General features: G+C 43.6%; 4 protein-coding genes across 8 annotated transcripts in view; 2 read left to right on the forward strand and 2 right to left on the reverse strand.

The window, feature by feature from the left end:
• Nucleotides 1-694, forward strand: part of mybl2a (MYB proto-oncogene like 2a) — a 9,781-nt gene extending 9,087 nt beyond the window's left edge. For all 4 annotated transcript variants that reach the window (XM_082962015.1, XM_082962017.1, XM_082962016.1 and 1 more), the window contains exon 8: nt 1-694. This exon is cut by the window's left edge and continues 2,947 nt beyond it. The gene's annotated coding sequence lies outside the window, so the exon portion shown is untranslated.
• Nucleotides 695-12,592: 11,898 nt separating this feature from the next.
• On the forward strand, nt 12,593-24,427 carry LOC145860823 (uncharacterized). Its single transcript, XM_082961494.1, is given in 5 exon segments — nt 12,593-12,670; nt 17,102-17,144; nt 17,147-17,191; nt 17,695-18,017; nt 24,413-24,427. Coding segments are annotated over 5 exon segments (504 nt in total).
• A 436-nt stretch (nt 24,428-24,863) lies between these two features.
• LOC106571977 (transketolase) lies at nt 24,864-45,050 on the reverse strand. The gene is made up of 14 exons (XM_014145601.3): nt 44,671-45,050; nt 42,691-42,808; nt 41,577-41,690; nt 40,720-40,817; nt 33,220-33,411; nt 32,990-33,108; nt 32,032-32,228; nt 31,690-31,854; nt 30,540-30,696; nt 29,826-29,956; nt 29,503-29,586; nt 29,272-29,365; nt 26,733-26,855; nt 24,864-25,412 (listed from the first exon to the last, which is right to left on the reverse strand). The coding sequence occupies exons 1-14, from the start codon at nt 44,775-44,777 to the stop codon at nt 25,225-25,227; spliced, it is 1,887 nt and encodes a 628-aa protein (XP_014001076.1). The 5' UTR covers nt 44,778-45,050; the 3' UTR covers nt 24,864-25,224.
• Nucleotides 45,051-46,508: 1,458 nt separating this feature from the next.
• Nucleotides 46,509-60,416, reverse strand: LOC106571976 (mRNA-decapping enzyme 1A). 2 transcript variants are annotated; one of them, XM_014145598.3, is made up of 10 exons: nt 60,160-60,416; nt 55,711-55,751; nt 55,273-55,400; nt 50,993-51,059; nt 50,673-50,814; nt 49,779-49,895; nt 49,038-49,613; nt 48,883-48,942; nt 48,523-48,759; nt 46,509-48,224 (listed from the first exon to the last, which is right to left on the reverse strand). In XM_014145598.3, the coding sequence occupies exons 1-10, from the start codon at nt 60,280-60,282 to the stop codon at nt 48,144-48,146; spliced, it is 1,572 nt and encodes a 523-aa protein (XP_014001073.3). In that variant the 5' UTR covers nt 60,283-60,416; the 3' UTR covers nt 46,509-48,143. The 2 variants fall into 2 exon arrangements, with proteins under 2 accessions (XP_014001073.3, XP_014001074.3); XM_014145599.3 differs by lacking the exon at nt 48,883-48,942 and having other exon boundaries at nt 60,160-60,411.
• Between the last annotated feature and the right edge of the window lie 532 nt (nt 60,417-60,948).

The following is a 60,948-nucleotide window of genomic DNA, read 5'->3' on the forward strand; positions in this document are numbered from 1 at the left end:
TGGAATAGTAGATTGATATACTGCTTTTCTTTTGAAGCTGCACAAATGTTCATTTGTATCGGCTTGGAATGAGTGATCATTTCTAAGTGTACTTATTTAAATAAAACAATTCCTTAAGAAATTAATTTGAATGTGCAGTACAGAATTTGAATGTACAGATAGCTTGTAGGGGCAGGTTTTGTTAACCAATGATGAATAATGACAGAGTAAAATGCCTTTATACTGTATGCAACTGGGTCGAGCAGTTAAGTGTTTTCCTTGCCCAAGCCTATAGTATTGGCAGTATTTTTCCTCCCTGAGATTGTCTGGAAATGTCACTTTTACATTCTTTATTCTTATTAATTTTGTGAATAAATTTCTCGTTTTCTAAGACTAAAATGTATCAGGATATCCACACAACTGTAATTTCTCCATGTATTTATTCTATTCGCTTGAAACTAACAATGCCTTGAATGTATGCAATTTACTCCAATCATGTAATTTGATGGATTTCGATTTTTATTTTTTTTAATTGGTCTTATTTTGGGGGAAATTTGTGTTAAACAAACGCAACCCCCTCGATATTTTATGAACTACTGGTAATGCTTTCTGAACCTTCATATAGTGCTGTGTCCAATTGCCCTTTCTCTCACGAAACAACTATCTTTAGTTGGGCTGAAATGTATGGAAAATAAAGACATTAAATTTTATTGTATTTCTTTTTCAGGTTCTCATTTTTGTTTTGTCTGCATAATAATTATGTACAAATGCCTACTGAAGAATACACATTTGAAGGTTTTGTCCACATAGTAGAGTACGCTATTATTGACAGCAGGTTGCTATAAACCTCTAGAGGGCAGTCAAGCGGGTAGAAGCCAGAGAGGAAGAGGCGAAGCGAGAGGTTTCACTCGACAAAATCTGTCCAAAATAAGCCATCGCGTTTATATGGCCTTATTTTTGACCTAAACTTGACCATTATATGGCCTTATTTTCGACCTAAACTCAAGTATTATGTTTTTGAGTTGAAACATGATCATATACCGTTTACAATAAGCCGAAAAGGCTTGTGTCCAGAGAATGAGAAACTCTGGTAAGATGCCTGCCCGTTTGTTGTTTTTCACGGTTACACAGGCCCGGTTTCGCATATCATGGGTGTTGTGTTTCATCTGATTGTCAAACAAATCACTTAAGGGCAGGCTATACCTGGGCAGTTCAATCCACCATAATAATTCCATAATTTATTTTGCTGATACACTGTAGCCTACTGGTTTAGGCTACTTTGACTCCTAAATTATATAGATACATTTCTGCTTATAATTTCCGACATTTGGTAGGCCATTTGTTTGTCATTTATAGCTAGATTACGTGCAGCTTCTCTTCTGTCATAACGTGTTGCCCCAGAAGACTAAGTAAAGTAGTGCTCACCAGAATAATGTTTTACATCAATAGAATGAATGCATTAGTAATCTAGTTAACACCAGTAAAGTTGTCTGTTTTGTTTAGAGACCCGGTAGAAAGCGCAATAACTCCATAACAGTGGAAAGATTGTTCGCATGCAAAATGTCACCAGTTTGACCGGCTTTAAGAAACTTGAAAGCTGAGAGAACGATTAAACACGTTTCTGATAAAGACTTCGGTTTGTCTTTGGTGCATATTTTATGTGGTTGAAATACTGTACTTGCACAACAGTGTCAAAGATAAGTTACACCTGCATTTGCATTTTTTCAAGAGATTCGGAAATAAATAAATAGTATTTCTTCAGTTCCCGAGACAAAATAAAAATCTGTTGTATAATTCTAGGCCAACTGCAAGAAATGTACAATTCTGCAGGAGTTAATATTATATTACCCTACATGTGGAAGGTTATAGGCCTACAGTCAGTGTCCGTATTTCAGTTAATATTCCATTTAACCCACATTAACCTAAATTAGGAATATTCTGTTAATTCATGCATACAGGGATACTCGTCAGCGGGATATCAAATGTGCCTGTAAACAGTTTATCCCGAATTAGAGTTTACTATCCGGAATGTGCGCATGTAAACGTGGTCCTTGTCGCCTGCCTTCGCGCAATTGGGACAACGACTCCCATTGTTAGGGCGGAGACATTAGCATCTCGTCATTATATTCAGATCTCTGTTGAAGTCAACCATTGGTCGAGAACAACCATCAGCCTTGCGTAAACTGCGCAAAATGTTTTGTAAAGTTTTATTTATTACAGTTACTGGTAGCAAAGATTTAGCACACATGAATGAGTTCGAAAAGAAACGTACATGACCCTTAGAGTGGAAAATGTTGCAATATACCTTTTGTATTTTGTTGTTTGAGTTAAAACAGCTAAACTGCTGGACGTATTAACAACCGTACGATGAATGTAAAGGTATTAAATGAACCAGCTTGCTATCGTTTCTTTCTTTATTAGTCATGATGTCAGTTAAACAGATAAGCACACAACGAAATGCATTTGAACAAGAAAGTGGTTTCATTGAGTATGGAATGCATTATGTTGACTATACCGCATTTTCTTTTAGGATGGCTCAAGGGCCCAAAGTTAGGCTGGGAGATCTGCCCCATCCTGAACTGCATGTGGCTGTTGGTAAACTTAAAGTGATATGTCACTCCAAAATCTAATTTGTTCACACGTTTTCAGATCAAAAGTGTCTAGCTAATGTCTGTCTTACATGAGTGAGTGTCCCACACCATCTGTTAGCCAGTTTTCCATACAGTATGAATGGGAAACATGGGTACTTAAGCAATAAGACCCGAGGAGGTGTGGTATATGGCGGATATATGGTCAATATACCATGGCTAAGGGCATGATGCAAACCCCTGAGGTGCCTTATTGCTATTATAAACTGGTTACCAACGTAATTATACAAGTAAATTGTAATTTTACCCATGGTATATGATCTGATATACCACGGCTTTCAGACAATCAGCATTCAGGGCTCGAACCATCCATTCAGACCCCTTGACTTTTCCCACATTTTGTTACATTACAGCCTTATTCTAAAATGGATTACATTGTTTTTTCCCCACATCAATCTACACACAATACCCCAAAATGACAGAGCAAAAACAGGTTTTTAGAAATATTTGCAAATATTATAAAAATAAAAAACAGAAATACCTTCTTTACGTAAGTATTCAGACCCTTTGCTATGAGACTCGAAAATGAGGTCAGGTGCATCCTGTTATCATTGATCATCCTTGAGATGTTTTTACAACTTGATTGGAGTCCACCTGGGGTAAATTCAATTGATTGGACAGGATTTTTTAAAGACACATACCTGTCTATATATAAGGTCCCACAGTTGACAGTGCATGTCAGAGCAAAAACCAAGCCGTGAGGTCGAAGGAATTGTCTGTAGAGCTCCAAGACAGGATTGTGTCGAGGCACAGATCTGGGGGAGCGTACCAAAAAATGTCTGCATCATTGAAGGTTCCCAAGTACACAGTGGCCTCCATCATTCTTAAATGGAAGAAGTTTGGAACCACCAAGACTCTTCCTAGAGCTGGCCCGCCCGGCCAAACTGAAGAAATCGGGGGAGAAGGGCCTTGGTCAGAGAGGTGACCAAGAACCTGATGGTCACTCTAACAGAGCTCCAGAGTCTTTCTGTGGAGATGGGAGAACCTTCCAGAAGGACAACCATCTCTGCAGCACTCCACCAATCAGGCCTTTATAGTAGAGTGACCAGACAGAGGCCAATCCTCAGTAAAAGGCACATGACAGCCCGCTTGGAGTTTGCTGAAATGCACCTAAAGAACTCTCAGACCATGGGAAACAAGATTCTCTGACCTGAATGCCAAGCGTCACATCTGAAGGAAACCTGGCACCATCCCTACGGTAAAGCATGGTGGTGGCAGCATCAAATGACATTTACATTTTAGTCGTTTAGCAGATGCTCTTATCCAGAGCAACTTACAGTAGTGAATGCATACATTTCAATTCATTTCATAATTTTTTTTTTCTCCCCATACTGGCCCCCCGTGGGAATCGAACCCACAACCCTGGCGTTGCAAACACCATTGCAAACACCATGCTCTACCAACTGAGCCACAGGGAGGCTGAAATAAAGGTTACATTTAAAAAAAAGAATGCTGTGGGAATGTTTTCCAGCGGCAGGGACTGGGAGACTAGTCAGGATCGAGGGAAAGATGAACGGAGCTAAGTACAGAGATCCTTGATGAAAACCTGATCCAGAGTGCTCAGGACCTCAGACTAGGGTGAAAGTTCACCTTCCAACAGGACAACAACCCTAAGCACACAACCAAGACAACGCAGGAGTGGCTTCTGGACAGGTCTCTGAATGTCCTTGAGTGGCCCAGCCAGAGCTTGGACTTGAACCCAACTGAACATCTCTGGAAACACCTGAAAATAGCTGTGCAGCGACGCTCCCGATCCAACCTGACAGAGTTTGAGAGGATCTGCAGAGAAGAATGGGAGAAACTCCCCAAACACAGGTGTGCCGAGCTTGTAGCGTCATACCCAAGAAGACTCGAGGGTGTAATCGCTGCCAAAGGTGCTTCAACAAAGTACTGAGTAAAGGGTCTGAATACTTATGTAAATGCAATATTTATGTAAACTTCTGACTTCAACTGTATATATATATACATACATACATATATACATACATACATACAATTGAAGTCGGAAGTTTACATACACTTAGGTTGGAGTCATTAAAACTTGTTTTTCAACCACTCCACAAATTTCTTGTTAACAAACTATAGTTATGGCAAGTTGGTTAGGACATCTACTTTGTGCATGACACAAGTAATTTTTCCACTTATATTTCACTTATAATTCACTGTATTACAAGTCCAGTGGGTCAGAAGTTTACATACACTAAGATTACTGTGCCTTTAAACACCTTGGAAAATTCCAGAAAATAATGTCATTGCTTTAGAAGCTTCTGATAGGCTAACTGACATCATTTGAGTCAATTGGAAGTGTACCCATGGATGTATTTCAAGGCCTACCTTCAAATGCAGTGCCTCTTTGCTTGACATCATGGGAAAATCAAAAGAAATCAGTCAAGACCTCAGAAAAAAATTGCAGACCTCCACAAGTCTGGTTCATCCTTTGGAGAAATTTCCAAATGCCTGAAGGTACCACGTTCATCTATACAAACAATAGTACACAAGTATAAACACCATGGGACCACGCAGCCGTCATACCGCTCAGGAAGGAGATGCGTTCTGTCTCCTAGAGATGAACGTACTTTGGTGTGAAATGTGCAACTCAATCCCAGAACAACAGCAAAGGACGTTGTGAAGATGCTGGAGGAAACCGGTACAAAAGTATCTGTATCCACAGTAAAACTAGTCCTATATCGACATAACCTGAAAGGCCGCTCATCAAGGAAGAAGCCACTGCTCCAAAACCGCCATAAAAAAAAAACTACGGTTTGCAACTGCACAGGGACAAAGATCATACTTTTTGGAGAAATGTCCTCTGGTCTGATGAAACAAAAATAGAACTGTTTGGCCATAATGACCATTGTTTTGTTTGGAGGAAAAGCGGGGATGCTTGCAAGCTGAAGAACACCATCCTAACCGTGAAGCACGGGGAGTGGCAGCATGATGTTGTGGGGGTGCTTTGCTGCAGGAGGGACTGGTGCACTTCACAAAATATATGGCATCATGAGGCAGGAAAATTCTGTGGATATATAGAAGCAACATCTGAAGACATCAGTCAGGAAGTTAAAGCCTGGTCGCAAATGGCTCTTCCAAATGGACAATGACCCCAACCATACTTCCAAAGTTGTGGCAAAATGGCTTAAGGACAACAAAGTCAAGGTATTGGAGTGGCCATCACAAAGCCCTGACCTCAATCCTATAGAAGATTTGTGGGCAGAACTGAAAAAGTGTGTGCGAGCAAGGAGGCCTACAAACCCAACTCTGTTACACCAGCTCTGTCAGGAAGAATGGGCCAAAATTCACCCAAATTATTGTGGGAAGCTTGTGGAAGGCTACCCGAAACGTTTGACCCAAGTTAAACAATTTAAAGGCGATGCTACCAAATACTAATTGAGTGTTTGTAAACTTCTCACCCACTGGGAATGTGATGAAAGAAATTAAAGCTGAAATAAATCACTCTCTACTATTATTCTGACATTTCACATCCTTAAAATAAAGTGGTGATCCTAACTGACCTAAGACAGGGAATTTTTACTAGGATTAAATGTAAGGAATTGTGAAAAACTGAGTTTAAATGTATTTGGCTAAGGTGTATGTAGTCTTCTGACTTCAACTGTAAACACATACAGTACCAGTCAAAAGTTTGGACAAACCCACTCATTCAAGGGTTTTTCTTTATTTTTGCTATTTTCTACATTGTTGATTAATAGTGAAGACATCAAAACTATGAAATAACACATATGGAATCATTTAGTAATCAAAAAAGTGTTTAAACAAATCAAAATATATTTTATATTTAGATTCTTCAAAGTAGCCACCCTTTGCCTTGATGACAGCTTTGCACACTCTTGGCATTCTCCCAACCAGCTTCATAAGGAATGCTTTTCCAACAGTCTTGAAGGAGTTCCCACATATGCTGAGCACTTGTTGGCTGCTCTGCGGTCCAAACCAGCTCAATTGGGTTGAGGTCGGGTGATTGTGGAGGCCAAGTCATCTGATGTAGCACTCCATCACTCTCCATCTTTGTCAAATAGCCCTTACACAGCCTGGAGGTGTGTTTTGGGTCATTGTCCTGTTGAAAAACAAAGGATAGTCCCACTAAGCGCAAACCAGATGGGATGGCGTATCGCTGCAGAATGCTGTGGTAGCCATGCTGGTTAAGTGTGCATTGAGTTCTAAATAAATCACAGACAGTGTCACCAGCAAAGCACCCCCACACCATCACACCTCCTCCTCCATGCTTCATGGTGGGAACCACACATGTGGAGATCATCCGTTCACCTACTCTGCATCTCACAAAGACACGGCGGTTGGAACCAAAAATCTAAAATTTGGACTCATCAGAGAAATGGACAGATTTCCACCAGTCTAATGTCCATTGCTCGTGTTTCTTGGCCCAAGCACGTCTTTTCTTCTTATTGGTGTCCTTTAGTAGTGTTTTTTTTTCAGCAATTCGACCATGAAGGCCTGATTCACACAGTCTCCTCTGAACAGTAGATGTTGAGATGTATCTGTTACTTGAACTCTGTGAAGCATTTATTTGGGTTGCAATTTCTGAGGCTGTTAACTTTAATGAACTTATCCCCTGCAGCAGAGGAAACTCTGGGTCTTCCTTTCCTGTGGCGGTCCTCACGAGAGCCAGTTTCATCATAGCGCTTGATGGTTTTTGCGGCTGCACTTGAAGAAACTTTCAAAGTTCTTGAAATGTTCCGTATTGACTGACATTCATGTCTTGAAGTAATGATGGTCTGTCATTTCTCTTTGCTTATTTGAGCTATTCTTGACATAATATGGACTTGGTCTGTATACCACCCCTACCTTGTCACAACACAACTGATTGGCTCAAATGCATTAAGAAGGAAAGAAATTCCACAAATGAACTTTTAACAAGGCACACCTGTTAATTGAAATGCATTCCAGGTGACTACCTCATGAAGCTGGTTGTGAGAATGCCAAGAGTGAGCAAAGTTGTCATCAAGGCAGAGGGTGACTACATTGAAAAATCTCAAATATAAAATATATTTTGATAAAATAAAATATATTTTGTTTGTTGATGCTGCCTAATTATTAGCCTTATTTTACTCTACTTGTATTTCTGGAGTAGTTCTTATCAAAACCCTTTTCCTATTTCAGTGCACGTGACGCAAGCCTATGTTTATGCTGGCCTGACAACATTTGACATGGCAGATATCTATGGACCAGCAGAGGAGACACTTTTTTGGACACTTCAACAGCCAGGTATGAGTTACAATCATTGTTATTGTAAGCCTACACCACATAAACTCCAGGTGATGAACCTATTGGATTGAAAGTGAATGTGAAGTTAAAAAAAACAACATCTTATGAACATTGATCATAGATCTGTGTGCAAGTGGAGCAGCACCCCTGAATAGGCACAGGAGGGAGCTAATGTAGCACAGTTGGTATTGGGTGGTGGGGCCGCTCAGTCTCGCTCTCAAGTCAGGGGAGAGATGGCGTATGGAAAATCAGTAAATTCTCTCTCACTCATAGACACACATGAATAAGCCCACACACATGAATAAGCGCTTACACATGGAGCCTTAGTCATACACACATGAACAGATACACTCTGACACAGACAGATTCACAACTACCATTGGTTTCAATATGATATTTTCTTTTGCATTGCCCAGGCAGGCTGCATCTTGCACAGTTTTGACAGCCTAATGGCATAGACAGACCCCTGAGTCAGTCATCTAGAATAATGTCCTCTGAGGACGCTTCCCAACAAAACCTCTCTCTGAGGAATCACCTTCATTATCACACTGTATAACTGGACAGATGGTTCCTAACATCTTACTGAAAAGTATCTGAGATCTTTGAGGGGATTATGCGGATTGAGGATGTTATTCTACATAGTGTTGTACACCCAGACAACAAGTAAATGTAGTGAATACCAGAGGGTATGAATTTAGTGAATACATTTCAAAGTGTCTAGTCACAGATGGCGCAGATTCTAATTGTAGCATTCTGCTTTCTAGGTGAAATCGAAACCCAGTGGTGTAACCCTTCATGGTTTGACTAAATGGGTGCCTCGACCTGGACCAATTGACCGTGAGGTCGGCAGGGTAGCCTGCTGGTTAGAGCGTTGGACTAGTAACTGAAAGGTTGCAAGTTCAAATCCCTGAGCTGACAAGGTACAAATCTGTTGTTCTGCCCCTGAACAAGGCAGTTAACCCACTGTTCCTAGGCTGTCATTGAAAATAAGAATTTGTTCTAAATTGACTTGCCTAGTTTTTTATAAAGGTAAAATTAAAAAATGTGAGTCTTAAATAGAGACTAGTGTGGGCAAAATCATGCTACAAGTTCCCCACCATCCAGTAAAATCTGAAAGCAACATACTCATAGGTGTCTGAGTAATGGAGCAGCTGCATCCCCACTTTCAAATTGGGGTGCAAACTAATGTTTTTGCACCCCCACTTTTTTACCAGTAAAGTATCATGATCCATTGGGTAATTAGTCATTTTCAAGGATTAGTAATAATTTGAGCTAGTCCGTATTAAAATCGATATGGCCATTTTATATATTATATACTGAACAAAAATATAAATGCAACATGTAAAGTGTTGGTCCCATTTTTCATGTGCTGAAATGAAAGATCTCAGAAATGTTCCATATGGACAAAAAGCTTATTTCTCTCAAATTTTGTGCATTCCTGTTAGTGAGCATTTCTCCTTTGCCTAGATAATCTATCTGCCTGACAGGTGTGGCATATCAAGAAGCTGATTAAACAGCATGATCATTACACAGGTGCACATTGTGCTGGGGACAATAAAAGGCCACTCTAAAATGTGCAGTTCATAGTCACACAACACCATGCCACAGATATCTCAAGTTTTGAGGGAACATGCAATTGGCATGCTGACTGCAGGAATGTCCAACAGAGCTGTTGCCAGAGAATTGAATGTTAATTTCTCTACCATAAGCCGCCTCCAGCGTCTTTTTAGAGAATTTGGCAGTATGTCCAACCGACCTCACACCCGCAGACCACGTGTAACCACGTCAGCTCAGGTCCTCCACATCCAGCTTCTTCACCTGCAGGATCGTTTGAGGAGGGGGAGGGGGGTGCTGAGGAGATTTTCTGTCCGTAATAAAGCCCTTTTTGTGGAAAAAAACTCATTCTGATTGGCTGGGCCTGGCTCCCCAGTGGGTGGACCTGGCTCCTAAGTGGGTGGGGTATACCCTCCCAGGGCCACCCATGTTGCGCCCCTGCCCAGTCATGTGAAATCCATAGATTAGGGCCTAATGAATTTATTTCAGTTGACCTATTTTTCTTCTATGAACTGTAACTCAGTAAAATCTTTGAAATTGTTGCATGTTGCATTTTATATTTTGTTCAGTATATACATAATTAACAGATTGCATTTTGCAGCCTCTCCCCCTTCGCCAAGATGAATGGTTTTGCCCACTTGAAAGTGTTGCTTCGTTCGCGTGCCACTGTTTTGGTTCAGTGCCGTTAGAAAGCACTGTTTTACCACTTGTTTTTAAAATGAAAAGGCACCGGCAAAATCTTTTTTTGTATCTATTTTGTTGTGCTCTTCTTACATTTGTATTTTGTTTTATGGTGTTACATATAATTTGAGCTACGGGCACCACAAGCATATTTTGTCATTTCACTTTGCCTATAAGAACCATGACGAACACGGGCATGTCTGATTAGGCACTGCTGTCTCGCAGGCTCTGGGAAATTCCAATTGCTCGCATCCTCGCTCCTCGACTCCTCAAAACCCATTGGCGAAGAAGATCAGAGGGGCGGGATCTCTGGCTTTCTCATCCAATGTGTTTTGAGAAAGAGGTGAGGAGAGAGGACGCGAGGAGTATGCAATTAAGATTCTCCCACTGGTTACACCTTTGCAGAAAACTGCATGTCCAGTAGCACGTGGGCTGTCAATTGATACGGAGAAATAATCAGCAGGCCTAATATTGCATGATTAAATCTGTGAAAAGGGTTTTCTCTCCAAGCTGTTTAGAGGCATTTATTGCTCATACTTTTCATGCTTATTCTGTTTCTTCACAATTTGTTGTAACGTATGTAGCCTACTCACTTGTGGTGTGTTGTTTAAGGCCATGCACCACAGGCTGAAATTACGTTTTTGCATCTACCTATCAATTTTGAGGTTTGTTGAGATTTCTTGGTATTTTGGTCGATTTAATATGATTATTTTCAAAAAGTAAAAAAATCTCAAACTTGATAAATGTATGTTTTCTTTAGTTTATCATACTACCGTCATCAACATTTTAATACATTTTTACTTTAAAATGGACACATCAGTAATTTCGAAGCTTTCTACATTGAATTACACATTTCAAAGCCCATTTCATAGAGAACGTTACAAACTGGACTATATTTAGTAATTTACTTTGATGAGATGGTGATTGGGTCTAAATAGGCTTTTGTCTTTTGGTAGTCTTAATTCAGTTTAAACCCTACTTGTCTTTAACTGGTATTTCCCAAAAGTCAGACTCTTCCCACATGCCAACTCCTTTTTCTCAGCTTCAGAAGCATCTGCATTCACCAAACGTCACGGCACATACCTCCCCTCTATCACCAACCCCCGGGGTAGACCTCCTGGGTTGACAGTTCTTGTTCAATGCCCCAGGGGCGTGGGCCTGGGTGGACACAAGATGGCCCCCACCACTGTGTCAGACACGTCTGTCTGGACCAGGAGGGGTTTTGAGAAGTGCGGGGTGACGAGTACCAGGTGCGAACATAGCGCATCCTTCAGGGCCTGGAACGCCGCCTCTGTGTCCTATGTCCATCGCACCATCTGGGGTAGGCGTGCCTTCGTTAGGTCTGTGAGGGGAGAAGCTATTGCGGCAAAGTTAGGTACAAATCGACTGTAGAAGGCTGCTAACCCCAGGAACAACTTCACCTGCCTCTTGGTTTGGGGGACCGGCCATTCCCTAATGGCTGTGATTTTTCTTGGGGCTTCACATTTCCCCACCTGATTTGATAGCCCAGGTACTCCACCTCGGCGTAGCCCAGCTTGCAATTGTGGTGGTTCGCGGTCAGCCCCGCTTCCCTTGGCTCATCCATCACTGCCTGTAACCTACAGAGAAGGGACTACCAACTGTCACTGTGCACGATTATGTCATCAAATAAGCAGCAGTGTACTCACAGTGCGGGTGCAGGACGCGGTCCATGAGTCGCTGAAAGGTCGCTGGGTTCCCTTGGAGCCCGAAAGGAAGTACCCGGTAGTGGTATAGCCCCCCCGGGGTGGAGAAGGCAGTCTTCTCCCGGGAGGCCGCTGCCAGGTCCAGGGTACACCTTCGTCAGGTCCAGGGTGCTGTCGTATCTTGCCTTCCCCAAGCGGTCGATCAGTTCATCCACCAGGGGCATGGGGTAGGCATTGAATTTACTGACCTCGTTCAGGTCCCAGAAGTCATTGCAGAAGTGGACGGTTCCGTCCGGTTTTGGTATCAGCACTATAAGGCTAGACCACTCATTGTGGGACTCCTCCAGTACCTCCATCTCTAGCATCACTTCCCGCTGGACCGCAGCCCTCCGGGCTTCTGGTATCCGGTAGGGCCATTTATGTACTTTTTCTCCTGGACGTGTGTGGATATTAAGTTCCACGAGATCCGTATTCTGCTGGACCAACTCTCTGAGCTCTTGTCATTGGGTCCGGCTGAGGTCTTCCCCCATGGCAACCTCGACAGAGGGCGGGGTCTGCTGTGGCCGGGTCCACGTTACGCACAGCGCCTCTTGTCCGTGCCACTTCTTCAGTAAGTTCACATGGTAAAGTTGGAGGGGTTTTCTCCGCCCCGGTTGGTTGACCTTATGATTGACGTCGCCTACCAGCTCAACGATGTCGTAGGGCCCATGCCATGTAGCCAGGAATCTGCTCTCCGTTGTGGGGATCAGCACCAAGACCTTCTCACCCGGGTGGAACTCTCGTGGTTGGACCCCCCGGTTGTATACGCGCTCCTGGGTGCGTTGCGCCTGGGCCATGTGCTCCCTCACCACTGGCCAAATCGCAGTCATCCTCTCCATCTCTTCCACGTGTTCCACCACACTGCGCAGGGGGGTCGGTTGCTCTTCCCAGACCTCCTTGGCTGCAGTTGAAGTCGGAAGTTTACATACACCTTAGCCAAATACATTTCAACTCAGTTTTTCACAATTCCTGATATTTAATCCTAGTAAAAATTAGTTAGGATCACTACTTTTATTTTAAGAATGTGAAATGTCAGAATAATAGTAGAGAGAATGATTTATTTCAGCTTTTCATTTCTTTCATCACATTCCCAGTGGGTCAGAAGTTTACATACTCAATTAGTATTTGGTAGCATTGCCTTTAAATTGTTTAACTTGGGTCAAACGTTTCGGGTAGCCTTCCACAAGCTTCCCACAATAAGTTGGGTGAATTTTGGCCCATTTCTCCTGACAGAGCTGGTGTAAGTGAGTCAGGTTTGTAGTTCTCCTTGCTCGCACACACTTTTTCAGTTCTGCCCACAAATCTTCTATAGGATTGAGGTCAGAGCTTTGTGATGGCCACTCCAATACCTTGACTTTGTTGTCTTTAAGCCATTTTACCACAACTTTGGAAGTATGCTTGGGGTCATTGTCCATTTGGAAGACCCATTTGCAACCAAACTTTAACTTCCTGACTGATGTCTTGAGATGTTGCTTCAATATATCTACAACATTTTCCTGCCTCATGATGCCATATATTTTGTGAAGTGCACCAGTCCCTCCTGCAGCAAAGCACCCCCACAACATGATGCTGCCACCCCCGTGCTTCACGGTTGGGATGGTGTTCTTCAGCTTGCAAGCTTCCCCCTTTTTCCTCCAAACAACATATCAATGGTCATTATGGCCAAACAGTTCTATTTTTGTTTCATCAGACCAGAGGACTTTTCTCCAAAAAGTACGATCTTTGTCCCCGTGTGCAGTTGCAAACCATAGTCTGGCTTTTTTTATGGCGGTTTTGGAGCAGTGGCTTCTTCCTTGCTGAGTGGCCTTAAAGGTTATGTCGATATAGGACTCGTTTTACTGTGGATATAGATACTTTTGTACCTGTTTCCTCCAGCATCTTCACAAGGTCCTTTGCTGTTGTTCTGGGATTGAGTTGCACTTTTCATACCAAAGTACGTTCATCTCTAGGAGACAGAACGCATCTCCTTCCTGAGCGGTATGACGGCTGCGTGGTCCCATGGTGTTTATACTTGTGTACTATTGTTTGTATAGATGAACGTGGTACCTTCAGGCCTTTGGAAATTTCTCCCAAGGATGAACCAGACTTGTGGAGGTCTACAATTTCTTTTCTGAGGTCTTGGCTGATTTCTTTTGATTTTTCCATGATATCAAGCAAAGAGGTACTGAGTTTGAAGGTAGGCCTTGAAATACATCCAAAGGTACTCCTCCAATTGACTCAAATGATGTCAATTAGCCTATCAGAAGCTTCTAAAGCCATGACATCAATTTCTGGAATTTTTCAAGCTGTTTAAAGGCACAATGAACTTCGTGTATGTAAACTTCTGACCCACTGGAATTGTGATACAGTGAATTATAAGTGAAATAATCTGTCTGTAAACAATTGTTGGAAAAATTATTTGTGTCATGCACAAAGTAGATGTCCTAACCGACTTGCCAAAACTATAGTTTGTTAACAAGAAATTTGTGGAGTGGTTAAAACAAGGATCACCACTTTATTTTTAGAATGTGAAATGTCAGAATAATAGTAGAGAGAATGATAAGTGTATGTAAACTTACGACTTCAACTGTATATATTTTGATTTGTTTAACACTTTTTTGGTTACTACATGATTCCATATGGGTTATTTCATAGTTTTGATGTCTTCACTATTATTCTACAATGTTGAAAATAGTAAAAATAAAGAAAAACCCTTGAATTTGTAGGTGTGTCCAAACTTTTGACTGGTACTGTGTATATATATTTTTCTATTCTAAATTATATTGTATTTTTTCTCCCCCACTTTCATACAAAGTCAGGCGCCCACGTACATACTGTATTATCACACCCACCAATTAAAACCACTTGAAAGCAATGTTTCTCAGGACAACTCTCAGCTCTGTGAGAAACACCCAATACAACTGGGAACTCAATTTTTTTATATGTATTGGTGACATGCACATATTTAGCAGATGTTATAGCGAAATGCTTGTGTTCCTACTGTAGCTCCAACAGTGCAGTAGTATCTAACAATTCACAACAATAACACAAATCTAAAAGTAAAATAATGGAACTAAGAAATATGTAAATATTTGGACGAGCAATGTCAGTGTCATTGGCTAAAATACAGTAGAATACAGTATTTACATATGAAATGAGTAAAGCAGTATGTGAACATTAAAAAAGTAATTAGTGTTCCTTTATTAAAGTGACCATTGATTTGACCAGTGAACGAGATCCGACTGGGAAAAACTCTGGCATCTTTCGAGAGCTCCGACTTTCCGACCTAAATTTCACTGACATCATGATTTGACCTCGTTTTTTCAGAGTTCCCAGTTGTCATGAAAGCACCATGACCATCAGATGCAGGTACCATCAGTCCAGTAAAATAAAAAAGCAAATTATTTCAATTTATGCTCAGCTGTGCCTCGCAAGTGCTACACCAACTGATCTATTTTGTTATCAAAGCTCGAGTTTGAAATACACTGCTCAAAAAAATAAAGGGAACACTAAAATAACACATCCTAGATCTGAATGAATGAAATAATCTTATTAAATACTTTTTTCTTTACATAGTTGAATGTGCTGACAACAAAATCACACAAAAATAATCAATGGAAATCCAATTTATCAACCCATGTAGGTCTGGATTTGGAGTCACACTCAAAATTAAAGTGGAAAACCACACTACAGGCTGATCCAACTTTGATGTAATGTCCTTAAAACAAGTCAAAATGAGGCTCAGTAGTGTGTGTGGCCTCCATGTGCCTGTATGACCTCCCTACAACGCGTGGGCATGCTCCTGATGAGGTGGCGGATGGTCTCCTGAGGGATCTCCTCCCAGACCTGGACTAAAGCATCCGCCAACTCCTGGACAGTCTGTGGTGCAACGTGACGTTGGTGGATGGAGCGAGACATGATGTCCCAGATGTGCTCAATTGGATTCAGGTCTGGGGAACGGGCGGGCCAGTCCATAGCATCAATGCCTTCCTCTTGCAGGAACTGCTGACACACTCCAGCCTCATGAGGTCTAGCATTGTCTTGCATTAGGAGGAACCCAGGGCCAACCGCACCAGCATATGGTCTCACAAGGGGTCTGAGGATCTCATCTTGGTACCTAATGGCAGTCAGGCTACCTCTGGCGAGCACATGGAGGGCTGTGCGGCCCCCCAAAGAAATGCCACCCCACACCATGACTGACCCACCGCCAAACCGGTCATGCTGGAGGATGTTGCAGGCAGCAGAACGTTCTCCACGGCGTCTCCAGACTCTGTCACGTCTGTCACATGTGCTCAGTGTGAACCTGCTTTCATCTGTGAAGAGCACAGGGCACCAGTGGCGAATTTGCCAATCTTGGTGTTCTCTGGCAAATGCCAAACGTCCTGCACGGTGTTGGGCTGTAAGCACAACCCCCACCTGGACGTCGGGCCCTCATACCACCCTCATGGAGTCTGTTTCTGACCGTTTGAGCAGACACATGCACATTTGTGGCCTGCTGGAGGTCATTTGCAGGGCTCTGGCAGTGCTCCTCCTGCTCCTCCTTGCACAAAGGCGGAGGTAGCAGTCCTGCTGCTGGGCTGTTGCCCTCCTACGGCCTCCTCCACGTCTCCTGATGTACTGGCCTGTCTCCTGGTAGCTCCTCCATGCTCTGGCCACTACGCTGACAGACACAGCAAACCTTCTTGCCACAGCTCGCATTGATGTGCCATCCTGGATGAGCTGCACTACCTGAGCCACTTGTGTGGGTTGTAGACTCCGTCTCATGCTACCACTAGAGTGAAAGCACCGCCAGCATTCAAAAGTGACCAAAACATCAGCCAGGAAGCATAGGAACTGAGAAGTGGTCTGTGGTGACCACCTGCAGAACCACTCCATTATTGGGGGTGTCTTGCTAATTGCCTATAATTTCCACCTGTTGTCTATTCCATTTGCACAACAGCATGTGAAATTTATTGTCAATCAGTGTTGCTTCCTAAGTGGACAGTTTGATTTCACAGAAATGTGATTGACTTGGAGTTACATTGTGTTGTTTAAGTGTTCCCTTTATTTTTTTGAGCAGTGTATAATATGGTCTGAGAAGAACAATATTGGCAGGCCAGGCATATAGCCAATATGCTGTGATAATGTATTAGGCCTACTAACTGCACAAACCTCATTCCTACATAACTGTTTTTATTAGGTTAATGTTATTTTTTTAAAGTCAAGTTGCTAAAAAGAATCTGAGCGGTATACGTCTGCTTGCTTTTTGACAGCGAAAGTGATATTGACTACGAAAAGTTTGGTGACCACTGGTCTACATCAACGTCCAGTAATGTTTCCTTCCAGGTGCAGTTCTCCCTGATCGACCAGCGGCCCGCTGCCTAGATGGAGGCTGTCTGTCTCACGGCATCCAGCTACTGACCTATGGAACTCTGGGTGAGGACAGGTCAGAGGTCATGGGGGATTAGGTCATCACAGCCACTCCTACTGGAGCTACTTGGCTGCTCTAGATTATCAGGGTTGAGCCACTGCACTGAGAGAGTCAGTGGTGAAGGGTTGGGTTAGATCCCAGTTAGCCTGGTCCAGGTCTGTATGTGGTTTAGCCAACCCTTCTGATCTATAGACCAGGCTAGGTCACAGTTACTGTTGCAACCTCATTGACCGGTTATTGTCAGTTTCTTTGTGTTAGCGATTTCAGAAATACTTTCCATATTGACTCTCTTGCCATGTGAGGTGTAGTGATATAAAATGGTGGAGTTCTAAGATGGAGACCAGACTGACAAAGCTGCTTCTCTGCCCCCCTGTTCACCCTATTCTATGTATTTCCTGCTGTTCCTCTTTCCTGATCTTTACCATTTCTCTCTTTCTGTATCCACCCCCTCCCCCTCCCCCTCCATCTTTTTAAACCTCCATCTCTCTGTCCCCCCTCTCTCTCTCAGCCGGTGGTCTACTCTCAGAGCGCTATCTAGGGAAGGCAGAGCCTACAAGCAGGGCAGAGCTCAACACCGCCTCCCTCAGTAAGTACAAGAACGTGATTGACAGCTGTGGAGGATGGGGGCTGTTCCAGGAGCTGCTGGTTGCCTTGGAGACGGTCACCAGGGGCCACGGCTGCTCCATCGCCAATGTTGCTACCCACTACGTCCTGGACCGGCCTGCTGTGGGTGGAGTCATCGTGGGCTGTCGTCTCGGTGTTGCCGGGGCAGAACACATCGAGGACAGCCTCCGCGGCTGCAGCCCAGAATTGGAACTCACAGCGCTCAATGTTAGCAAATTTATTGAAAATGAAATACAAATATCTAATTTGCATAAGTACAGTGAGGGAAAAAAGTATTTGATCCCCTGCTGATTTTGTACGTTTGCCCACTGACAAAGAAATGATCAGTCTATAATTTTAATGGTAGGTTTATTTGAACAGTGAGAGACAGAATAACAACAACAAAAAATCCAGAAAAACTGAAATAAATGTATAACATTTTTGACATGCGTTTTTCTGGATATTTTTGTTGTTATTCTGTCTCTCACTGTTCAAATAAACCTACCATTAAAATTATAGACTGATCCTTTCTTTATCAGTGGGCAAATGTACAAAATCAGCAGGGGATCAAATACTTTTCTCCCCTACTGTATTCACACCCCTGAATCAATAAATGTTTGAATTCTTTTACCTTTATTTAACTAGACAAGTCGGTTAAGAACAAATTCTTATTTACAATGACGGCCTACCCTGGCCAAATCTTTGGCAGCGATTACAGCTGTGAGTCTTCTGGGTAAGTCTCTAAGACATTTGCACACCTGGATTGTACAATATTTGTACATTATTCTTTGTAAAATTCGTCAAGCTCTGTCAAGTTGGTTGTTTATCATTCCAAGACAGCCATTTAAGTCTTGCCATAGATTTTCAAGGCCATTTTAAGTCAAATCTGTACCTAGGCCTCTCAGGAAAATTCTATGTAATCTTGTTAAATGTATATTTGGCCTTGTGTTTTAGGCTATTGTCCTGCTGAAAGTTGAATTTTTGTAGTTTTTTAGGATAAAAGAAATGGAATAAAACTCCCCTAGTCCTTGTCGATGACAGGCATACCCATAACACGATGCAGCCAGCATGCGTGAAAATATAAAAAGTGGTACAAAGTGATTTGCCCCATACATATAACGCTTTGTATTAGAGGTCGACCGATTATGATTTAATTTTTTCGCCGATACCGATTATTGGAGGGCCAAAAAAGCCGATACCGATTAATCAGCCAATTTTTTACAATTGTATTTATTTTTATTTATTTGTAATAATGACAATTACAACAATACTGAATGAACACTTATTTTAAATTAATATAATACATCAATAAAATCAATTTAGCCTCAAATAAACAATGAAACATGTTCAATTTGGTTTAAATAATGCAAAAACAAAGTGTTGGAGAAGAAAGTAAAAGTGCAATATGTGCCATGTAAGAAAGGTAACGTTTAAGTTTCTTGCTCAGAACATGAGAACATATGAAAGCTGGTGGTTCCTTTTAACATGAGTCTTCAATATTCCCAGGTAAGAAGTTTTAGGTTGTAGTTATTATAGGAATTATAGGACTATTTCTCTCTATACGATTTGTATTTCATATACCTTTGACTATTGGATGTTCTTATAGGCACTTTAGTATTGCCAGTGTAACAGTATAGCTTCCGTCCCTCTCCTCACTCCTTCCTGGGCTCGAACCAGGAACACATCGACAACAGCCACCCTCAAAGCAGCTTTACCCATGTAGAGCAAGGGAAACAACTACTCCAAGTCTCAGAGCGAGTGACGTTTGAAACGCTATTAGCGCGCACCCGGCTAACTAGCTAGCCATTTCACATCGGTTACACCAGCCTAATCTTGGGAGTTGATAGGCTTGAAGTCATAAACAGCGCAATGCTTGAAGCACAGCGAAGAGCTGCTGGCAAAATGCAAGAAAGTGCTGTTTGAATGAATGCTTATGAGCCTGCTGCTGCCTACCACCGCTCAGTCAGACTGCTCTACCAAATCATAGACTTAATTATAATATCATAAACACACAGAAATACGAGCCTTAGGTCATTAATATGGTCGAATCCGGAAACTATCATCTCGAAAACAAAACGTTTTTCCTTTCAGTGAAATACGGAACCGTTCCATATTTTATCTAACGGGTGGCATCCTTAAGTCTAAATATTCCTGTTACATTGCACAACCTTCAATGTAATGTCATAATTACGTAAAATTCTGGCAAATTAGTTCGCAACGAGCCAGGCGGCCCAAACTGTTGCATATACCCTGACTCTGTGTGCAATGAACGCTAGAGAAGTGCCACAATTTCACTGGTTAATATTGCCTGCTAACCTGGATTTCTTTTAGCTAAATATGCAGGTTTAAAAATATATACTTCTGTATATTGATTTTAAGAAAGGCATTGATGTTTATGGTTAGGTACAGTCGTGCAACGATTGTGCTTTTTCCGCAAATGCGCTTTTGTTAAATCATCCCGTTTGGCGAAGTCGGCTGACTTTGTTAGGAAGAAATAGTCTTCACAGTTCGCAACGAGCCAGGCTGCCCAAACTGCTGCATATACCCTGACTCTGTTGCAAGAGAAGTGACACATTTTCCCTAGTTAAAAGAAATTCATGTTAGCAGGCAATATTAACTAAATATGCAGGTTTAAAAATATATACTTGTGTATTGATTTTAAGAAAGGCATTGGTTTATGGTTGGAGCAACGTGTACCTAAGCGATTATATGCAACGCAAGACAGGCTAGATAAACTAGTAATATCATCAACCATGTGTAGTTAACTAGTGATTATGATTGATTGATTGTTTTTTATAAAATAAGTTTAATGCTAGCTAGCAACTTACCTTGGCTTCTTACTGCATTCGCGTAACAGGCAGGCTCCTCGTGGAGTGCAATGTAAAGCAGGTGGTTAGAGCGTTGGACTAGTTAACCGTAAGGTTGCAAGATTGAATCCCTGAGCTGACAAGGTAAAAATCTGTCGTTCTGCCCCTGAACAAGGCAGTTAACCCACCGTTCCTAGGCCATCATTGAAAATAAGAATGTGCTCTTAACTTACTTGCCTAGTTAAATAAGTCTAAAAAAACCATAAACAATCGGCCAAATCGGCGTCCAAAAATACCGATTTCCGATTGTTATGAAAACTTGAAATCAGCCCTAATTAATGGGCCATTCCGATTAATCGGTCGACCTCTACTCTGTATTCAGGACATGAAGTTAATTTCTTTGCCAAAAATGTTGCAGTTTTACTTTAGTGCCTTATTGCAAACAGGATGCATGTTTTGGAATATTTGTATTCTGTACGGGCTTCCTTCTTTTCACTGTCATTTAGGTTAGTATTGTGGAGTAATTACAATGTTGTTGATCCATCCTCAGTTTCTCCTATCACAGCCATTAAAATCTGAAACCGTATTAAAGTCACCATTGGCCTCCAGGTGAAATCCCTGAGCAGTTTCCTTCCTCTCCGGCAACTGAGTTAGGAAGGACAACTGTATCTTTGTAGTGACTGGGTGTATTGATACACCATCCAAAGTGTAATTAATAACTTCACCATGCTCAAAGGGATATTCAATGTCTGCTTATTTATTTACATTCTTTACCCTTCTACCAATAGGTACCTCTCTTTGCGAGGCATTGGAAAACCTCCCTGGTCTTTGTGGTTGAATCTGTTTGAAATTCACTGCTTGACTGAGGGACCTTAAATATAATTGTATGTGTGGGGTACAGAGATGAGGTAGTCATTCAAAAATCCCCGAGCCACTTAGTTATAAATTTTGCCTTATGGCAAGGTGCTCCATCATGCTGGAAAAGGCATTGTTCGTCACCAAACTGTTCCTGGATGGTTGGGAGAAGTTGCTCTCGTAGGATGTGTTGGTACCAATCTTTATTCATGGCTGTGTTCTTAGGCAAAATTGTGAGTGAGCCCACTCCCTTGGCCGAGAAGCAACCCCACACATGAATGGTCTCAGGATGCTTTACTGTTGGCATGACACAAGACTGATGGTAGCGCTCACCTTGTCTTCTCCGGACAAGCTTTTTTCCGGATGCCCCAAACAATCGGAAAGGGGATTCATCAGAGAAAATGACTTTACCCCAGTCCTCAGCAGTCCAATCCCTGTACCTTTTGCAGAATATCAGTCTGTCCCTGATGTTTTTTCCTGGAGAGAAGACGCTTCTTTGCTGCCCTTCTTGACACCAGGCCATCCTCCAAAAGTCTTCGCCTCACTGTGTGTGCAGATGCACTCACACCTGCCTGCTGCCATTCCTGAGCAAGCTCTGTACTGGTGGTGCCCCAATCCAGCTGAATCAACTTTAGGAGACGGTCCTGGCGCTTGCTGGACTTTCTTGGGTGCCCTGAAGCCTTCTTCACAACATTTGAACCGCTCTCCTTGAAGTTCTTGATGATCCGATAAATGGTTGATTTAGGTGCAATCTTACTGGCAGCAATATCCTTGCCTGTGAAGCCCTTTTTGTGCAAAGTAATGATGACGGCACGTGTTTCCTTGCAGGGAAGCATGGTTGACAGAGGAAGAACAATGATTCCAAGCACCACCCTCCATTTGAAGCTTCCAGTCTGTTATTCAAACTCAATCAGCATGACAGAGTGATCTCCAGCCTTGTCCTCGTCAACACTCACACCTGTATTAACGAGAGAATCACTGACATGTCAGCTGGTCCTTTTGTGGCAGGGCTGAAATGCAGTGGAAATGTTTTTTGGGGATTCAGTTCATTTGCATGGCAAAGAGGAACTTTGCAATGAATTGCAATTCATCTGATCACTCGTCAAAACATTCTGGAGTATATGCAAATTGCCATCATACAAACTGAGGCAGCAGACGTGAAAATTAATATTTGTGTCATTCTCAAAACTTTTGGCCACGACTGTAAGTAAGCAGAGGTTTCTGATGACAAACTGCGCATGCAACTTTTCATGACGCGGAAGGAAAGTTGGTCTATAGATGATGGTGGGAAGAGGGTGGCAGGAGTAGAGGGAAATGTGGAGGACACAGAAGGAAAGTTGGTCTATAGATGATGGTGGGAAGAGGGTGGCAGGAGTAGAGGGAAATGTGGAGGACACAGAAGGAAAGTTGGTCTATAGATGATGGTGGGAAGAGGGTGGCAGGAGTAGAGGGAAATGTGGAGGACACAGAAGGAAAGTTGGTCTATAGATGATGGTGGGAAGAGGGTGGCAGGAGTAGAGGGAAATGTGGAGGACACAGAAGGAAAGTTGGTCTATAGAGGATGGTGGGAAGAGGGTGGCAGGAGTAGAGGGAAATGTGGAGGACACAGAAGGAAAGTTGGTCTATAGATGATGATGGGAAGAGGGTGGCAGGAGTAGAGGGAAATGTGGAGGACACAGAAGGAAAGTTGTTCTATAGATGATGGTGGGAAGAGGGTGGCAGGAGTAGAGGGAAATGTGGAGGACACAGAAGGCGTGAAGGGCAGGAGCTGGAACTGGAAATGAGGGGGAGTGACAGCATGAACAATAACAGGCCACACAGATATACAGCCTTTTACGTTTATTTTGTTAAAGGTTAAATGTTACCTAGTACTCGTATAATAAAGAGTGTCATGTATATTAGGGCTTATAAGTGAAATATAAGATAAGGGATGTGGATGGTCCAATTAAAAAAAAGATACTGACCTAAAGCAGCTTGTTTAATTTACAATATGCTTAAAATTGTTCCTCTTCGTGTATTCTATTTCATGACATCCCTTCAACAAAAAAATAAGTATTCATTTTGCACTACTCAAAAGATGGAAATGTGTCTGTGTTTGAGGCGGTCTGTGGTGGACATTTGTGTGTAGGAGGCTGGTTTTGTGTGTGTGTTTGAGGGTTACTAGGGGTGGAAGATGTGGGCAGACCTGTCTGGGGAGCAGTTACAGTAGGGAAGGAGGCCATGGTAGAGTGCTCTGATGTTCCTTGACAGACCTAGCGGACTAGGTGTTCACTAAAGGGTGTGGATATACATGAACAGGGAGGGTCAGAGGCATATTTGGGGAAAGGGTTGCACTGAGGGGCAATTAGATGGCAGCCTGGAAGTTTGGGGGTGGGCGTCAGCTGGTGGGCAGGAGTGGGGGTATTTCAGAGGGGGTCTGTCTCCATCTCTAGCAGCCGTGGTTTGGACTGGGAGGCGTTGATAATGTACGGCAGACAGACGCTCTGACTACCAGGACCCCCTCCCCCCCGACTGCCACTATCACAGCTTCTCCGACTCACAGGGGTCAAAGGTCAGTTACAACAGGGGTTCCCAAACTTTATCACAGACCCCTCTTCCAGCATTTGGGAACATCTTGCGCCACGTCTATTTCTATGGGCTAAAAAAACCTAGTTAAATAACGTTAGCTGACGTGGGCTAGTTGATCTGGACATTTCTGACAATGCAATGACATGAGAGGATTCTACTAGTGCAGTCTAGTGTTACAACTTTCAAGAGTAAAAAAAATCAAAAAAAATCTTTGGGAACCACTGAGTTACGGTATCACATGCACTAACCTATGGGGGAAACCCACCCTAGGCTTGAATACAGTGAGTACCATGGAATATGACCTCCTGTAAAACTACACTGTCTCTCACCAAGGGACAGAGATTAGCCTGCTTCTGCGTCTCAAAATGCTTTAGCCTATATTCTCCCGCTCAGATGTCTTCAGGCTAGAGGGAAAGCAGCCGTATATGCAGTTTGGATCATATTTCTGTGGTGGGTTTCTGTGCATCATTAGTCTACCGTCTCTCATCTTGATGGATGACCCCGATGTTTAAAGAGCATCTCTGTCTGCACACAATGCAGTGGTCTTGAATCTTTCAATAGGCTTTTTAATTATTAAACACACATTAAATATGCACAGCACATGGTGGTTATGTGCTTGTATGTTCAGCTCTCAATGCAGCATGCAGACAGGGCCCCATGGTCCAAACTCTTAGCAGTCAAACTGCACCAGAATTAATCAGGTGTGGCTCAAGTCGATGTGTGTGTTGCCATGTAGGCTATGCTCTGTAGGTGTGTGTGTGAATGAAAATGCATGACGGTATTTGATTATGGACATGACATCCTGCAAGAACAAGACATGAAAAAAAAAAACAGACAAGGGATGTGAAGAAACCATTCCTTTATTGGTGTGAAGTCCCAGTCAGGAGGGGCTAAAAACAGTGCTCTACACCAGACCCATGTCCACACACTCACGTGGGATTTGTGGATTTGTGGATGTTTTTGGGGGGGTCAAAAATTACTCAAAAAAAAACATTCACTGCTTACTTAGACTACAGCAGGACTCATTACTTTCTCTGGGATGGGGTGGAGTACTGAACTTAAAAGGGGTCAAGGTTCAAAACCACATTGACAGTTATTATTATTTGATTCATACTTCTTATTCTCAGAGAGGGAGAGCGGGTGTGGCCAGAAGTGCTTCCCTGTTGATGTTTCCATGACAATGGTGCCGTGGCACCGGTAGTGGTCTACTTGGCGTTGGCGGAGCTGCTGAGCATCTTGCGGACGGCCTGCACGATGGCGTCGCGGTCGATGCCGAAGATCTTGAGGAGCTCGGTGGGTGTGCCGCTGCGGGGAACGTGGTCCACGGCCATACGGTGCACATTGAAGCCCGTCTCATTTACCACAGCTGAACACACGGCCTCTCCCAGACCCCCTAAATAATTACAACCACATGTCAGTCAATCACATATATATGGTAGCCCTTTTTATAACAACATTTGTCACAAAGTGTAAGACTAGGGAGCACTATTTTCTGGGTCTTCATAGGACAAATGTGTTAAGTGCTAAGACTACATCTTACATCCTTCTCTAACTCCTTTGTGTCCATCTTGCTGAGTGGTCTGTCTTTGTGTAGTGAAACCCTGCTTTGCTGTACAGCATGTACAGTAGCTGGCCAGTCAGTCCAATCTATACATCGATTTTGTCTTCCAATCCACTGACCTTGTATCACTGACACCTCAATGGTCCACTAAGCATCACTGGGACCTGAGCCTCCCTGACAGGCCTGCCACCACCCACTCATTGACTGACGATCAGGCCGGGGGTGGCGAAGGGGGGCTGGGGGTGAGAGAGGGCGTTCTACCACTTTACTGTAGTAGCCATCTGCACTATGGGGGTTCTTGAGGTCTGGGTCTCTCCATACAGCCCCTCTAACACCCCAACCACAGCCTCCCCTTCCTCTCCCTCACATATGGTCCTCCCACCCCCTGTGGCTCTGAGTGGACGCCCACCCCCGTCCCCCACCTCGCATGCTCACCTGTCATAATACACTATTCATGCTCATGTATAGATGGGGGTGGGGATTGGGGGTTGTCACAGCATGGATTCTCTTGTTTAAAAATAAATGTTAATTTAACTAGGCAAGTCAGTTAAGAACAAATTCTTATTTACAATGACGGCCTACACCGGCCAAACCCGGACGACGCTGGGCCATGGGACTCCCAATCACGGCCAGTTGTGATACAGCCTGGAATCGAACCAGGGTGTCTGTAGTGACTGATGCAGTGCTTTAGACCACTGCACCACTCGGGAGGTTGGGGGTTAGTTAATGTTAAGATGCTGACTGTGGCATGGCTGTGCTCATTCCTTTTTTTGTTTAGTTCCATCAACGGACTGTATAAATCCCAAGGGACAAATAAGGCAACTGTGCCAAAATAAAACCACACACACTTTTTTCCCCCCTTCCTGTTTTCTAGGTCAGTGAAAGCCCAAAGGCCAGAGCAGAGCTGAAGTGGAAAAACACTGAGGGACACTAGTCTCTTCTCCTCCTCCTCCTCCTCCTGCACATGCTAAAATACTGCAGCCATGCCACTTCTCGATATCAGAGAGCATTAACCACAAATCATAGTAATGCCTGGCAACTCCATAATGTTATATCTATTACTACATACCTCAGAGGCACTCCACCACATACGCCACTGGAATAACATAACCTGAGTTCAGAAGGCAGCCTGTGTGCGCGCAGAGTACCCACCCTCGTAGTAGTGGTCCTCCACTGTGATGATGCGTCCCCTGGTGGCCTTGGCGTGCTCGACGATGGTCTTGGAGTCCAGAGGCTTGATGGTGAAAGGGTCAATCACTCGAATGTTGATCCTCTCTGATAAACACAAGATCATACACTTAGCCACAGGAAAGGACTAACAACACTCAGTCAATGTGAAATAATAATTCCTCTTAACCAATACAAGAGTAGAGAGATATCCAGACATTTGTCAATTCCGGAGCACTCTGACTCTGATGTTGGGGTGTAAATGCTTATTAAAGAGTGCCACTATCAGCCACCACAGTTGGGGATCAGGGATGGGCAACTTTCATGGGGGTGGGGGACATAAAATCTGAACTCATCATGAGGGGCCGCAGTTGCTTGCAGGTCTGCGTACCCACATCCATATACACCACCCCCCCATTGCGAGCAAAACATTTTACTGACCCCGCTCTTGACAGTGGAGAGAACTTTGTTTTACGTTTTAGAGTTAATTTCGTGAAAATCTACACATTTTGCCATGGGGTGTACAGAAAATGTTGCAGTTTTAATGCAAGTTCGCTGCAATTCTACACATTTTGCCATGGGGTGGAGAATAAAATGTTGCAGTTTTACAGCTAATTTCCTGCAATTCTACACATTTTGCCATAGGGTGGAGAGAAATATTTGCAATTTTTAATATTATATCTGAGTGAGTCTAACAAAATCAAATGGGGGCCTCCCAGCAGGTAAACTGACCATGATAACGAGTTTAGATGGCTAAAAAAGTATTCAGACCACCTGACTTATTCCACATTTTGTGGATTACATTTTTTAAATATCCTCATTAATCTACCACACAATACCCCATAATGACAAAGCGAAAACAGGTTTAGAAATGTTTGCAAATGTATATAAAAAAAAACGCCTTATTTTCAAAAATATTCAGACCCTTTGCTATGATACTCGAAATTGAGCTCAGGTGCACCCTGTTTCCATTGATCATCGTGCATGTCAGAGCAAAAACCAAGCCATGGGGTCAAAGGAATTGTCCGTAGAGCTCTGAAATAGCATTGTGTCGAGGCACAGATCTGGGGAAGGGTACCAAAAAATGTCTGCGCATTGAAGGTCTCCAAGAACACAGTGGCCTCCATCGTTTTTAAATGGAAGGAGTTTGGAACCACCAAGACTTCTTAGAGCTGGCCGCCCAGCCAAACTGAGCAATCAGGGGAGAAGGGCCTTGGTCAGGGAGGTGACCAAGAACCCAGTGGTCACTCTGACAGAGACCCAGAGTTCCTCTGTGGAGATGGAGAACCTTCCAGAAGGACAACCATCTCTATAGCACTCCACCAATCAGGCCTTTATGGTAGAGTGGCCAGACGGAAGCCACTCCTCAGTAAAAGGCACATGACAGCCTGCTTGGAGTTTGCCAAAAGGTACCTAAAGAACTCTCAGACCATGAGAAACCAAGATTGAAATATTTTGGCCTGAATGCCAAGCGTTACGTCTGGAGGAAACCTGGCACCATCTCTACTGTGAAGCATGGTGGTGGTAGCATCATGCTGTGGGGATGTTTTTCAGCAGCAGGGACTGGGAGACTAGTCAGGATCAAAGCAAAGATGAACGGAGCAAAGTACAGAGAGATCCTTGATGAAAACCTGCTCTAGAGAACTCAGGACCTCAGACTGGGGCGAAGGTTCACCTTCCAACAGGACAAAGACCCTAAGCACACAGCCAAGACAATGCAGGAGTGGCTTCGGGACAAGCCTCTGAATGTCCTTGAGTGGCCCAGCCAGAGCCTGAACTTGAACCTGATCAAACAAGCGTTTCGCTACACCCACAATAACACCTGCTAAACACGAGTATGTGACGATAACATTTGATTTGGATTTGACATCTCTGGAGAGACCTGAAAATTGCTATGCAGCAACACTCCCCATCCAACCTGACAAAGCTTGAGAGGATCTGCAGAGAAGAATGGGAGAAACTCCCCAAATACAGGTGTGCCAAGCTTGTAGCGTCATACCCAAAAAGAGTCGAGGCTATAATCACTGCCAAAGGTGCTTCAACAAAGTACTGAGTAAAGGGTCTGAATACTTATGTAAATGTGATATTTCAGTTTTAAATTTGCAAAGAATTCTAAAAACCTGTTTTTGCTTTGTCATTATGGGGTATTGTGTGTAGAATAAGGCTATAACGTAACAAAATGTGGAAAAAGTCAAGGGGTGTGAATACTTTCTGAATGCACTGTATATATACAGTATATATCTCCATCCGAGGGCCTTCAAAAGGGGGGGCGGGCCGCCAGTTGCCCATCCCTGCTCCAGATCATGATGAACGGTCCAATGCCTTAATGGGACAAATCTCACAACAAAGTGTCAGTATGTGTGTGTGTGCGTGCATGTTTGTGTGTGTGCGTGCATATGTCACTCAGAAGACGTTGATGCCATCAGTGCCTGGGTAAAGAGCACATTTGCTAACAGCAAATGTAGAATATAGACCGAGTTACTGTGACGGATCTATGTAACTTTCCAAAATGACGCTTCTGTACCCTTCTTTAGCATTTCAGCAGCTGCCAGTGCCTCATGAAGGGTCACGCCCGCTCCGATCACTGTCACATGATCATCGTTGGTCTTGTACACAACCTGGTGGACAAGGGATGGAGGTTTCTATTATCTAGGCATATTTCAATTAAAATAATGTAGCAAGCATGTAAGTACTTTAAAGACAGTTGTAAGTCCTTAGAGGGGCAGTGCAGTAAAAAAAACATTGGTCTCCGTACCTTCGCCTGTCCCACATGAAAGTCCTCGTTGCTGTTGTAAAGAACAGTGTTCTCTGGGCGACTGGTTCTGATGAAACACACACCCTGAAGCACAGATGGAACATGTCAAATCAGCCTCTGGACTTTCATTACCTTGTCATTTATCAGACCGGTTTCTTAAAACAGCCATACTCAGCAAGTGTGAACGCAATATATTTTGTTTATTTAACCTTTATTTAACTAGGCAGTTAAGAACAAATTCTTATTTACAATGACGGCCTACCACCATATTGCAGAGTGAGCGCAAAGCAAGTGGCAGATGTGATAGAGAGGGTTCTGAGTACCTTTGTGTTCGCGGCCAGCTCCACAGCTTTCTCAGTGGACACGCCGTCGCTAGGGTAGAAAACGGTTGACGTGGGAATGGCTCTGAACATGGCAATGTCTTCGAGGCCCATCTGAGAAGGTCCATCCTCTCCTAGAACACACACACACGCACGTACGTACACACGCGCAAGTCAACACTTGGCCTGTTTGGGGCTGCTGAAGGTGAAAGCTACAGGGCAGGCATGCGTTCAGTGGGGCGAGTCGGCGTGGGCATGCAATGTACCTGAGGAACCAAAAGGAAGCCTGGCCGCCCCGCCACCACCACTTCCGTGACACAGAGAGAGAGAGGGAGGGAGGGAACGAGTGCTGGCCAGTGCCACACTGATACATTAATAGATGGAAGGAAGATGTGAAGAAACAAAAGCAAAGTTCAGGATTCAGGAAATAATACAGGATTATACGACGCGAGGTCAACAACGAGGGAACGATTCAACCCACTGCAGGAGTGTTACCAAAATGTTCGATCGAAACCAACTGAAGCCAAAGGCCCTCTCCACCTAAAAAGTTTTAGGGGAAGCACTATGTGACAGTAAGCCAAGTCTTCTGCAGTGGGCTGAATCGTTCCCAGAGGAACAAGTGCTGAGAGCTACGTCAGGGTCACAGTGAGGAAGTCACAGGGGTCACTACACAGACAGTTCACTAGGGGGGGGTCAAAGGTCAGTGGGCGGACTGACCGATGGACACGCCGCAGTGGGAGCCACACAGGTTGATGTTGCTCTCTGAGATGGCGGCCATACGAAGCTGGTCGTAGGCACGCGTGAAGAAGGTGGCGAATGTGCTGGCGAACACCACGTTGCGGTCCCGCGTGGCACAGCCCACCGCAATGCTCACCTGACAGAGGAGGAGAGGGAGGAAAGCGGTGTTCATGATTAAAAAGACCAGATAGAAGCCTGAGCAACTTGTGTTCTCACAGTCTGCCCAAAGTGCCTCATGTCAATCCTTAGACACATAAGCAGGGAGCCAGCATCTTTCAATTCATATGGGGGAAATGTTCTGTTTGTCCAATTTCATTTCCTGTTAGCCCTGAGAAATCCCATTCCCCATGAGGCCTTGCTAAGGGAATGGGGCCTGTGTGAGACATTGTCAGAGAGCTTTTACTCACAAAAATACAGTGCATTGGTGGTTTAAACAATGCCATGTACATTAGGTACAGCAAAGCAAAGTGTCGTTAGCTAGCATAGAGCATTATCGTTGTCAGGGACAAACAACAAGAGACTTAGAAATCCAACAAAGCATTAAAATGTTCCAATCCCTTAATAATATTTGATGCGACAGCACGGCGACGGTAAATAATTCATCTAAATAACATCTGATCTATATTTTACTTCTCTATTGTGTGTGGGAGTCACAACGAGTCACAGGCCACAACACAGCTCCATTAAACCTGCTAATGATTCCTCTGAAGGAACTGCCGCTGGAATCGTGCCGAGACATTACGAATTAATAGGTATCTTAGCCAACCAGGTAGAAGGATCCAGGCCCTAGAAGTGGGGGTGTGGCACTCTGTATGTCAGAGGTCAATAATTCACATATGAGGGTGGAAAGAAGCAGAAGAGGCCGGTTTCTACAGCCGTTCAAATACAAAGACATGCCAGGCCTACAGTACGAATGGTCTGGATGGAACTTTGATAGTCATTTTGGGTTGATGTCACATAGTGCTATCAATAACAGCTTATCATTGTTAGTTAAAAAATGTTTTTATTACTTTCTTTGGAGAGACATTAACTATCTCTTATGAAGATTTTGTGAGCAGTACACTTCAGTTCAACCTACTAGACCTAGACTCGGGTCAGATACGTGGCATTGGGTGTCAGCTAAGCTTACCATGTTCTGCTCGGCAATGTAGCACTCGACGTAGCGTTCGGGGTGCTCGTTCTTAAAGAGCTCAGAGAAGGTGGAGTTCTTGGTGTCTCCATCCAGAGCCACCACGTGCTCGTTGTAGCGGCCTAGCTTAGCCAGAGCCATGCCATAGGCCTTCCGCGTGGCAATCTGGAGCCAAACACAACCAATGGATTAGTTCATTCAAAAAAACAGGTCAGCGTAGCCGTCCATCACCATTCGTGTAAGTCAAGATAGTGCCTGTGTCTTGTTCCAGGATTTAAAGCATCGCTCTCTCTCAAACGCTCTTGCTCCCTCTCAAGTACACGCACGCGCGCAAACACGCACCTTCTCTCCGAGTTTGTAGCTGGGTGCGCTGGGCATGCGAACGTTGCGCAGGCTGACGGGCGGGGCGTCCTCAGTGGGCGTAGCGGGGTACAGGCGCTTATTACTGTTCATGATGCGCGCCTGGATGTCCTTCAGCACCCCCTCAGCCATCTCCTTGGGCAGGGGCTTCCCATGCCAGCCCATCTTGTCCTCCACAGCTATAACACACACAGAGAACATGATGAAATACACACACACCACCTCACGCACAGCAAATACGGCTTTAGTATGTATATAAACTGTGCATCGATTGGTGGGCAATCAGCTTATCTCCTATATCCGTTTGCTGATATCAGCATCGAATGGTCGTAAATTACATATTCCTCAACTCCCCCCCCCCCCCCCCACACAAAGCCTTACACATGAGTGGCCATCAAAAGACAATCCCATAGGTCAGGGCTCCACATCAAAAGCCCTATTCTCGTGACAACAGCCAGACAAAGGCCAGTGATCTGAGTATGTCCTACACATGCTGAGGGATTAACAGGCTGCTGCAGCTAAATGTCTAATGCACTGCCCAGATTACCACAGGTTTAGGTGCCCCTCAGAGAAGACAGGGAGGGCTGATTCAGGTCCATCAGACATAACTTTATGTCTTTTAAGGGACAGGCACAGATGATACCTTTTTAATTTTAGGATTAGTGGGGTTTGATAGTAGGTATTGATTACAAAGCAGCAGCCGAGCACCACAGATATTTTTGAATGTGAATGGGTAGAGGGGAGTCTGTCAGTATCCCAATCAAGCGGTGTTAGTATATTTCAGGAAAAGGTAGTGCTGCTAGCAGGGTTTCCATCTCATCCCCCCCGGTATAGTATTAGGGTTTGGTTAGTCTCTGGGTGAACCCGTCTGTACTAATACCTATAGTGGCACATGGGATTCGGTTTCTGGTGAGCTGTATTACTGTTGGGGAGTGCGTACCTGGGATTCCCTTGCCCTTGATGGTTTTGGCTACAATTGCGGTGGGCTGGTGACGGGGTTGGCTCAGAACCTTAGTCAGCTCGTCCACACTGTGCCCGTCCACAATGATGGCATTCCACCTACAAACACATACCAGGGAAAAATTGGTGGGAGTCATTTACATTCTTAGGCCCACTTTCACGGTCTCTAGGCCACACATTTTCTAGGACAGACTTTCTCCCAGCACTCACCCGAAGGCTTCGCAGCGTTTCTGGTACTTCTCCACGTGGTGCTGCAGGGGAGCTGGGTCACTCTGGCCCAGACGGTTGATGTCCAGGATGGCCACCAGGTTGTCCAGCTGGTAGTAAGAGGCGAAGGCCATGGCCTCCCACACCGAGCCCTCAGACATCTCCCCATCACCCAGCAGGCAGTACACACTGTAGCTACGGAGAGACAGACACAGACAGAATTAGACGCAAGATCACAGCAGTAAAGCTTTTGTAATAACACTAATAAACATGTAGAGTTATATGAGTAATCCACAATTTTCAATTGATTACCACTTGATTGACTAAGGGATCACAAAAGGTGCAGAACTATAACACTCTCCCTCAACATCTCCTCCCCTTCCGGCATACATTTTTCCACACAACCCCCACTCTTCATCTTCGAAATGAGGCGCCCCCTCAACCGCCCTCCCCGACACAGAGCGAACAGGAACAGTTGAAACCCTCTCAGAGCTCCCATCATCCTGCATGGTTAACAGGGCCTGACAGCTTTCCAGTCAAATAGACACATTCTCATTAAAGCGAGAAGATAGGCTGAGACACAACGCATTACGCTACGCATTCCGAACCGGACAACATTCCGGAGCCCAGAGAGGGAGCCACAGACACCTGGACCAGATACCGTTTAACATCCTCCCTCCCGGTTACTCTCAGTCTCGCCTCAGGGGAGCTGCAGCACCTCTCACTACTCACAGACAGACAGAAAGCCCTTCCCTGCACCAACACACTGGTTAAACCTCTAAGCTGCAATGCAATTTAAATCAAATCAACACAATCTAATAGGCTTACATTATGGTACACTACATGACCAAAAGTATGTGGACACTCTCTCGTCGAACATCTATTTCCAAAATCATGGGCATTAATACGGAGTTGGTCCCCTCATTTGCTACTATAAACAGCCTCCACTCTTCAGGGAAGGAACTGATGTTGGGCAACTAGGCCTGGCTCGTAGGCGGCGTTCCAATTCATCCCAAAGGTGTTCGATGGGGTTGAGATCGGGACTCAGTGCAGGCCAGTCAAGTTCTTCCACAGCGATCTCAACAAACCATTTCTGTATAGACCTTGCTTTGTGCATGGGTGCATCGTTATGCTGAAACAGGAAAGGGACTTCCCCAAACAGTTGCCACAAATTTGGAAGCACAGAATCGTCTAGTGTATGCTGTAGCGTTAAGATTTCCCTTCACTGGAACGAAGGGGCCTAGCCTGAACCATGAAAAACAGCCCCAGACCATTATTCCACCTCCACCAAACTTTACAGTTGACACTACGCATTCAGGCAGGTAGCGTTCTCCTGATGTCTGCCAAACTCAGATTTATCAGTTGGACTGCCAGATGGCAAAGCATGATTCATCACTCCAGAGAACACGTTTCCACTGCTCCAGAGTCCAATAGCGGCGAGCTTTACACCACTCAAGCCAACGCTTGGATTTGCGCATGGTGATCTTAGGCTTGTGTGCAGTTGCTCAGCCATGGAAACCCATTTCATGAAGCTCCTGTCGGTTCTTGTGCCGACATCGCTTCCAGAGGCAGTTGGGAACTCGGTATTGAGTGTTGCAACCGAGGACATACGATTCTTACGAGCTACGCGCTTCAACACTCGAGGTTCCCGTTCTGTGAGCTTGTGTGACCTACCACTTTGCGGCTGAGCATTTGATGCTCCTAGACGTTTCCACTTCACAATAACATCACTTACAGTTGACCGGGGCAGCTCTAGCAGGGCAGAAATTTGAGGAACTGACTGGTTGGAAAGGTGGCATCTTATGACGGAGCCACGTTGAAAGTCACTAAGCTCTTCAGTACGGGCCGTTCTACTGTCCATGTTTGTCTATGGAGATTGCATGGCTGTGTGCTCAATTTTATATACCTGTCAGCAACAGGTGTGGCTGAAATAGCCGAATCACTCATTTGAAGGGGTGTCCACATACTTTTGTATATGATACAATAGCAGTGTGTTGACTGACTGATTGTTATAACATATGAGTTGATGATAATGGTGATTATGTAGCTCGTTAATTACATGGACAAAAGTAGATATCAGAATATGAATGGATAAATTACTATTCTATTGTTTTGGAGGAATGACACTGTTTGAAGAGAGCTATTTACACAAAGTCAAAAGCTTTTCACAGATTAACGTTTTGCCATCCCGAATAAATCGCTGACTGTCAAAGGCTATGCCGACAGGGCATTAGGTCGGGGCAAAAGCCATACTCTTAAGACAACCGTCACACACACACACAATGGTAAGCCAACTGAGGTAACCCTTCAAATGTGCATAACGGCGTGTGTGTGTGTAAGTATGCACTTAAGACAACACACAGGAGAGTGTATCCTACACATTCTGAGGGATTACTGGGCTTCTGCAGCTCTAAACTCTAAAGCACTGCCTGGATTAGGTAGGAGTTTGGGTGCCCCTCGTAGCACAGAGATCGAGACCTTGTTCAAACACACAAAGCCTATGAAAGACAATAGGTAATAACCACATTTAAAATACACCTCCATGCGTGTAACAGGATAACTACGCAGTCTAACATTTAATTCAACCTTCTATTTAGACAGGTAGTGGATCAACCAATATTGTATTTTACCATAATGCATTGGTTGAGGTGAGTAGTCTAGTCTAAAGCTGATCTCTTCAGACAGAGAGACTCACTCACACTCTCACACTCTCACACTCACTCACTCACTCACTCACTCACTCACTCACTCACTCACTCACTCACTCACTCACTCACTCACTCACTCACTCACTCACTCACTCACTCACTCACTCACTCACTCACTCACTCACTCACTCACTCACTCACTCACTCACTCACTCTCAGCATTGCCCCAGGGAGAGGACAAGGTGAGAGTATTAGAGGGGTGAGAACATAATACATCAAACTGACAGCTCACAGTCCAAACCTGTACTGAGAGCCCTCAGGCCGTTCTGTCAAACATAGACCCAACGACAGGGAAACGTTGTCTCCACGCACACCCTCGTGAACCTGCGCCAAATAGTTTTACGTTGCACTTTGATCAGCTAAGCATGGATAATCATATTCAAACTCTATTTGCTGAATCAATTAAACAGGGTACTGTCAGTGAGGTTTTAAAGCTGTAATGTGGCATTTTGACTCACTAATCCTCACCCTCCTGCTAAATGTATTTGACACATACAGTCATTTGATTCATAGATCACTCCCTTTATCCGTGACACTGGCCTAAGAATGTAGGGCCGTATGTTTTAGGGTCACCGACTATAAGAGGAAGATTTTGGAAGAAAAGCAGTCATACATGACAGACAAGTCAGAGTTGAGTCTGGATGCTGCAGTAGCTCCTGAGAAAGAGAGAGCGAGCGAGAGGCGAGGGAAAGAGCACTCTCTCTTGTTGTTGATTTGATTAGGATCCCCATTAGCCGACACCAATGGCCACAGATAGTCTTACTGGCACATAACGAAAAATACATTGCAGACTAGATACTTTACTATTTACATACATTAACATGTAGTGTGTGTTTGCATCTATCAGTTACACATATGTCAGTACACACATACAACAAGTAGGTCACATGGGGGAGAGGCGTTGTGTCGTGAGGTGTTGCTTTATTATTTTTTTAACACCAGGTTTGCTGTTCACTTGCGCTATATAAGACGTAAGGGAGTTCCATGCACTCATGGCTCTGTATAATACTCTACGTTTCCTTGAATTTGTTCTGGACCTGGGGACTGAAAAAAGACCCCTGGTGGCATGTCTGGTAAGTGTGTGTGTCTGTGCTGTGTGTAAGTTAACTATGCAAACAATTCTCTTAGCCAAGAGACTGGCATTCATAGTATTGATATTAGCCCTTTGATTACAATGAAGAGCAAAACGTGCAGCTCTGTTTTGGGCCAGCTGCAGCTTAACTAGGTCATTATTTGCAGCGCATGACCAGATGACTGGACAGTAATCAAGACTTGCCTTGTGGAGTGTGGTGCAGAGCATCACGGACAGATCTCTCCCAATCTTTACAACCATTGAGTCAATATGTTTTGAACATGACCATTTACAACCTAAGGTAACGCCAAGTAATTTAGTCTCCTCAATTTGCTCAACAGCCACAGGTCTAGAACTTAGGGAATGATTTGTATCACAGATACAATGCAATTAGTTTTAGAGATGTTCTGGACCAGTTTATTACTGGCCACATATTCTAAAACTGACTGCAACTCTTTGTTTAGGGTTGCAGTGACTTCACTAGCTGTGGTTGCTGACGCGTGCGTACAGGGTTGAATCATCAGCATACATGGACAAACAGGCATTGTTTATTGCCAGGTCATTGAGAAAAGAGTAGAGGGCCAAAAGAGCTACCCTGTGATACACCACACTTTATATGTTTAACATCAGAGATGCTTCCAATAAAGAAAAGTTTGTGTTCTATTAGATAGACAGCTCTGATTCCACAATTTGGGAGAGGTTTTTCAACAACAGGTTATGGTCAATAATATAATATCAAAGACGTTACGGAAATCTAACAGTACAGCTCCCACAACATTTATTTCAACCAATCATCAGTCATTTGTGTCAGTGCAGTACATGTTGCGTGCCCTTCTCTATAAGCATGCTGAAAGTCTTATTAAGTTGTTTACAGAAAAATAGCATTGTATTTGGTCAAACACCATTTTTTCCAACAGTTTGCTTAGAGCTGGCAGCAAGCTGATAGGCTGGCTGTTAGAAACAATAAAGGCCGCTTTACCATTCTTGACTTTGGCTTCCCTTCAGGCCTGAGGACAAACCCTTTCCTCTAGGCTCAGATTAGAAATATGACAGATAAGAGTGGCTATAGAGTCAGCTACCATCCTCAGTAGCTTTCCATCTAAGTTGTCAATGCCAGGAGGTTTGCCATTATTGATCGATAACAAATGTTTCCACCTCTCCCACACTAACTTTACAAGATTCAAACGTACAATGTTTTTTTCATTATTCGTTTAATGCATGAGAACGATGGCTCACTGCTTGTTGTTGGCATTTCCTGCCTAAGTTTGCCCACTTTGGCAATGAAATAATCATTAAAAGAATTGACAATATCAAATGGATTTGTGATGAATAAGCCATCCGATTAGATGAAAAATGTAGTTGAATTTGTCTTTCAGCCCTAATTTAATTCAAAGTACTCCAACGTTTTTTTTCCATAATTCTTTAAATCATTGATCTTGGCTTCATAATACAGTTTCTTCTTTTTGTTAAGTTTAGTCACAAAATGTCTCAATTTGCAGTAAGTCAGACATATTAACCACTCCTCTTGCCCCATCGCTTTCAACCATACAGTGTCACGCCCTGACCTGAGAAAGCCTTTTTTATGTCTCTATTTAGGTTTGGTCAGGGTGTGATTTAGGTGGGCATTCTATGTCCTTTTTTCTATGCTTTGTATTTCTTTGTTTTGGCCTGGTATGGCTCTCAATCAGGGACAGCTGTACATCGTTGTCGCTGATTGGGAGTCATACTTAGGCAGCCTGTTTTCCTTTGGGGTTTGTGGGTAGTTATTTTCTGTTTTGTACATTTTGTGACCTGACAGAACTGTTGGCTGTCGTTCATTTTCTTGTTTTGTTTCTTATTATTAAATCATTAATATGAACACTCACCACGCTGCGCTTAGGTCCCCTTCTCCTACAGACGACAAGCGTTACATACAGTTTTTCAATTCCTCATCAATCCATGGAGACTTAACAGTTCTAACAATCAGTTTCTTAACAGGTGCATGTTTATCAATAATTAGAAGAAGCAATGTCATAAATTCATGAAGTGCAGTGTCTAGATGCTCCTTATTGTTTACATCAAATATTGTTAACATCATCCACATAAGAGTCACAGCAAAATCTTTTGTATGATTTCTTATACACTATTTTAGGCCCAGCTTTAGGAACCTTGGCTTTCCTGGATATAGCCACTATATTGCGATCACTGCATCCAATGGGTACGGATACAGCTTTAGAACAAAGTTCTACAGTATTGGTAAAAATGTGATCGATACATGATATAGTTGATAGTTCCTGTAGTGTTTGTAAACACCCTGGTAGGTTGATTAACAATCTAAACCAGATTACAGGCACTGGTTAAAGTGAGAAGCTTCCTCTTGAGCGGACAGCTTGATGAAAACCAGTCAATATTCAGGTGCCCAAGAAAATAGACCTCTCTGTTTACATCACATACACCATCTAGCATTTCACATACATTACCTAGATACAAGAAACAAGAAGAGGCTTTAGAGGAGGCAGGTGAACCTGCAACCACAACACCTTAATAACACTTGACATGAGATCTTCTCTAAGCATTACAGGGATATGGCTCTGAGTATATACAGCAACACCTCGCCATAGGCATTCCTGTCTCTTCAGTAGATGTTATATGCTTGTATTGCAACTGCTGTATCAAAGGAATTATCTAAGTGAGTCTCGGAAATGTCTAATATGTGAATGTTATCTGATGTTAGCAAGTTATTGAATTCATGACCCTTATTTCTAAGGCTACATATATTAATATGGGCTATGTTCAGGTCTTTCTTGGGTAGCTTATCAGAGATAGACATAATATGGAAAACAACTAACAAAGGAAGGGTTGGTAGTGAGAGAGATAAGGCAGTGAGAAGAGCAAAAGAAGGAGAAGAGGGTGGCTCTCTCACAGCCCTGATTATTAGAGCAGAAGAATTGACTGAACAAAATGCAGAGAAAGCGCATCCAACCCATCCCACGTATACATTCTACGGCAGACTGCTCTGTTATACAGCCCGAAAATGAAACCAGAGAATAGCAACAAAAAAATCCTATTAAAACGTTTTTCAAAGTCTATCCCTAACCCCAAAGTACAGCTCAGCTGTCCTCTACTGTTCTAGCTTTTTCTATGGATTCAGATATAAAAGGGGAATCTGCTTTTGTCATATACAGACAGCCGTAGACAGCGTTTCAGGCTCCACTGTGCCAGTGTTCACATGGCCGTTCTAGAACTCGTCTCGCACAATAAAGAAGCTGGCTTCCAAACCATGTTCAGCAGTGAAACGGCCAGCCTCTCTCCACGCCCCTACATACAAGACCAGCTATGGCTGTCAGCTTGCATCTACTCTCCGTAACTGTGGTGAAATGTCAGATGTCAGGTTGTCTTATTGTTCGCGGAGAGTGCGCACCATGACTAGAGGTGTGTCTGTTGTGTCCACGCATGCCTTTGTCTATGAACGGGCCGGCTTTATGCCTATGTGTGGGGGAGTATCACAGTATACGTTCATTGTGGGCGCATCTGATTTATTTCATTGCACATATTTCCTTGCGCTCACTTCCCTTTCTCTATGCTATGTATCGGATTATTTGTGTGTTGGTCTGTCTGCCTCGTGTGTTCTTGTATAGCCAGACAACGTATGACCGCGCATCTAAAGAATGACAGACGGGTGTCGAGCATGTCACTGAGTCCTATGCTGAAGTCCATATAATGTGTGGGAGAATGGTCTCTCACCTGGCCTTGTCAAAGTATTTCCCAGTGTAGGCCATCCCGCAGGCAGCCCCCAGACCCTGTCCAAGAGAGCCGGTGGCCACATCCACAAACTGCTGCTTCTGTTAACACACACACACACACACACACACACACACACACACACACAAATGTTAGACATTACACAAACACATACTAAACATGCATTACACCAACAAACACACACTACACATTAAACAAAGTCATCAAACATTACATCAATTACGCCGTTAAATTGCACCGACAGAAACTAATCCCACACAAAGACTACATAACACACCCACATTCAGTTCTCATTACCATCAAAATCACATACTGGCCACAAAACACACACTTCCTCTCAAACACACTTCTTAAATATACACATTCATTCAGTGGTCATATTAACAGCTCAACAGGGTAAATCAATGTGTAAGCATTAGATGAAGAGACTAATCAGTGGCTTACTCATGCATGTGTGAACAGGGCATGGCATTACTAGGAAGTTACTGGGCGTGCACACAAAAGGGGCCTTGGACAGCCTGTCTGTCACACAAGCACATACAGTCTACACTCCAGTATATAGTGTATGTTGTGTGCTCAGACTTCCTCTCTTCAACAAGGGAATACAAGTGCTCTGACAAAGGGACAAGTAGGGCTTCGGAGGATAAATTTGACTGTTTAACAAACAGGTAAAAAAACAGTCATGGGTGAACGGGGTCTGCGAGAGAGAAAGGGCTAAAGATAAGCCAGGCTTTTAAAAGGCTAACTCTCACTGTGTCAGTGGAGTGCAGAGGTTATTTGTGGGCTAAACAAGGTGGTGTCGTGTGGATCGACAGGTCACTTCCTGTTCCTATTCTCACCGGCACAGGGTGTCCCTCCAGGATGGAGTCGACCTTACGGAGGTTGAGCAGTTCGCTCTCCTTCAGGTAGCCTGTCTCGGCCCACACCGCGTAAAGCACCGGGGCTGCATGGCCCTGGAGGAGACAGAGAAAGAGAGGGAGGGACAGAGTTAGAGAGAGAGAGAACAGTCTCGCAGATACAAGTTACGACTTTGTTACCATCGCACACAGACATGACCTCATGCAGACAGAACATGCACAATGGACCCTAGTTAACGTAAACAAACTTCAACGATTCACTACAACCATCTTTTACAGCCGAGCTGTTATTCCCTATGTTAGACTCTCACATACAGTATCACACTCGGTACCTGGAACACTTTCATTTCTTGGATTGAGAAACTCATCCCAAACGTTCTTCCTTCCACACCTCCTAAATGAATGATATTCCAGTAGTCCCAATAGGATTACATTCCCGCCTCCCGGTCAGTCTCCTAAAGGTCCCAGGTCTCTGCTCCAGATTACATGCTTACTCTACAAATTGGGCCTTTAAAAACTCTCAATCATATGGCTGGCTCTTCCCAGCACAGACTGGCCAATGCAATCTGACTGGTTAAAAATCCTATGAACATACAGCTTTCCATCAATTCATCAGGTCGATTTTTGGAAATGGAATGAGTTTGATACAGAGCCCTTGAGCTGGCTACGGGTTCTAGCCACTCTGCCAATCTACTCTGACAAACTTGATAAACGGAGTCTGATGCCCAGGCGGGCGACTGAAAGACAGATCAAGTGTCCCACATCTGTCCAATGAGGCTAATGAGGTCATGACGGAAGGGGAGGGGCTTAGCTACTACAGTAGGCCTTACCTTAGAGGTGAACATGGAGGCACTGCTTCTGAATGGACTTGGCAGACGTCATACTTTATCACAGACTCAATAACAATCAAATTTAGATAGGTTGAGCACAGAGGCATTAAGGTTAAATCATTTCAAATAAATAAGGGAAAGTGTACCTTTGGAAGCCTTCACACTGTGCATGTAAACGTTTCACCACTATCTGGGCCTGGGATGCCTGTATTTCCCCGGAGGGAGGTTAAGGGGTTAGGGATGTCTAGATGGGTTGAGAGTGGTACCTTGGAGAGGACGAAGCGGTCGCTGTTGATGTTCCGGGGTTCCTCAGGGCGGTACTTCATGGTGTGGAAGAAGAGCACAGACATGATCTCTGCCACACTGCAGCATGATGTGGGGTGACTGGAGGCCAGAGAGGACAGGACAACGGGTCAGACCAGGGCTCTGACTGACACATGCACACACAAATAAAACACACACACCTTCACGTGCTCAGCTCACACTGAAGTGTGTAGCTGGAAAGTGTCACACACACGCACACTAAATGACCTACAATCAGTATAGACTACTACATCGCCCTCCAATATTTCCAGTAGACACACACATGCAGACACATTGACAGTCAGAGCCAAGACTTCACACACTGTTGGAAGATCAAAGGAAACAAAGGCCTCTTCAGCTGCATTTGATCACCTAGACTTAAACTCTGATATTCATTTTTCACTGAGTGCTGGGGTAAGCCTATAGTAGTCTGTGTACCAACTGTAACCATCATCTTGTAAAAAAGCGTTAACACTCATTCACAACAATCAATCCACTGTTTGACTGTAACACAAGGCAGACCCTCTTCAATACATTCAGTCAGGGTTAGACAGTTACCCAACACTTTAGACAGTTTTATTACAGCTGACCACAAAAACCCTTATTTTGTTTATTGCCAAAACTCCATGCTTGAAGCAAAATGCAAAAGACATCAATATAAAAACGTTATTTGAAAGCATCTATAACATGTGAGATTCCAAACAGAGCATGGCCATTTATAATACTTCACCATAGCACAGGTGCCAGGTACCCACCAGAATTATTATTTTTATCAACCTGAAACGGAAAGGTGGTCAAAACAGACAAACAATGACTAAAATAAATATGTGTTTAAGTAAATCATCAATGAAAAGACAAATAAATGAACCACAAAAAATTAAGTATAATTCTGCCTTGGCCTTATTTGACGAAGTGGAATTAGAAACATTCACTAAAAGGTGGTGTCCCTGGTTATAATGCCTCTAATAACATATGTTATGTGAGCTGTTTACTATACTGTAATAAATGGCTAAGGAAATAAGAACATCGAATGAATGAATGTCTCAAAATGTAAATAACATGTGTTCTAACAACATTTGCCGCTATCTGGCATTTTTCTTAACCCCAATATCGTGTGCCCCCAAAAATATACAAAGGACAAGCCTGAAAAATAATTTTCGAAAGCGAGGGCATTGGTTGGAGATTGCCCAGGTCGCAGTGGACCGACGAGCATCAAAATCAGCCCGTCACCAATGAAGAGGATGGGAGTTGAAGGCTGAATTTACGCAGGTGCGTTGGAGCGCCAGGCACGAACGCGGTCCCTTTAGTTGCGGCGGACGAACCCCACGTCGCCACCACGTGTAACTACCCATTCATTATTGAATCACATTGAAGGGGTTTTCGCTCACATCTTACATAACCAGAAAAAATATGAATTCAAAGATTTAAAAAAGTCCTACCGTTACGCTAATGCACGTTCGAAAATAATGTTTCAATGCACCTGCAACGAGTAGTCTATTTTTTTCAGTTTTTTTAAAAAGTATTTAACCTTTATTTAACTAGGCAAGTCAGTTAAGAACAAATTCTTATTTACAATGACTGCCTACCCCAGCCAAACCCGGACGACTTGTGCGCCGCCATATGGGACTCCCAATCACAGCCTGGATTCGAACCAGGGACTCTTGCACTGAGATGCAGTGCCTTAGACCGCTGCGCCACTTGGAATCCCTATCACAACATAATAAGACATAACACAATTGCTGCATATTTTATCTACATCTATATGTATTAGCATGGTTTAAAAACCCAATTTCATCCATGTCAAATATTTATGCCAAATGGACAGCTAAAATTAAGAACAGTAGCCTTTTCTGGAGCGATGCGTAATATACGCACACAATGTCCGAGCCATAGCCTGCATGGACACCTCATATCGCGCATTTATTTTTCTGCATGGTTCTTACCCACTGCCTGCAGCAGTTGTAGCCTTGATAGAATTGATCCTGAGCCGGTTGGCGATGTTCCTAAGCGTCTGCAGGGTCTGCTGGTCGGGTTTGTGATAGTCCTCCATCTGTGCGCACTTCTGTCAAAAATACACTTTAACAAAGTAAAATACTGTCCGGGATAAAAACACGAACAACGTCAGGGTAAAGACTAGGAAAATCGCCTTGAACCTGTGCGGGGGATAGAGTCAGAGAGAATTACAGAGAGAGGGGCGTTGGTAAACCTATGAATATGGCTAATCTAGAGCTAAAAAGGAGAGATAGACCGCACACGGGCTCAACGACCACAGAGTGCGTGTGTGTGTGGCAGTGCAGGCTACACATGGGCGAAGTGGCGGAGGCGGAGTTGTCAAGGCCAAGTGCAATGGACTTACTGTCACGCCCCCTCCGTCCCCACACCGCGTCAACACTGTCGCTCGTACTGCGGGGCCAAACAACAGGGGTGGCATCGGCATAATGAGCTGTCGTAGGCTACTCTCTGCTACTTCTGTCAAAGATCAGGGAAAAGTGCAAGATTGCAATTGCATAAACTGTAGGTAGTTAGCTATATGAGCCATTTCGTCTCCATTGGTACAGGGGTTCCCAAACTTGTTCACTCGTGCCCCCCTTCCAGCATTGGGGAACATCCCGCGCCTGCGCTGTGGGATGTTGAGGATGGATGGGGGAAGAATTCAGAAATGACACTATACTAACTAACCTAGGCTAATGATAATCTATGCTCCCAATGTTGACCTGACTCACTCAAACACACTACACTGCACAACTGCACCCACCATAACAACATCTGCCAACTCTCATCACATATGTCCTTGCTGCTCACTTCAGTTTTGTCGCTATGTAAAAATGGGGCAGAATATGTGAACAAAAGTGGCACCATGAGTTGATTGAAAAGATGGCCACTGGGCCTCCCGAGCTGCGAAGCATCTGAGGCACTGCATCCCAGTGCTTGAGGCGTCACTGCAGACCCGGGTTCGATCCCAGGCTGCGTCACAACCGTCCGTGACCGGGAGTCCCATAGGGCGGCGCACAATTGGCCTAGCATCGTCCGGGTTCGTGGAGGCTTTACTTGGCTCATTGAGCTCTAGCGACTCCTTGTGGGGGGCCGGGCACCTGCAGGCTGACCTGGGAAGTCAGTTGAGCGGTTTCCTCCGACACCTTGGTGCGGCTGGCTTCTGGGTGGGCGGGTGTTAAGAAGCGCGGTATGGAGGGTCATGTTTCAGAGGATGCATTACTTGACCTTCACCTCCCGAGCCCGTTGGGGAGTTGCAGTGATGAGACAAGATCGAAATTTGGGAGAAAAAGGGGATATATATATATATATATATATATTTTTTAAAGATAGCTTTTGTTTTATACTGTATAGTAGTGGATATGGATGAATGGGGCATACTGTGTGTAGTGCAGTAAAGAACACTGGCATTTGGCGACTGGTCATTGCATTGGAAATGTAATATTTTGTCAAACAGTGAACCCTGTTGACCTCTAGTGGCTTTATCCAGATATGAATCATCTACGCTATTACTTAAAACTGCATCTCAATCATCCAAAACAGACTCCTTTCTTTGTCTCCTGTCCATCTGCACGGATGTGAAAAACTCTGGTCAGATTAGAGCAGATGAAGGACAGGAAACGAGGAGAGGAAAGTACATTGGACTACTGAGATGCACCACTGGTGTCAGCATTTGCCTCCCTGTTTTGACATTGCTGGATGTAATGACCGCAATGGTCAAAAACAGGGAATCATTTATGTTTTACCGACCAAGAAAAGTAATTTCTTTGAGCAAGAAATGTAAATAGCCTGAGAGAAAACTTCACTTTAATATGACAAAATAGTAATAAACAGAAGTACACAGTGACAGAATAAAACAAATTAAAAACGGATGCTGTTCTTAAGACACCAAATAAAGTTAACTCATCATTACACTGGCACTGACCAATCTTAAAAATCATACGTGTTTTAAAATGTTTTTTTTTAAATCATCTCTGGGCCTCACCTCTTTTCTCCACCAGTATTGAGCCTGTGACTAAATAATACGTACACAGGGTAGTACACTTTGATATCCTGTCTAAAAACACACCAATCAATATGTATTAAGTACTATGTTATATTCAAAAAATAAAACGTATTGAGGAACCAAAGGAGTCACAAACTGCTCATGAAATGCTTTTTACTGACATTTTTTGGGGGACGTGAAAACAAAATGCATCAAGTAAGAGGTTCTCTTCTTACCTCCCGAAGAAACGTACATATACTTACTGGCAGAAATAAATCCAGAGACAAGGTCAAAAACAAATAATCCTTAGACAACATAATGTGTTGATCAGTTATTTGTTTAGAGGATGTTCTCAATTGCTTCCCATGTCTATAGCGTAACGCTACCATTCATTCATTCATTCATTCATTCATTCATTCATTCATTCATTCATTCATTCCGTCAATCGTGTGCTTGATTGCAGCCAAACAGAAATACATGCTGCGTGTGATCAAATAATGTGAACATAGATTGGCAGTATGGCACAAGGTCAGATATGTGTACAGGGGGTGACATTATCAAAACACATTCAAAAACTGCCTGACCTACAAAATCAAACACATACGCACTGACACAACCTGTTATGACATGCTAGTCCCTTTGAGCTGTTGGTTGCAGAGTGACAACATATGTGTTAAACAAGACGATCCTGTTGAATGCATTTAGCTCAGGTTCAGTGCTGCAGTAGACGTTACTGCAAAACCCACAGAATAGGGCCTAAATTAATACAACAATTCTCTGTTTAAACCCTTGGGACACACACACACACTTAAGAATCAGTAAACAGTATTTTCCCAGAAGGCATTGCATTCTATTGCACACGTCCCTTAACAGGCATAGTGACAGAGGCTTGGTGGTAAACGGGGTGAGAGCAAAGGACAGAAAAAAAAGAGGAAAAAGAAAGAACAGATTGAAAAAGAGGAGAGAGGGGGAGAACAAAGCACATGTGTGTGGAGAATCACAGCTATACCGAGGGCAGAACAAGGAAGTGGAGTTGAATAAAGCTTGGCTTGCACAGCAAGTCCTAACCCCTGACCCAAACAGAGATGAGGGTTTACCCTCCCTAGGGGTTTGGTCTAGTTCTCATCCACAGAAGAGAGGAACAATATTTCCTTCTAGAGTGAGTACATGATTTGACACTACTGTCAAGCGTAACATCTCCCTTTTACCTTCTCTACATAGGGTAGCAGAGCCATTTGAGTGAGCCTCCTGGGTTTGAGTCCTCCTCCTGCAGTCCCATAGCTGCTACAGAGGAACAGAGCCAGTGCCTGTGTTTCTATACATAGCCGGTGGCAGCAGAAGCAGTCCCAGGTCCTACCCAGTGGTTCAGTACCTGTAGCTTAGGTTGGCTGGTGGCTGTGCCCCTGTCCTGACATGCCCAGCCCCACGTCTGGACTGAAGCTATAGCTTGACATTGCTGAGGTCCTTGGAGAGAATCTGGAGGTAGGTCTCATGGATGGCACTGAGAAACGCTGGGTCATTCTGCACAGGGCACAAACACAGGACAGAGAGAGGACTTATCTTCCAGTGATTTTATATAACAGTAGCAAACAAGTTCTCAGACTTCAACTGCTTCAGTTCACTCTCTCAAGTATTAGATTTAGGTACACACACAGAAGGAATTCATAACATAATTCATAACCCATGAATAACACATTCATAAGCCGTTCATGAGCATTTCATAAATGTCAACAACAGCAAGATGAAATCTACAGTAGAAAAACCCTGAACCTGACGAAAGGCTTCAAACACAAGAAAAAGGGTTCAGCTCTCTCTGTACCTTGATGAGGTGGATGAGTGTGTTCTGCAGTTGGGTCCTGTTGCAGGGGGATTGGGGGGGCTCCAAGGCCTCTGTGGCTGCAGCTGGAGGGGAGGGAGGAGCAGCTTGCCTCTGCAGTTCCATTGGCTTGGCAACAGAACGCTGAAAGGCGCTCGGTGAGAGCAGCACCGAGTGCTCCGCCCCCGTCAGTGAAGCACCCGCCCCCGGTATCACAAGCCCTGCCTTCATAGGAACAGCCTTGGATGGGCGAGAGAAAGAGAGAGGGCAGGAAGAGGACATGGTAAGATTTCATTTCAACTATGTAAAGAACCACCTGTACAATCAAAGCCATCTACATCATGACAGCAAAATCATACTAACTGGCATGGTTTCCGACAGTTTCTGAGACTGAGCGAACACATCCATTTCTTTACTCTGTGGCTGAGAAAGACAAGAAAGGGAGCCCTTCAGAAATGACAGATTAGACAAAGTCCGCATCTTGAAACAAAATAACAGGGGCAAAGGCAGTTACCTACCTGCACAGGGCCTGTGGGAATGCTGCAGATGGCAGCAGGATTGGGGATTTGCTCTCTGAAGCTCTGGGGCGTGGCCAATGGGCTGGGCAGGAAGTTGGGTGCGAGGACGGGCTTGTGGAGATCAGAGGGGCTGGGTTTCAGCGAGCCCAGGAGATCCTGCCCCAGGTAAGTCAACGGAGGGCCAGGGGGGGGACCGCGAGCCTCAGCCCCAGGTGGAGCCACCAACAGCGGGGACATAGAGTGCTGGAGTTCCCCTGGAGATCCACCAGGAAACACGGGGCTGGGGTGGAGGGTGTAGCCTGGGCTGGGGCCACCTCTGGCCTCCATCAGGGGGATCAGACCAGAGGCCAGGTGCCGGTTGTTGCCCACTGGGGCTGCTGTGAGGCGGGGTGCCAGTAAGGGCTGGAAGGGTATGGATGGGGTGTAGTGCTGGGCCTGGAGGAGGTTGGCGGGGCTCAGGGCAGCAGGGTCTGTGGAACTCTGGGTAGGCATGGCTGGCAGCAGGCCGGTCTCCTTGGGTAGAGAACTGCCAAACAGCTCCTCCACGGTGATCTGCCTCTGGCCAGAGTGGGAGATCTGCAAATACAGTAATAACAGTAAATATGAAACATACTTATACAGGGAACCATCCAATTATGACTGACAAGTAAAAGTCAGATCAGTCATGTGAGAGAACACTTGTTACAGGTAGCGTGTTGTCAGACATAGTGCATTCATTTCAGGCAGAATGTGGTACTGTACCTTTTCTGGCGGTGGGGCGCTGGGAGCGCGCTCTGTAGCACCGCCGGCTGTTTTCAGCGTCTCTGTGTTCACCCCCTGCTCAGCAGTAACGTACATCTCCGTTTCACCCGTCTGAATCTAGTTAACGCACCAAACAAATCACACATGTATCATTTTGACATTCCAACTAGTGTTTTCAGTCTAATGCAGAATTAGACCCCACCCCCCCTCCCCCATCCATAGCTGGCTGCACACAATAATCAGGATTTTAAATCGCACTCTAACTCGTGATGTATGTGTAGGGGTAAAGTCTGTCAAACAATACTATTTTCTGGACTGTTCGCGTGTGTTTGTGGAAGTGTTGGGATTAGTAACTTGAAAAAGTGATATATTAACTTCCATCACTTTTAACAAAAGTAACGTGTTACTTTACAATATTACTTTGGGTGGAAAGGGATACGTTATATTACTTTGTGTTACTATCATGGAAAAAAAATCTCAATCTCCCTGTTTGACTGTCGGAGGGAGCAAGGCGAACCGTGCGCGCTCTACCAAACATAGGCTACTTACTAACTCGGGTTTGATCGCTGGTTTCTCCTTTCATTGGTGGCGCTGCTTTCCTGTACTAGCCTACAAGTGCTGCGCCATCATATGGGCTGCTTAGTTAGCCATATACACTAAGACAAACATCTGTACAGATTTCATATCTTTTCATTAAAAAAATATTTCTCAAGCCGCCAGTTCTGATCATGCGTTGTTTGACAAATGAACTTTAATAATACTACCCAATTTGAAAAAGTAACGTCTTACTTTACTTTGTTACTCCTAAAAGTAATCTGATTACTTTTGTGACGCATTACCCTCAATAGAGTCCTGGGCGATGACTTGGTGATAAAGACCGCGCCTGTCTCTCACCCTGTGGTATTCATCCTTGGCCTTGCTGAGGAGCTCCAGGATGTCAATGGGGCGAGGTTCTGCGCAGCCATTGGTCCTCCCAGGGATGCTGGCCCTCTCTGGGGAGCCCCGGTGGGCCTGCATGGCTTCCTGCTTCACGATCCTGGAGGACAGACACAATAAAGATACAAACCTCCTCGCAAATCAGTGGAGAAAAAAAAACACAAAACACACAATCCGATCTCTTATCTGTAATGTGCCAAATAACTCCCCGCAGCGGTGTGGGTGACGATGGTTTTCATATCTGTGGGTTAGTGGTGGTGTTGTTTCACCATACTCACTTCACCATGAGCTGAGCGATGCGCTGGCAGTCCTTCTTATCGTAGAACCAGATGCTGTATATACCCACTGTAGGAAGAACACAGCGAAAAGAGGGAAATATTAAAAATGGCAGGCGGAAGGTTCACTGGCGCTAGGATACATGCCTTAGGTGGAGGGAGGTTGCAGGAAATGGATGCTTCAGCAACTTTGAGGCAACAGCGTGTGACAGGAGTGTCACGTTGCATACGTGTGTGTGAGATCAGAGATTCTTGCCAGGTTTCCCCTCCGAGGCTGGTAACCTAGCAACGGTAGTGTTTCTACAGCTACCTGGGGAACCTTGGGACGTGTAAACAGGTGTGTCTAAACAGGCCACATTTTCTAACATGAAGCACTGACACGACCCCTCCACTAACAGATGTGTGCAACGAGAGCAACGGCAGGACACAAACAGTCGAAATAACGCTAAACAAAAATGACAAGTCACGATCCCTTCACAAGTCACAAGGACAGCCAAGAACCCCCTCCCTCCCAAACATACTTGTTCATGATATTCTTGCATCCCCTCCCCAGTGGCCTGCAGGCACTAGACTACTGGGGAGGAGTCACAGGGTTCCAGTCAGATAAAACTGCTGCCCCTCTGGATGACTGGATCAGACGCCTACAGAACTACCGCTGAGAGCAGACGTACTGTATCCATCCCATCCATGAGGTGGTTTCCAGGCAGCTCCGGAACATAGAGGCCCTGGGGCCAGAGGGACACGTTTTCCCCCTCAGACTGAGCTCCTGGGTTGGGTGGACCCGTGTTAGCGCAAGGCCATGGGTGGAGGAGACCCGTCAGAGGAGATGCTCCTGCTCGACGCGCCCCATCAGTCTCAGCGTGACCTCCGGCACAAGGGGAAGGTCATCTTCCAGAGGACCCTGCGAGGTGGTCTGCTGAGTGCTTTTAGAGGCAAGTCGAACTGGAAGGCTAGTGTGTTTAGCATGTGGTCAATGTCCATCTGATTCATTTGTGTGCATGCATCTATACAGGGGTCAGCATAGAAGAAGAATATAAAGAGGTGGCATTATGTCAGAGGGGGCATGTGTAAATTTCAGTTATTTCCCTGTATGTCTGTACGTGTGTGTCTGCTGCACAGACAGGGCCATTTTATTTTCCCATATGACTAAACAGGAAGATGAAAAAGTAGATTTTATGATGGGATAGCAGTCGAAGACCTCATACCTTCGTCATCAAAGAGTCTGGAAGAGTTCAAGTTCTCCTTTGAATTCAACACAGTTTGACAGATCTTTAATGACTGTGTGCAAGCAGTGCTCTGCAACTTCATTCCAAAGAAAATGTGTTTATAAAACATTGATGGTCTTCATTATTTATCTGGGGGCGAATTACATAAATAGCATAATCAATGCTAAATTTAGCCTAGTAATACAAAAGATGTATACCAGCAGCTCTTTTAATAGATATATAGGGTGATTCCCCATGCCAGCGGGAGAGGAACATATTTTTGGTATCTCCGATTTTTCTGGCATTTCTCACATTTGGAGAAAGAATGTTTGAAATGCTTTATACATTTGTATCACTTTTTTGTTGTTGAAAATCATGATGAAAGTGGCCATTTTTAGACCTCCTGTAAGACCCTATGATCTGTGAACTGTACATGATACAGACAACATCTTGGTGTCATTATAACTCTTATAGTGTTCTCTAAAATATGGAGTACGTCTTGATTCTGATATACAATGTTTCACATTCATTTACTCATCTCAAAATGAAACTGTTTGATTTTGTTTGGAACAGTTTACTCTGCAAGTACATCAAATTTCCAGAGTGGGCTCTAATTCTGACGGCATGATGCATTTTATGAGCACCACCAACACAGTGAATGAGAAAATAGATTCAAAGGGAACTCGAACAGTGCAATCCTAAAGGAGGGCTGTGATTGGTTAATGACCTATAATGTCAATTTCTATGTATAAAATGAGTGATATCGTCAAAACGTACCAGAGAGCCCACTCTGGAAATGTCATGTGTTTGAAGAGTATATTGTCACAAACATCTAAAAAATAAAAAATATATATTTAGATTTTTTACATTTAATAAATGAATGTGAAAATGGTCTGAATGTGAAAATGGTCTGCCCAAAACATTTGAAATCATTCTCCTTACAAAGCAATTCGGAAAGTATTCAGAACCTTTGACTTCTTCCAAATGTTCTTACGTATAGGTCTATAAAGGGCCTAAAATTGCCAATTTCATCATGCTTTAAAGAAATGGTTTATGATACAAACGTAGAAAGAACACTAAACATCCCTCATCCCAATGAAGTTCCCATGTGAGAATTGCCAGAACAATCTGTTCCCGCTGGTGTGGAATCGCCCTATAGTTAGGTTTACCTAAACGACATGTTAACATGACCCTTCTCATCCCCACACTTTCTCAGAATCTTTCGTGTAGACCACGTGTCAAACAAGGCCCGCGGGCCGAATCTGGCCCGTGACACATTTCTATCCGGCCCGCGCAATGGTTTGGGTTGTCAATTCCTTTTGGCCCGCTTCCATAACGACCGCGATGCGCTGCACTCCAAGTCCTAGCAAGCACTGCCGACGTGTAGCATGCCAAACGGCATCGCATTGCCCCACACACACACCCCTATTTTTTTCCCCTCACAGTTGGATTTACACTCCAAACAGCCTAACTGACTGCTCGGAGGCGGCCGCATGGTCCTAAAGCACACCGTTGCCTCGTTTTGTATCACATTCCAATGATAAAACTGGGAGGGACAAAAATGACATTTCTGAATGTGGGGAGGGACATGCAAAAACTTCTACCGGACCGAAAGTTTAAACGGGTTGTAGGCCAAGTTTCGGTTCAAACGGGTCATTGCTGTAGACTACAGAAAATGTAATCTTGGTTGTCAAAAATGTATAAGATAAAAGGATTCACACATGGGTATAAATTACTACTGAAGGACAATAGGTCACAGAAGCAAGTATAAATTAGTCAACAGTTGAGTCATCTACTTATGAAATTACAGCCTGATGCACTGGCATAGGTGAATTCAATGTCAATTGTGTTGCTTTCGTGTGTCCCATTTACAGCACTCAGCGGAGGGAAAGTGTACGACACATGCCACAGTCCTAGCTAGGCTACTAAAACGTTGCCGTCTGGCTTTAGTTTTTAAAGCTTGACAACGAATAACCAAAAAATTAAACCTGCAACAAAACACCATGCAAAGGAGAAACATTACAGCAATATTTGAGCAGTAGTCTAGGCTGGCTACTCAACAATTATTATTTTATTTTTTTTACTGAACCTTTATTTAACTAGGCAAGTCAGTTAAGAACAAATTCTTATCTAAAATGGCAGCCTACTGGGGAACAGTGGGTTAACTGTCTTGTTCAGGGGCAGAATGACAGAGTTTTACCTTGTCAGCTCGGGGATTAGTTCCAGCAACCTTTCAGTTAGTGGCCCAATGCTCTAACCACTAGGCTACCTGCTGCCCCAAACTACAACACACTTTGATAGCACCATGCAGTAATGCTGCATTCAACCGCACTGGTGATCCATGCAGTAATGCTGCATTCAACCGCACTGGTGATCCATGCAGTAATGCTGCATTCAACCGCACTGGTGATCCATGCAGTAATGCTGCATTCAACCGCACTGGTGATCCATGCAGTAATGCTGCATTCAACCGCACTGGTGATCCATGCAGTAATGCTGCATTCAACCGCACTGGTGATCCATGCAGTAATGCTGCATTCAACCGCACTGGTGATCCATGCAGTAATGCTGCATTCAACCGCACTGGTGATCCATGCAGTGCAAAACACGTTTTAAAATGTAAACATTACAACAACCTAGCTAAGTTGTCGTTTGGAGTTATGAACGACTTTTTGGATTAGGGTCGCAGCATATTATGCACATCTGAAAGCGTAGCATCAGTGATTTGTTCTTATGTTTTAAATTTGTTGAAACGCTATATATAGCATCCTATGCATGTTTTCTAATAAAACTATAGCCATTTTGGCCCAGGTGTATGCACGTTTTCTTAGTGAAAATAAACCTAATAGGCTGTGTCTGGGCCGCAAATCCGGTGTGTTTTTCAATATGGCCCGTGCGCTGCTTGAGTTTGACACCCCTGATGTGGACTAAAGGCCATATAATTGAATATTCTAGATGTGCAGGCTACATGGTGTGGACAGTAACAATAGCTGTTTCTGTAGGTCATTGCAAAGCAGACAATGGGGGGGGGTGGAATCTCAGACTGACAAGTGGACTATTATGGAATATCCTACTCACAGTTAGCGTTTCTGTACAGCAGGAAGGGGTCTTGGAGCTGAAACTCAAGGTCTTTGTTGATGGGCTCCACTAGATTCTCTGTGCTCAGCCGATTCATGATTGTGAAGCCATGATGAGGGGAAGCAGACCTGTGGACAGGTTATTGAGAGCAATGGAGACAGACTATTAGGCTACATGTTTTCATGACTCAAAAAAAGAAAGAGAAAAGCAAAGAGAATGATTAAGATAAAGAGTAAGAGGGAGGGGTGGGGGTTAGGGGACAGAGGAAGAGATCAATTAGGGAGGCATAGACATATGGACAATATAAAAGGCAACTATATCAAGGAGAGAGGACAAGTGGTGAGACAACAACCACATATAAAAAGGGGGTAGTTAAGTATCTTTGCAACAGTGGCCCCTTCAAAAAAGGTCACCACATATCTGATACAAATAAATTACCTTGCATAAACAAATAAGGTGCCCTCGATTTCGGTCTTTTCCTGAAATGGAAATTGCGCAGAAAAATGACAACTTTAACTTGATGAACATGAATCAATCAAGTACAAGAAGAATAACCAAAACATGCAAAAAGTCTGATATTTGGTCTGGGTTGCTTTCAATTCATTAAAACCTTTTATTACGTTGCATTATGGTTGTACTGAATGACAAGTTCCCCCCAAACGGTTCTTCAACCGTCTTTAAGGTATGGTTAATCTCTAGTGGACAGACTACTTAAACAGTACCGTAGATATGTCATGATACAACGGGATGCGTGAGACAGCAAGCAGCATAAGTTCCTGTGCTTTCGACAAATCACGATTTCCCAGGTTTTAGCATCTTTCGAATTTCAGAAGGGGAGGGGACATTTGGCCTATAGACATGCAAAGAGAGAGGGTGGAGCTATTAGTTCTGGTTCCAATCCTCGTTCTCAATCTTCACTTATGGACCCAGAACTTTATCGAGCTTCTGACCTATTACGCAATACTTTAGTTCTGGGTTAACTGAGATCAATTCTGCGTTGACGTCTTGTTGGAAACTGAGTTAAAATGAATGCAAATTATTTGCGAAGAGCTTCCCATTGGTTGATTCTGATACTTCCCAATTGGGAAACTCAGGTATCATCTTTCTACGAGTAAGCAAGTCGAAAATCTTGGGAGTTTCTGACATGACTTGAACGCAGCATAAGGTATGGTTTGATCCCGTTAGGTAGGTGTGGCCTGATCAATATGGCTGTGAAATGTTGTGTGTGAAACCAAACAAAAAACTGCAGAAGTGATCATTCAGAACTGCACCGTTACCATTAAATCAAACATTGCACACAGCTGTGTCCTGCTGAACAGGGCCCTGGTTGCTAGCTAGCAGCTAGCTTACAGCGTTGGTACTTAGCTAATGTTAGCAAACTAGACAATATTTATCTACAAACTAGCTAGCTAACTGGTTTTAAGTTAGCTAACTTAGAACAGCCTCTAACATGGCAGCCGTTCTAAAACCTGGCCAAACTCTCTTAACCATATGGGGAACTTTGAGCAGTTCTGAACTGGCTCCGACTGACATTTGTGTACAAGGCGCTCTGTGAATGCCAAAAAGCACCTCTGTGAATGCCAAAAAGCCCCATGTGTCTGCTCTCAGTTGCCACTCCCCAAGCAGAGCTGACTTGAAGTGTCAGCTTTAAGACCCCACATTTGCATAGGGAGTGACTTGTCATTTTCTGGCCTAAATACACAAAGAATCGATTCTCAAATTGACAGTGACAGCCTAGCAAGTCCAGCCATTGTGGTTCCATCTCACTGTGATATTCTCAGTCAGATTTAGAGCTCTCAACATGAACCAAAAACAAAATATTTTCATAAAATTTAAAGAACAGCACTTTCTCTTGGTCACAGTCAGGACAAAATCACTTTGTGCTTAAAGTAGAAGTTGTGAAAAGTCTGCGCACATTTGAATGGATTCTCTCCGCCGCTCTGTGGACGTTTAGGAGAAAATTCTGTCGACAGTTATAAGAAATAGTGAAGATATTGTACTGTCATCAAGCATGATATTTATTTCACAGTTATGAGAGATCGTATAGTAAGTTATTTACAATTTGATTGTTACTATATCTAGAAAGCATTTCAGTCATTTCAAGCCCCCTACCCACACTTTTGAACAGGGAATGAAATCATAGATATGATTTTTCATAATATTTGTACTATGTACTTGAGATTGTGTCCTCAAAAGTGAGTACACCTCAGCAATAAAAAAAAAATATATTTTAAATCTTCCAAAAAAGCTGAGTTCCAGACATTTAAAAAACTTGTTTTTTTTTTTTAAATGCAACATTACCTGTTAATGTTTGTCAATCTCATGAAAAATAATTAAGTTTGGGTATGTCTATTTAGGCAGAAATCTAAATGTTGCCCCATCATTAAAATAACCAAAGACTTGCTACACAACCCGGCAGGAACACGCTTGTTGGCTTGATATAGCTAACGTTAGCTAGAGGTGTGTGGTTATCTGCAATATCAGTCAAAAGTTTGTACACACCTACTCATTCAAGGGTTTCTTTATTTTTTTTTACTATTTGCTAGATTGTAGAATAATAGTGAAGACATCAAAACTATGAAATAACACATATGGAATCATTTAGTAACCAAAAAAAGTGTTAAACAAATGAAAATATATTTTATATTTCAGATTCTTCAAACTAGCCACCCTTTGCCTTGACAGCATTGCACACTGTTGGCATTCTCTCAACCAGCTTCATGAGGTAGTCACCTGGAATGCATTTCAATTAACAGGTGTGCCTCACCAGCAAAGCACCCCATCACACCTCCTCCTCCATGCTTCACGGTGGGAACCACACATGCGGAGATCATCTGTTCATCTACTCTGCGTCTCACAAAGACACGGTGGTTGGAACCAAAAATCTCAAATTGGGACTAATCAGACCAAAGGACAGATTTCCACTGGTCTAATGTCCATTGCTCGGTTTTTGGGCCCAAGCAAGTCTCTTCTTATTATTGGTGTCCTTTAGTAGTGGTTTCTTTGCAGCAATTCGACCATGAAGGCCTGATTCACACAGTCTCCTCTGAACAGTTGATCTTGAGATGTGTCTGTTACTTGAACTCTGTGAAGCATTTATTTGGGCTACAATCTGAGGTGCAGTTAACTCTAATGAATGTATCCTCTGCAGCAGAGGTAACTCTGTCTTCCTTTCCTGTGGTGGTCCTCATGAGATCCAGTTTCATCATAGCGCTCGATGGTATTTGCGACTGCACTTGAAGACTCTTTCAAAGTTCTTGACATTTTCCGAATTGACTGACTTTCATGTCTTAAAGTAATGATGGACTGTCGTTTCTCTTTGCTTATTTGAGCTGTTCTTGCCATAATATGGACTTGGTCTTTTACCAAATAGGTCCATCTTCTGTATACCACCCATACCTTGTCACAACAACTGATTGGCTCAAACGCATTAAGACGGAAATAAATTCCACAAATGAACATTTAAGGAGGCACACCTGTTAACTGAAATGCATTCCAGGTGACTACATCATGAAGCTGGTTGAGAGAATGCCAAGAGTGTGCAAAGCTGTAATCAAGGCAAAGGATGGTTACTTTGAAGAATGTCAAATATAAAATATATTTTGATTTGTTTAACACTTTTTTGGTTAATACATGACTCCATGTGTTATTTCATAGTTGATGCCTTCACTATTATTCTACAATGTATAAAATAGTAAAAATAAAGAAAAACCCTGGAATGAGTAGGTGGGTCCAAACTTTTGACTGGTACTGTATTTAGTTAGCTAGATTGCTAATGATAAGCCTATTTTTAAGGTCTCTGTGATAAATTAAGTAGAGTAGATAGTTAGCCGTTGAGCATAACGCTCAGTTCCATTACATTACACATAAGAGTCATTGGACGAAGGCATCTTGTTCTGTATGGGGGAGTTTTGCTAAGAACCCTGACAGTCAGTCTGAAGATTAACACGCATCGCTAGCGGTATGGTTTTGGAAGCATAAGGACCTTATCTTTCATATCAGCGAGAAATAATTGTCAAAAAACAAAAGGTTAAATTGATACACACATTAATAGGGTTAGGGTTCCCACACGGCCATATCACAGTGCGTGTTTACAGACAGAAGACAGTGCTAATTAGCTATCATGCTCCGAATACCTGGGTGTAATTATTTAGCCTCTTGCTCTTTCGCACCCCAGTATCTCTACTTGCACATCATCATCTGCACATTATCACTCCAGTGTCAATGCTAAATTGTAATTACTTCGCCTCTATGGCCTATTTATTGCCTTACCTCCCCACTCTTCTACATTTGCACACACTGTACATCGATTTTCTATTGTGTTATTGACTGTACGTTTGTATATGTGTAACTCTGTGTTGTTGTTTTTGTCACACTGCTTTGCTTTATCTTGGCCAGGTCGCAGTTGTAAATGAGAACTTGATCTCAACTGGCCTACCTGGTTAAATAAAAGTGAAATAAAGTCCGCCAGAAAGGTGGTCGCTGAAAAATACTGTCAGCTGCAACTGTGATAAAAACCGGGGGGGGGAAAGTGTACAATAAGTGTATATTTAGCATTTGTGAAATTATTTTGATGTGATATGAAAGTAACGTTAACATTAAATGGCTTTTATGTTTCTAGAACCGTATCGCAATTGAGAATCGATTCACGTTTAGATAGAGTATTTTGCTGTTTTGGCTGCCAGAGCCGGTTTACTTCTGGAAAAAAGTAACGGTCCTTGAAACTTAGAGTAACGGTAGGCTCCTTAAGAGTACATATTGGACTAGGTAGATAGCTCGCTTGCTAGCTACTGTACGTAGCTGATAGTTACTTATCTAGCTATGTAACGCTAGCTAGCGACCTTTTAGTTAACAGAAAGAAACAAGCGACTCCTTTGGCGAGCTTACCCATTCATTTGCTTTGGAATTAAATGTGTACAGTGCTACCTGTCCGGTAACATCGAGAAGTTTGTTGATATACGGGTCTTGTTGTTGTAGAGCTGCAAGGCTCATTTTACCGGCGGTATCCATCTTGAATACAATGCTTACCACACGGAATCATTTCTATGAACACTCAATTTCCACTGTCCTCGGGAAGACATGGTCACAATGCCTTATAGTTCTGCCCCAGTTTTAGTTCCGCAACGAGTTGGAGTGATTGGTCGTGTTCGAGAGCATCAAAAGTAAAAACCGTTATGTATCATGTGTAAATTGAGTGATTGACTGATCTACAAATGCTATTGAGTATTTATTAATGACGCAAGGTGATTTGTAGATCAGTTCAGTCAGTGTTGAATCGCATTTCGAATGTGCCTAAAAATGATTGCTCGCTCACGTGTAGGCTATCATGAATTTGAGAGGTGACTATTTTGCTATGGGCCTGTCTATCCAAGCAGACTATATAACTTGATGATGACAAAACGTCAAACCCATAGCCCTGGATTATCATAACCCAGATCTCTAAAAACCCAAACAATATTATTTTTAAATCAACATAGTCAGCTGTCTGTGGAAAATAATGACCACACCCACCAATTCATCAATTTCTTTTAGTCTCAGGAAAAGTGTTACGGTCTAAGAATTTATTTCGGACTGGGAAAAATATTATATTTTTTCCTTAGGGCCAAATACTATGTAGACTGCACGATTTACCACAAGGCGGCACTGATGCAATATATTTTGATGACACCGATAATC

Source organism: Salmo salar, chromosome 15, assembly GCF_965601325.2.
Source record: "Salmo salar chromosome 15, fSalSal1, whole genome shotgun sequence".
NCBI lineage: Eukaryota > Metazoa > Chordata > Actinopteri > Salmoniformes > Salmonidae > Salmo > Salmo salar.

Excerpts from the sequence above, each read along its gene's own strand:
- LOC106571977 (XM_014145601.3), bottom strand. The coding sequence starts at position 44,777 with ATGGAGGACTATCACAAACCCGACCAGCAGACCCTGCAGACGCTTAGG. Across the intron at positions 40,818-41,576 it reads TGGAGGGACACCCTGTGCCG|AAGCAGCAGTTTGTGGATGT; the intron begins GTGAGAATAGGA and ends GTGTGTTAACAG. Across the intron at positions 29,366-29,502 it reads TTCATGTGGGACAGGCGAAG|GTTGTGTACAAGACCAACGA; the intron begins GTACGGAGACCA and ends CTTGTCCACCAG.
- LOC106571976 (XM_014145598.3), bottom strand. The coding sequence starts at position 60,282 with ATGGATACCGCCGGTAAAATGAGCCTTGCAGCTCTACAACAACAAGAC. Across the intron at positions 51,060-55,272 it reads GCTGTACAGAAACGCTAACT|TGGGTATATACAGCATCTGG; the intron begins GTGAGTAGGATA and ends TTCTTCCTACAG. Across the intron at positions 49,896-50,672 it reads CCAAGGATGAATACCACAGG|ATTCAGACGGGTGAAACGGA; the intron begins GTGAGAGACAGG and ends TGCGTTAACTAG.